General features: G+C 48.0%; 4 protein-coding genes and 10 non-coding genes across 23 annotated transcripts; 11 read left to right on the top strand and 3 right to left on the bottom strand.

Moving 5' to 3' along the window:
• Positions 1 to 7,223: 7,223 nt before the first annotated feature.
• On the top strand, positions 7,224 to 17,805 carry TRIM52 (tripartite motif containing 52). Of its 4 annotated transcripts, none has more exons than XM_032395698.1 (2): positions 7,224 to 8,693; positions 11,823 to 17,805. In XM_032395698.1, the coding sequence occupies exons 1-2, from the start codon at positions 7,899 to 7,901 to the stop codon at positions 11,889 to 11,891; spliced, it is 864 nt and encodes a 287-aa protein (XP_032251589.1). In that variant the 5' UTR covers positions 7,224 to 7,898; the 3' UTR covers positions 11,892 to 17,805. The 4 variants fall into 4 exon arrangements, with proteins under 4 accessions (XP_032251589.1, XP_032251591.1, XP_032251590.1 ...); XM_032395700.1 differs by lacking the exon at positions 11,823 to 17,805 and adding an exon at positions 11,422 to 11,550; XM_032395699.1 differs by lacking the exon at positions 11,823 to 17,805 and adding an exon at positions 11,267 to 11,550.
• A 3,377-nt stretch (positions 17,806 to 21,182) lies between these two features.
• On the top strand, positions 21,183 to 25,685 carry RACK1 (receptor for activated C kinase 1). Its single transcript, XM_032395696.1, has 8 exons — positions 21,183 to 21,424; positions 22,421 to 22,592; positions 23,133 to 23,280; positions 23,502 to 23,597; positions 24,017 to 24,127; positions 24,537 to 24,677; positions 25,073 to 25,183; positions 25,580 to 25,685. Exons 1-8 carry the CDS (start codon positions 21,316 to 21,318, stop codon positions 25,643 to 25,645), a joined length of 954 nt encoding a protein of 317 aa, XP_032251587.1. The 5' UTR covers positions 21,183 to 21,315; the 3' UTR covers positions 25,646 to 25,685.
• Positions 21,722 to 21,789, top strand: LOC116626490. The gene has a single exon (XR_004298287.1). It is a non-coding gene; the product is annotated as a small nucleolar RNA SNORD95 (small nucleolar RNA).
• LOC116626488 lies at positions 22,898 to 22,976 on the top strand. Its single transcript, XR_004298286.1, has one exon. It is a non-coding gene; the product is annotated as a small nucleolar RNA SNORD96 family (small nucleolar RNA).
• Positions 25,686 to 25,687: 2 nt separating the features above from the next.
• TRIM41 (tripartite motif containing 41) lies at positions 25,688 to 37,278 on the bottom strand. 6 transcript variants are annotated; one of them, XM_032395693.1, is made up of 8 exons: positions 35,415 to 37,275; positions 31,477 to 31,572; positions 29,511 to 29,741; positions 28,922 to 28,944; positions 28,595 to 28,722; positions 28,007 to 28,188; positions 27,373 to 27,437; positions 25,688 to 26,914 (listed from the first exon to the last, which is right to left on the bottom strand). In XM_032395693.1, exons 1-8 carry the CDS (start codon positions 36,222 to 36,224, stop codon positions 26,707 to 26,709), a joined length of 1,743 nt encoding a protein of 580 aa, XP_032251584.1. In that variant the 5' UTR covers positions 36,225 to 37,275; the 3' UTR covers positions 25,688 to 26,706. The 6 variants fall into 6 exon arrangements, 5 of the variants coding, with proteins under 5 accessions (XP_032251584.1, XP_032251580.1, XP_032251579.1 ...); XM_032395689.1 differs by having other exon boundaries at positions 25,777 to 26,914; positions 29,511 to 29,774; positions 35,415 to 37,277; XR_004298279.1 differs by having other exon boundaries at positions 25,777 to 26,914; positions 27,373 to 28,188; positions 35,415 to 37,277.
• Positions 37,279 to 38,086: 808 nt separating this feature from the next.
• TRNAV-CAC lies at positions 38,087 to 38,159 on the top strand. The gene has a single exon. It is a non-coding gene; the product is annotated as a tRNA-Val (tRNA).
• Positions 38,160 to 38,588: 429 nt separating this feature from the next.
• On the top strand, positions 38,589 to 38,661 carry TRNAK-CUU. The gene has a single exon. It is a non-coding gene; the product is annotated as a tRNA-Lys (tRNA).
• Positions 38,662 to 42,059: 3,398 nt separating this feature from the next.
• On the top strand, positions 42,060 to 42,132 carry TRNAV-AAC. The gene has a single exon. It is a non-coding gene; the product is annotated as a tRNA-Val (tRNA).
• A 6,105-nt stretch (positions 42,133 to 48,237) lies between these two features.
• On the bottom strand, positions 48,238 to 48,310 carry TRNAK-CUU. Its single transcript has one exon. It is a non-coding gene; the product is annotated as a tRNA-Lys (tRNA).
• A 467-nt stretch (positions 48,311 to 48,777) lies between these two features.
• Positions 48,778 to 48,849, bottom strand: TRNAA-UGC. Its single transcript has one exon. It is a non-coding gene; the product is annotated as a tRNA-Ala (tRNA).
• A 2,332-nt stretch (positions 48,850 to 51,181) lies between these two features.
• TRIM7 (tripartite motif containing 7) lies at positions 51,182 to 59,573 on the top strand. 2 transcript variants are annotated; one of them, XM_032395694.1, is made up of 8 exons: positions 51,182 to 51,905; positions 52,838 to 52,933; positions 54,010 to 54,240; positions 54,993 to 55,015; positions 55,311 to 55,426; positions 55,951 to 55,986; positions 57,344 to 57,881; positions 58,362 to 59,573. In XM_032395694.1, the coding sequence occupies exons 1-7, from the start codon at positions 51,399 to 51,401 to the stop codon at positions 57,853 to 57,855; spliced, it is 1,521 nt and encodes a 506-aa protein (XP_032251585.1). In that variant the 5' UTR covers positions 51,182 to 51,398; the 3' UTR covers positions 57,856 to 57,881; positions 58,362 to 59,573. The 2 variants fall into 2 exon arrangements, with proteins under 2 accessions (XP_032251585.1, XP_032251586.1); XM_032395695.1 differs by lacking the exons at positions 55,951 to 55,986; positions 57,344 to 57,881; positions 58,362 to 59,573 and having other exon boundaries at positions 55,153 to 55,339.
• Positions 59,574 to 61,878: 2,305 nt separating this feature from the next.
• On the top strand, positions 61,879 to 61,951 carry TRNAT-UGU. The gene has a single exon. It is a non-coding gene; the product is annotated as a tRNA-Thr (tRNA).
• Positions 61,952 to 64,621: 2,670 nt separating this feature from the next.
• TRNAP-UGG lies at positions 64,622 to 64,693 on the top strand. Its single transcript has one exon. It is a non-coding gene; the product is annotated as a tRNA-Pro (tRNA).
• Positions 64,694 to 65,001: 308 nt separating this feature from the next.
• TRNAV-AAC lies at positions 65,002 to 65,074 on the top strand. Its single transcript has one exon. It is a non-coding gene; the product is annotated as a tRNA-Val (tRNA).
• Positions 65,075 to 67,366: the final 2,292 nt, after the last annotated feature.

Raw genomic sequence — 67,366 nt, 5'->3', positions numbered from 1 at the left:
GAAGATACATCTGGATCTCTACAAGCAGAAAAACGCCACCAGGCGCGAGGTAGGAAGGGCTGAATCGTGAATCTGCGGGCAGCTATGGGAAGATAAACAGAAGCGGGAGGGAGCCACCATAAGCTGGTGCCGGGAAAGTGTTACAACAACCGAGCGCAGAAAGCGTCCTGCTCCAAAAGGGGCAAACACTCCAACCGGGCAGGGCTTTAGAGCAGGGCTCAAACAGGATCCAGGAGCTGGGGTGCGAGGGAAGCGGGGGGGCCCTGGCGGCGAGCGCGCGAATCGGGACCACTGGCTCTTTTAGAGGCACGAAGGGCAGAGACAGGCCGGGGCCCCCGGGTCGACCTCTGTGAAGGTTGCTGTGAGCGCGCACGGTGGGGAGGCGGCGGTCGTCGCCGGCGCTTACAGAAACGGAGACTGTGTGTTCTGGAGGGTTCAGAGAAGAGCAGACTGATTTCTCTGCTCCGGGACAGACGTTTGGGTGCAGCCATTTTTGCTCTGACCCCCAGAAGAGGTGGAAGAGGCACTGAAAGCCACCAGAGAACAAAAGCTCAAAAACTCAAAAAACCGGTTTCCAAGGAGCCCATTCCCCCTCCACCACCATCCAGGGCAACTCTGCCCAAGCCGGGTTGCCTGAGAAACAGCGCGTCAGGACCCTCCCCCAGAAGATAGGCTGGAAGAACAAGAGGGTAACAACCCGAGGGGCCCCATAAAACTGTAAAACCCCAACACCAGGGGAAAATAGTATATTGAGCTCCAGGCATTGCCTCATGGCTTGTGAATTTTTCAGATACAACTCTCTTTTTCTTTTTATTCTTTCTCTTTCGCTTCTTCTGTTTTTTTCTCTTTACCTTTTTCTCATTTCAACTAGATGTTCAATATATCAACTTATATTTCATAGTAGCTTTTTAACTTGTACTTTCTCACACCTACATTTTTTTACAGATATATGCTTTAGTGTAGTCCTTTCCGCATTCAATATTACCTTTATATATATACCAGTTTTACTTTCCCTGTATTTCTGGGAAGTAGTGTCCTCTAACAAACAAAAAAATACACCCAAGAAGAACTGAAACATCCTACTTTGCCCACACTGAAAGATTATAGCCCCCCTTCTCTTCACCCCCCTTTTTTTAATTTATAATTTAAAATTTTTTTAATTTTATAAATTTTATTCTTGGGTTTCATTTTGGCTTTGTTTTTTCAGTGGTGGCTTCCGACCACTCCGGATTTTCCTAGGGTGCATCTTGCCTGGGTCATGGTTGGTATTTTGGACTCTGTACATTCCCTCAACCATCCCTCAACAACATGACTAGGAGGAGGAAATCCCAACAAAGAAAAGAACCAGAGACAATGGCCTCTGCCACTGAACTAACAGATATGGATATAAGAAAGATGTCAGACATAGAATTCAGGGTAGCACTTATGAAGTCATTAGCTAGGCTTGAAAAAAGCATTTGTGACAATATAGAATCTCTAAGGGCAGAAATGAGATCTAATTGCACTGAACTTAAAAATGCTATGAAAGGGAAGCGGTCTAAACTGGATACTCTAAAAGCCAGGGCAAATAAGAAGAACGAATTAATGATCTAGAAGATAAGCTGATAGAAAGGAAGGAAGTCAAGGAGGATAGGGATAAACAACTAGAAGCCCATGAGATCAGTGACACCATGAAATGTTACAAAGTCAGAATTATTGGGATCCCTGAGGGGGTGGAGAGAGAGAGAGGACTAGAAGGTATACTTGAGCAAATCATAGCTGAGAACTTCCCTAATCTGGGGAAGGAAACAAGTATTCATGTCCAAGAGGCAGAGAGGACCCTTCCCAAGACCAATAAAAATAGACCAATACCCCGGTATATAATAGTAAAACTTGCTAATCTTAGAGCCAAGGCAGCTATCCTGAGAGCAGCTAGGGGGAAGAGATTTCTTACCTATGGAGGGAGGAACATCAGAATAATGTCAAACCTGTCCACAGAGACCTGGCAAGCCAGAAAGGGCTGGCAAGACATAATCAGGGTACTAAATGAGAAGAACATGCAACCAAGAATACTTTATCCAGTAAGGCTGTTATTCAGAACGGATGGAGAGACAAAGAGCTTCCAGGACAGGCAGAAACTGAAAGAATATGTAACCATCAAGCCAGCCCTGCAAGAAATAATAAAGGGGGATTCTATAAAAGTAGAAAGACCCCAAGAGTAACATAGACCAGAAATTTACAATCTATAGAAACGGGCTTTACAGGCAATATGATGGCACTAAATTCATATCTTTCAGTAGTTACTCTCAACGTGAACAGCCTAAATGCTCCCATGAAATGGCACAGGGTTGCAGATTGGATACAAAGACAGGACCCATCCACATGCAGTCTACAAGAGACTTATTTGGAACCTAAAGACACCTCCAGATTGAAAGTGAGGGGATGGAGAACCATTTATCATGCCAATAGACCTCAAAAGAAAGCTGGGGTAGCAATTCTCATATCAGACAAATTAGATTTTAAACCAAAGATTGTAGTAAGAGATGTAGAGGGACACTATATCATACTTAAAGGGTCTATTCAACAAGAAAATCTAAAAGTTGTAAATATCTGTACCCTCAACATGGAGCAGCCAACTACATAAGCCAGATGTTAACCAAAATAAAGCAACATATTGATAATAATACATTTAATAGTAGGAGATCCTAACATTCCACTCTCAGCAATGGACAGATCATCTAAGCAGAAGATCAACAAAGAAACAAGAGCTTTGAAGGACACGTTGGACCAGATGGACTTCGTAGATATATGGAGAACATTCCACCCTAAAACAACAGAATGCTAATTCTTCTCGAGCACACATGGAACTTTCTCTGGAATAGACCACATACTGGGTCACAAATCAGGCCTCAACTGATACCAAAAGATTGAGATTATTCCCTGCGTGTTATCAGAGCACAATGCCTTGAAACTGGAACTCAATCACAAAAAAATTTGGAAGGAATTCAAACATGTGGAAATTAAAAAGCATCCTACCAAAGAATGATTGGGTCAACCAGGAAATTAAGGAAGAACTTAAACAATTCATGGAAACTAATGAGAATGTAAACACATCGGTCCAAAACCTATGGGATACTGCAAAGGTGGTCCTTTCAGCAATGTGGCAGAATACAAAATCAAAACCACAATGAGATACCACCTTACACCAGTTAGAATGGCAAAAATTAACAAGACGGGAAACAACAAATGTTGGAGAGGATGTGGAGAAAGGGGAACCCTCTTTACACTTGGTGGGAATGCAAGCTGGTACAACCACTCAGGAAAACAGGATGGAGGTTCCTCAAGAAGTTAAAAATAGAGCTACCCTAGACCCAACAATTGCACTACTAGGTATTTACCCCAAAGACACAGATGTAGTGAAAAGAAGGAGTACATGCACTCCAATGTTCATAGCAGCAATGTCCACAATAGCCAAACTGTGGAAAGAGCCAAGATGCCCTTCAACAGACAAATGGATAAGGAAGATATGGTTCATATATTCAATGGAATATTACTCAGCCATCAGAAGAATGAATACCTACCATTTGCATCAACATGGATGGAACTGGAGGGGGTTATGCTCAGTGAAATAAGTCAGTCAGAGAAAGACAATTATCATATGGTTTCACTCATATGTGGAATATAAGGAATAGCACGGAGGACCATAGGGGAAGGGATTGAAAATTGAAGGGGGAGAAATCAGAGAGGGAGATGAAACATAAGAGACTATGGACTCCGGGAAACAAACAGGGTTTCAGAGGGGAGGCGGGTGGGGGGATTGGGTTGCCGGGTGGTGGGTATTGAGGGCACATGTTGGGATGAACACTGGGTGTTATACACAACTAATGAATCATTGAACACTACATCAAAAACTAATGATGTAATATACGGTGGCTAACTGAACATAATAAAAAAAAATGAAGAGGCACCTGGGTGGCTCAGATGGTTAAGCGTCTGCCTTCGGCTCAGGTCATGATCCCAGGGTCCTGGGACCGAGCCCCACGTCGGGCTCCCTGCTCAGCGGGGGGCCTGCTTCTCCCCTTCCCTCTACTTCTCCCCCTGCTCATATTCTCTCTCTCTCTCTCTGTATCTCTGTATCTCGAATGAATAAAAAGAAAGAAGAAAAAAAATTATCTGCACCTGAACTTTTTTATTTATTTATTTATTTATTTGAGAGAGAGAATTTGAGAGAGAGAGAGCACATGAGAGGGGGGAGGGTCAGAGGGAGAAGCAGACTCCCCACCGAGCAGGGAGCCTGATGCGGACTCGATCCAGGGACTCCAGGATAATGACCTGAGCCGAAGGCAGTCGCTCAACCAACTGAGCCACCCAGGCGCCCCTGCACCTGAACTCTTGTGCGGGCTTCTCCAGCCTAAAAAAGCTGATGTGAGTGGTGCCTGGCTGGCTTGGTGGGAAGAGCATGCAACTCTTGATCTTGGGGTTGTGGGTTCAAGCCCCACCTTGGGTGTAGAGATTACTTAAAATCTTAGGGGAAAAAAAAAAAAAGCTGATGTGAGTTTCCATGAATACATTTTCTGCAAGTCCTGTGAAAAATACACCAGTAGCTACCACCATTGCTAAGCTCCAGCCTGTGAGTACCCCCCACCGCTGCCATTTTCCCAATGCCCTGAGAAAGTGGCCTGATGCCCTGGGTATGCCAGGTCACCCGTTCTGACAACCCACAGCTCCAAGTTGGATTCAAGAGACAGCTAGCAGTCCTCCTGCAAATAGGAGCATGCCTTGTTGCAGGGATGCCAGGCTTGCACGGGGGCTTAAAACCAAGCCTCTCTTCTAACCCGGAAAGAGAGGCTTTACAACAACCTGAGGGAATATGAAAGAAGCCCCTTCCAGCTGGCACTTGGATATGAGGAATGGTAATTTAGAGAAGATAAAAGAAATAGATATTAAAGATTCTTATACACCTAGGTATTCTTCAGAATGGGTATCCATTATATGCTCCTTTTAAGTCTTACCAGTTCCTCCAAGATGCTCCCTCTAGCCTTCTCTCACCCTCTTCTCCCTGTACATGTTCCCCCCTGCTCTTTTCCTTCAGCTCTCCTCCTTCCTTCCTGGGTTCAGTGCACCCCCCCCCACGGCAGGCAAGAATTTGCTTTTGAGCAGCCCCCTCTTCCCTTGTTCTGCTCCCCAGCTGCTGCTGTGTAAGGTAGAACCTGCATTCAGAGATGGGTGAGTATTCCAGCCCTGAAACACATTTCCACTTCTTGTTGCTCAGATTTTCCCTCATGGCTCCTCAGGCTCAGTCAGGACCTCTGGGAAGTCTCCCAGATTGCATACTGGGAATTTGTTAGTTTCCTAACAAACACTCCCAATAGATGCCCCACTGTAGGCAGGTCAAGGCTGGGTTTCAACTCCCTCCCTCTCCAAACATAAGGCTCTCAGAACCACTAAACGACAGATGGTGGGCTACTTTTCACCAGAGTGTCCCAATCTCTTGATCCTATTCAAAGAGGAAGAGAACAGGAGATGGGGTGAGTTTCTTCTATGGCTTGTCTACTACAGGAAAGGAATATAATGGTAGGTAATGGGGATAACCCCAGTGGGCACTGTTCTAATTACGGATGTCAATAATTGGAATTGGAATACCAACTTCACAACAACCCTAATGTGTGTGCCACTATCATCTTTATTTTGCAGATGGGGATATGGCAGCACAGTTGTTAAGAAACTAATCCAAGGTCACACAGAAAGTGACAGATTTGGGGTGCTAAAACAGCCTGGGACCAGCCTCGTGGAAGAATCTCCTTCAGATTATGCCTAGGCAGAGACCTGGATAATTAGGGAGTTATATCTGGGTGAAGCAGTGAGACAAAAGCTGTTTAGGTGGGAGAATATGCCCAAAGACCTAGAGACAACAGCCTGGCATGTGTGTGTCAGACTTCCATTTCAGGCAGATGGTTCTGCTGGCTGCAGGATGGACTGAAATGAGTGCACATGACCCTTTAGGAAACTTTTTGTCCAGCCAGAACCTGATGGGGTCAGATCTAGGATGGCAGGAACAGAGATAGCGAAGGTGGCCTAGATTTGAGGAAATAAAAATCAGCAGGACTTGATGGTTGCAATTTGTTGGGTTTGTTCATTATTTACTCAGCAGATATGTAAGAAGTACTTGCTGTATGTCCATCAGCACTATGATAGAGGAGCTGCATGTACAATGTTAACAGCACATTTACCATCCTTGCTCTGTAGAACCTACGATTCAAGTTTGGGCCCAGAGAAGGAGAGGAGGGATTCCAGGGTGCCTTGAAGATTCCATTAGGGCAGGTGGTGTTCCTCAAACCAAACAGTGACCAGTTAATGAGGGGTTCAATCATACCAGTGGATCTTGAACAGCATCTTACTTAAGCAAAATAGAACAGAACATATCAGGGTGCCTTGAATGCCATAAGGGAAATTCTGTTTCTGTTATATATGTACAAGTCTGTATTGGATTAACATGTGCAGTGCATTTCTTAGTGAGAGTCGAATAAACCTTGTAAAACCTTGGGTTATGGAAAACCACACACTTAGAACTCTGAACTCCTTGAAGGGATTGATCATGCCTTACATTTTTGTTCCTATAAAGTGGATGGATAAATGGATGGGTTATGTATGTATATGATGGATGGAATTAAAATGAATGGGTAGCTGGGTGGATGAATGGATGCATGCATGCGTGCATAGATAGGTAAGTGGACGGTGAATGGAAGCATTATCAATGAAGGCAAAAAAGATCTACAGAAGTCAGTGTAGGGCATGCTGAGTCTGAGGTATCTAAGTGGTCGCAGGACAGTGCTAATGGACATAGAAGTAAAAGTCGCGGGAGAGATCAGGGCTAGGAGGCCGAGGCTCTGCAGGCAGCACTAAAGGAGTTAATTGGGGGCGCCTGGGTGGCTCAGTCGGTTAAGCGGCTGCCTTCAGCTCGGGTCGTGATCCCAGGGTTCTGCTGAGCAGGGAGCCTGCTTCTGCCTCTCCCTCTGCCTATACTCTCTTGCTTGCACTCTGTCTCTCAAATAAATAAATATAAAAATAAAGGGGTTAACTGTTTTGAGGAGAAAAGTTGGGAGGCACGCGAGCCCCCACGCGAGATCCTTAGCCCTCACAGCATCTCCGCGCCACCGCAAGCCCCACCCCCTGCGTTTCTGCAGCCCACGCCCCCGCCCCCGAGCGCAGCCTCTGAGACGTTCTCACTACCACAAAGGTCTCCGGCTAGAAGGGCCGGAAGTGCACCAGAGCTCGAGCTTGGCCGCCGCACTCCCCCCGTTTTGGGTCGGTTCCTGCGTAGTGGCTCCCGTGAGACTGCCGGATCTCATGTATCTGGCTAACTGGAGCGGCGGTAAGCCGCTCAATGGCTTAAATTGATTCTTTCCACCTCTACCTATTCTCACTAGTCTTTTCTTCTTCGGGCTTGCTGCATGGCCGGCCGGGCTCCCAGCTGTGGCGTCCCCTGGGGCATCATAGAGATTGTGGTCCTCCCCTTCCCGAGTGTGGGTTAGAGCGCCTACGTCATTTTCTGTCGCCTCGGGCTGGGTGAGGAGTGTCGACACCTGAGGAGGACGCCGCTGGATCGGGCAAACCCGGAGGGAAGCAAGAAACGTCAGTCTGGGTTTGCAAGCTGAGCCTCAAAGGAAAGTGGAGGCTGCAGCCTGGTTCAGCCCCCGCTGCCCTTGGAGGGCGGCTGAGTCTGGACCGCGGGCTTTCGCGCCTTGAGCTGGAAAAAGCCTGAGGGAAGGGAGCAAGGCATCTCTACGGGCCTGAGGAGGAAGAGCAGGGTTGAAAACAGCCTTGGGTCACAAGCGTAGCTTGGAGGCAGGCCCGCAAAGCAGTCCCCCAGCTCCTCAGCTCCGAGCTGAGGCATCCACACCCACAGGCCGCGCATTAAAATGGCTGGCTATGCCACTGTTCCTAACCCCATGCAGACCCTTCAGGAGGAAGCGGTTTGTGCCATCTGCCTGGATTACTTCAAGGATCCTGTGTCCATAGGCTGCGGACACAACTTCTGCCGAGGGTGTGTGACCCAGCTGTGGGGCAAAGCTGAGGAAGACAGGGAAGAGGAGGAAGATGAATGGGAGGACGACGAGGACGACGATGTGGAGGGGGCCATCGGTGGATGGGACAACTCTATTCGAGAGGTTTTGTACCAGGGCAATGCTGATGAGGAGGTGTTCCAGGACCAAGATGATGAACTCTGGGTTGGTGACGGTGGCGTCAGGAATTGGGACAACGTGGACTATGTGTGGGACCAGGAGGAAGAGGAGGAAGACCGGGACTATTACCTGGGAGGCTTGAGACATGACCTGAGAATTGACGTCTACCCAGAAGAGGAGATACTGGAAGAATACGATGAGGACGACCAAGAGCTGTATCCTGACACCCACCTGCCTCCTCCGGCCCCTCCACGTCAGTTCACCTGTCCCCAGTGCCGAAAGAGCTTTACACGTCGCAGCTTTCGTCCCAACTTGCAGCTGGCCAACATGGTCCAGATAATTCGCCAAATGTGCCCCACTCCTTATCGAGGAAGCTGGGGGAATGACCAGGGCATCTGCTCCAAACACCAGGAAGCCCTGAAGCTCTTCTGTGAGGTGGACAAAGAGGCCATCTGTGTGGTGTGCAGAGAATCCAGGAGCCACAAACAGCACAGCGTGGTGCCATTGGAGGAGGTGGTGCAGGAGTACAAGGTGAGAGGCACAAGGGGGAAAGAGGGTGAGGGGTTGAAGGGAGTGGAGAGAAAACAAGGGGAGCTGGGAGAGATGGGTACTTGCTAGTTGAACCTCTTTTTTGTGAGAGATGAGGGCACAATAATGGAGATGGGCATATGTAGAGAAAGGAGACAAATTGGTTGAGGCTGACTGGCTTCCCCAGGGGAAGCTAAGGAAAGACACAACAGTCACCAGAAGCTTACTACTGTTATTCCCTTTCAATCTGAGTATAGGTGACATATCCCTAGTATTTGATTTCCCTCTGTTGAGTCCTGAGTGTGTACCTTACCAAGATCCCAGGACCCTTAACACATAGGAATGGAAAGCCATAATACTTGTAGATAATAGACATTTGGGAACTCAGAGCAGTGTCAAAACAGATGACTGGAGAAAAAACACACATACAAAAAAACATGACTGGTATTGATAGGCTGAAATGCCAGGTTTGAGTCCTGGACAAATTAAGTGCAACTGGACACACCCCCTTCCCAAAGTCTGAGGTTGCTTCCTCACCATCAGTAGGGTCTGTTTTCCCTACAGAGGGAGGCAGAGGACATAAACATCTTTTTGATGGATCAGAAGCCTCATGCCCTGATCACTCTCCTTTCCTGGTATTTTATCACAGTGAAAGGAGTGAGGGATTTAGGAACAGATGACCTGGCTCTGCCACTTACTGTCTAATCTTGGGCAGGTCTCTACCTCTTAGCTTATTTTCCCCTAGGCTTAAGATTAAGAGATCATGTATGTGAAAGTATTTTATAAACCATAAAGCACTAAGCAGATGTATGCTTTTTTTAATATTCCTCTAACTTGTCTTCTTTTCTTTGGGTTCTGATTTGGTTAATACATTGCCGAGTTATTACAGAGTTGTCTCAATGACAGTTTGAATACTATTGTCTTCCTTACCAAAAGCCTAGGTGAATGTGACTCCTAGCAGTACCCAAGGAAGGAGAGAATGTCTCAGGCCCGTAAAGTCTTATCCTGGATATTCATTAGCAGCTGCTCACACTTCAGTGTACTTTACAGTTTATAAAATATTTCCTCATGTTCTCCTATAGCAGTGGTTTTCAAATTGTGGGGGTTGACCAATTAGTGGGTCTTAAAATAAAGGGGTCATGCCCAGCATTATTTTAATATTAAACAGAATATATCAGAGTGCATGGAACATACTAAGGTAAACACTGTCTTATGAAACTTTTAAATTTATGTACACGTGTGTATACTTGGTCTGAGAGTAAAATGTATTGCTTACTCTGGATTGCAGTCAAAACATAAACAGAACACTGTCCTAAGACATCGTACATTAGCTATTATCATACTCTTCCAACTTACAGTTACTGGTAAGTGGACACATAAGACACAAATCTTAACTACAAATCACTGCTAATTTCATCAAATGAACTTGACTTTAAGCACAAACCCTAGCACCATGCTTTCCCCAGGGTAACAAAGGTTGCTGCCCCCAGAAACTATGTCCTGTACTTCTGGGTTTTAGTACACTGAAGCTGATGTAAGAAGGTAACCTTTCAATCCTCTGTTAGAATTTTCTGAAAGGATTTCAAAACTGAAATTTTAATTGAAAGCCAATTTAGACAGGAGAAAAGAGATGGTCTTTTCAACCAGGGAAGCCAGAGAACACTCTTACTTATAAAGCATATCAGTAAATATAAACACCAAAACCAAGTAAAACAAATTGGGGATAAATCCTTTCAAAATATAGAATATTTAAAAGGAAATATAACTTTTATGTTCAAACATATACCAGAATTTAGGTAGATGGTGTTGCCAAACATAGGAATTACATTGAAGAGGTAAAAATTTTTTATGTATGTATAAACTTAGTAATTGATGACATAGTTTTGTTACTGCCTTTCATTGCTCAACATATAACATTACAGTAGCATAATTTAGAATTTTACTGAATAAACTCTCATAATAATAGTTATCATTATAATAAACTATTTTTGTATAATGGTTTATTTAATATTATGCATTATCCATCACACAGTTCTGGTTACAGTGAATTTTTGTCAGCTACCAATTCAACACATTTTTTTATCTACTTTGGAGGTAAGCAAGCTTTTTAGTTTTAGGGACTGAGTAGAGTGTTGTCACTCACAGACTCAAGGAATAGTCAGTGATTTTTAGGAATAGGAGAGAAAGGCATTCTCTCCCTCACAAATTATATTAGCATTGCAGATATGGCGAAGAGTTATAGTTTACAAAATTATAGTGTTGTAATGTTAAAAAGAAAAAACATTTCATAAGAAATAAAGTTGGAAAGAACTCCTTGGCTGGTGGGAGTACAAAGATAGAACAAGCAGCATTCAGAGTAAGGCCTATAATTAATGAGGTATGACAGGTTGGGTAGCTGCAGATGTTCACTGTGGGTATGGTGCTATTTATACTGCTATTTTTATAGCATATCCAAGACAGTTATATTGTTTTGAGGTCAGTGTTCTTTTAAAGTTTAATTTTGTATAAAAAGAGGCTTTTTAGCTCTGAAAAGCTTACTTATTTGCATCTCCCATTTTGTCCATCCCATGAGTTAGAGTTCATCTTGACTCTTCAAGCTAGAATCAGAGGATTATGAAAGTAAGATCGTTTATAGATTTGACCAAGGGCACCATTAAATGGTGTCAGGTTTTAGGCAGCAGATGGGTGTATAAAAAGGAAATGAACAAAGATTTCACTTCTTGGGGCTCAGGCATAACTGGATGCCTATATTGCTCTGCCACCCAGCTGCCGCCAATAAAATCACTCATCGTTCTCCAAGAAGGACCAGATGCTTCCACCATCAGTACTCCTTTTTCTGTTTTCTCCTTTGAGGTAGCTAAAGATGGCAGCCAAAAAATTTTTTGAGGCTTTTATCAAGTATATATTCACGTTATGACGCAGAAGATAGGGTGAACTTCTTCAGTTGAGTTACCTGAAAATGTTGGGCAGTGACACCATGCCAAACACTGTTAAATTTATGCTCTAACAACAGTGGAGTATTCTGCAAAGCACAATTCTCTGCAGCTTTAAGATTGGACAGTATTGGAATATTAACAGCAATCTTCAAAGGCTATGAAAGCATAGTATTAAATAGCCCTTTTAATTGCAAAGGAGAAAAAAATGGAGAAACTTGTGAAGCCTTGCATTCCAAGTGCTGCCACAACTTTGAGAGGAAATTGAGGAATTCCAGACTTTCTTCATCTACTTCTGCAGTCTTAACTCTGGATTGATGACTGAGTATATCAAACTTCAGGTTTTAAAAACATCAGCTCATCCTTCTTTGCTTAGTTGAGAAGAATCTGATAAAAATGTGCTTTGCTTATGTTTAAAATAAATAGGCTTTAAAAACTCTGAGTGTGCTGGTTTCATAAGCCTAATACTTGACCACTAAAGACAGTATTTTTGAAGCTGTAGCAAATGAACTGAGTTGGAGGAAAATTATAATATTATAAGGGTATCCATTACAGTAGTGTTTTAGATCTGGGTTTTTGGCAAAAACTGAAGAAAACTGTGTTTAAGATGTACTGTAGCAATCACCACCAGGCATCAGCTTCCATCAACTGGCCCATAATCTACTGGAAATCTTCACCTTTCTGTCAGTTAACCTTTGTGAAAAACAGTATATTCAATCCCAGTTTGCCTTGATTTTTGAAGCTCTGTTCAGAATGCTGTTGAAGAGTATTTTCTGTTACATACTGAGGTTCCTTGGTTGTCAACTGTATTCAGCTGAATTTATGGACAGAACTGATTTTGGAACACCAATGACAAAACAACCCTCTGATTTTGGAACACCACCTAAAGAGAATCTGTACTTTAAAATTTCATAAATTAAAACTTTCAGCAGAATTTAATGCATTGAAGCTTAAAACACATAGACCATGAAATGTCAAAATGCAAGCACCAACATCCCTGCTTGTTTTGAAATACTTTAAACAAACAAAAAAAAGAAATACTTTAAGCAAAACTTACCAAAAATCCAGGTACACATAGCAAACTTATACTAAAAATGTCTAATTTGCTTGGCCATCTTTGAAGGACTAGATTCATAAAAGTTATTTCAAGAAAAAAAACATAAAATATCCAGAACTATTTTGGGTGATTGTTCTTGACGTTGTTCTTAAAACCTACCCGTGGTAGCTTTTGGAAAGAATGTTTTCACTGATATTTGGTCCTCACTGAAAGAACTTCAAGAGGAGTATGTAGAACTCAAAAGTCTGATTGTTTTGACTTGAAACTTCCAGATAAAGACTCTAGAGAAATTGGGATATAAAATGTCTAAAAAGATGAGAAGAATTTATTCCGTTTTCTCTTTACATCTTAAAAGCTTTTTTGGGGGGAGGGCGTATATCTAGCTCTGGGGAGAAAGCAGTACCAGAGTATTGTTAAAGCAGCTTGTGTTTTGTTACATCTTCTACACCACCCAGGAAAGAAAAGTTAAGGCTTAACAGTGACTGGGTTATCACATCATCTGAATAAATTTTGCCTTACAAAATTACCGTTTGTTGATTTTTAGTCATGATACTTAATTGTGAAATTTTAAATAGCACTGAAGGTGGGAAAATGTGAGATTTTTAGGTAATATGAGAAGTAGAGCTATGGATTACAAAAACATTGAGAAAAACTGGTATATCCATATTCACCAGATACTCATCTGTTTAATGAATGTTTTCCCTACTAGGTTCAGCTGTTGACTGCTGTATCACAAGTCAGACTGTTTAAACTTGCTCCTCACTACTCCTGTGGCTGTACCTGGGACCTCATCTTTACACAGACTTGCTACACATCTGAAATCCTCATCTCCAGTTGCACTATGACCTTAGCTCTTAGCCTTCTAGTGCAGTCAAACACACTCCAGTTATACCTGCCCTTCAGTTTTATGGAGGCCACAGTTCCACTGACTCCTAATTTTTTTCCTTCCCAATTTAATAGACACTTGCTAGCCTTAATTATTATCCCACTGAGCCTGGACCTCATGAGTAGTCGGGACTTTAAGAACTGATCCACACTGTAGCCTAGACCTATGTTTCTCAACCTCAGCACTATTGACATTTTGAGTAAGATAATTATTTTCGGGGGAAGCGGGCTGTCCTGTGCACTGTAGGATGCCTAGCAGCATCCCGGGACTCTACCCACCAGATGTAAGTAGCACTCCCCCACCAGCTGTGAAAACCACAAATGTCTCCCAACATTTCCAAATGTCTTGTGGAGAGGGGTGAGAGAAACAAAATCATCCGTGGTTGAGAACCATTGGTCTCTACTCAGGGAAAGTGGTCAAATCCACAGATATGCCATTACCAGCTTTACATATGCCCTATAGCCAGTGACTGACCTACATGTTTAAAAGTGTTGAATGGAAGAATAGCTCCACCTAGCTAGAACCTTATTAAACGCAGTCTTAGTGGAATTGATATGACTCCTACTTCTGCCAGCTCTTGGCAGGCAGGTGACAGAGTCAGCAGACCTTTTTTTAAACCAGAGCTGCCTCTGTCACTGCCATTTGGGAGAACAAGGGCTATGACAGATAAAGCAGTATATGAAATGAAGATCTAGAAATGATGAGTAAGGCAATCACTTCAGCAAACATCAGTTTCAGCAGAGCCAATCACTTTGACAGTCATTTTTTTTGCTTTGGTTTTTAAGTATTATGCAGAACTTATAAAACCAGAACCTGTCTGCTCCTGTTGGTGTGTGTGGCCCTGGAATCACACATATAACATCAGCTCCTAAAGCACTTCCTTAAAACCTAGGTCTCTTCTGCCACTGGCCGTCAACCTCTGGCCCCTATGCCATGCCTCCAGAAATCTTTATAGGACCTACAGTTCTATGCTATTCTCCACCCCCAATCCCTGACGCCCCCTTGAAAGTTATCCTGTAATAGTGAAGTTATTACATTTACCAACTGATAAAATAGGGTAACAAATAGGGGGACATAAGACAGCCTGCTATACCAGGTCTAAAAGGACTTTGCAACAATGGAAGTGTTCTCAATCTGTGCTGTTTGATGTAGTAGGTACCATTAGCTACCTTGAGCTTGAGCTCTTGAAATGTGTCTAGTCCAACTCAGGAACTGAATTTTTAATTGTATTTAATTTTAATTAATTTGAAATAGCCATACATGGCTAGTGGCTGTCAAATCACAATGAATTGTACAGTTCCATAGAAATAAGGCAGGTTGAATTCTGGTCCTTTCTAGGACTCTCAGGAGTAGAAGCAAGTCCAAAGGGAAGATGAAAAAGAAGTGGGAACTCTCTTTTCCCAATCAAGAGAGGTAGGCTCAAAGGTGGTATTTTGGGGCATAGAAGAAAATACTTAAAAGAAGGCCTTCTTGTATTTTTTAAAAATGTGACTAAAACAGTCTTGAACCAGTTCCACTTGTGATTCATGTGGATCACATGTGAGAAATGTGATAGAGGAGAACTCTAATAGGAAGTAGCTAAAAAACAAACTGTTTTACCCTCTTCCCAAAAAAGAGCCAGGGCTGGGGCCTCAAAATAGGAGGAATATAAGAATAAATAAGGTTTTATTTGGTGCCTGACTTTTTGACAATGGGATGTGGGGCAAAACCTAGCATTAATGTAGGTAAGTGGGTTCTTCCCTTCCTCCTCTCACACCTAAATCCTGACAGAGGGTGATAAATCATGGAGTCCTAGAAGGGAAAGCAGTCTGTACTGGTAGTGATAATGAGAAAAGAGGAAGTGAGAGGTTTTCGGAATAACAGGGCTGAAAAGGAGGAGACTGTGAGAGCTAAAAGTGGTAACAAATTTAACTTTTAATGATATAGTCTTTGCCCACAAACCATAGTCCTCAGAGGTACAGTCTGAGAACCCTGGGCAGGGGGAAATAGCTCATCTTGGCATGTGAGAAGTTGGAGGAGGAGATGTGACAGTAGACCAGCAAAGAAGGAAGAGTTACTACTCTTCTCCCCACCTCTATCCCTCCCAAAGGAGGAAAATGAGCTAGAAACAGCCTTAAAAAACAGGGAGGGGCTTATTCTTATTCGTCCATAGCTTAGGCCTTCCTAATCTTTTACCCCATCCTAAAGGACTCAGATGCAGAGTTGGTCAGAGACTTCTGATTGACAATTCCACTTGGTACCAAGCAGGGCCCCACAAAAATGAAGGACAAAGGTCACCTGGAAGAGGATCCCTGGAGGTCACATCCCCTTTCTGTCTGCATTTCCTAAGCACATAGAATCCTCTCTCTCCCCCTCCAGCAGAGGATGGAATTTCTCAGCAAGCTCTGGTTATTTAACCCAAGTATGAGCAGGAAGGACTGTTTCCTCTTAAGCCTTCTTATCTTGTGGTAAGTAGCCAGCCTCAAAGTTCCATTTCAACATATTCTCCCAACCCTAGTTCTTATCAAATTCTCTTCCAGGTAAAAAGCTGAAAAAAAGGGCACCTTGGGTCACCTTTTGTTTCTCCCTACCACCTAATGGTGTTTTAAATCCTTTAACAAGCTAGAGGCTTGCCTTCTCCTAGCATGTTTATAATTCTGCCTGGACTACAGCCCAGACCTGCCTGGGTCATGCCCACTTCCACAACCTCTGACTGCATATCTGCTGAAGCACCTAGGGTCTAGGGAATCCCACAGTCCATCTCCCAGGGAAAACACAACAGAATGCCTTAGCAGCTTTCTAGGGGACTGTTAGACCTCAGATTTCTGCCTAAGATGGACACTAAATATTTATCAAGAGACATAAAGAAATGATATATGGTTTTTTGATAACATCTGTTCCCGGCATTGATTTAGTATCACATCCCTACCTCTCACCAGGAATAATGGAACCTAAGAATAGAACTTCCCATGTTTCCTTCCAACCTTTTTGAACTTAATTCTTTAGGCCTCATCATGAAAGTTTCTATAATCAGAGCCCAATTCTAGATACTGGAGTGAAGAAGGTGGGGTAGGGAGGAGAGATATGGATTAGATGAAATGTTGACTCACTCATAAGGCCAGTAGGAAGTTCTCAGTGCCTCCTTTTATAGGACTCTCATGACTCCTACAGATCCTCCTGTCCAGCTTCTAAACTCGTCTTTCCAGTCTCACTCTTCCAACCTACCCTCCACTCTGACAACAAATGACTGTCAGCAAAATCAAGTCTAGGCAGGAGAGGGATTATGATAATCCTAAAGAGATAGTCCTAGGCTTCAGGACAAAATTCCTTACCAGTCAACTCCTCGATAGGGGCTCCTTGATCACCTTGGGTTTCACTCTATCCTACCTTCCCATTTGAAACCATCTCCCAAACCTCTGCATGCAAACCACTCTTAACACCTCTTCCCCATGGTGATCCCTCTGCCTGAAACACCCTTTAACTACTTGCCCTTAACTACTTAGCCTATGAGGCTAGTCACCAAGATTAGAATCTTCCACAACCAAACCCTCTACCAGCAAATGCAGCCCAAACAGATCAGTCCCTGACCTCAGGGCACTGAGGAAAAGCCCTGAGGGATTCAAATAAGGGCAAATTGAACTAAGTGCTGTGAAGGCCCCGAACACCATCACCATGAGGGCATGAAACAAGGAACCTAACCTAGACTTGAGGGTCACAAGAGGGTTTCCCTGATGTGGCAACCTGAGTTGAGACCTGAAGGAAACTTAGATTAACTAAGAAAAGTGAGGGTGGGATATGGTGGGCCTTCCAGGCAGAATAATGTGTGTGTTCTGTGTGGGAGAGAACTGACAGTTGGAAGAGCATGGGAGAGCCACGGTAGCCACAAAAGGAGTATGGGGCATGCCAATGCCAACCACACTGAATCTGCAGAGGAACAGCAAAATGAAGGGAAGCCACTTGCTTTAGCTGACAGAGGCCCTCTGGTCTTGACCACACCCCTTTCCCTCAGCCCCTCACCTATCACCCACAGTAATCCTCACCACCTCATGGAAGGGAAGACCTGTGTCATCTCCTGAATGCTGGCAGGAGGGAATAGAGGCCTCTGTTCCTAGAAGAGGTCATAGGCCTCTAGAAGGGAAACAAGAGGGCCTTCTTCCAGCTGTGTCGATCTTAGGGATTCCCAGCAGAAAAGGAATGGTGAGAAAGACTTCCCCCCCTTTTTTTTTAAATTTTATAAATTTATTTGACAGAGTCAGCAAGAGAGGGAACACAAGCAGGGGGAGCTGGAGAGGGAGAAGCAGGCTTCCTGATGAGCAGAGAAGCCCATGTGGGGCTCGATCCCAGGACGCTGGATCATGACCTGAGCTGAAGGCAGATGCTTCACGACTGAGCCACCCAGGCACCCCAGGGACAGACTTCCTTAGAAGAGCATTTCCAATTTCTCTCCTTTGTTTACCTTGTCTGGGCCTGAAGGTGGTACCAGTGGGGACATGGGAGAGGACGGGCAGCCCAAGGGATGGGACCAGAAGTGGGTGGGGAACTTACCAGAGGGGTGGCCTGAGGAGCACAAAGAAGACTCCGCAGAGTAACTTTCCCCAATTTCTCCCAAGGTCAGGTGGGGCCCTCCAGCAGGTTTCCACCTCCCAGAGGCCAGATCATAGACACGTGGAATGAAAAGGCCCAGAGGCCCTACCGATGCCTACAGAGGCAGCAGACTGTTATGGGAAGCACGCGGCTTATTCTTAAGATGCATCCCGCAGCCGAGAGAAGTCATCCCACTGGAAGGGGCCGGGCTTGAGGAGTGAGTAGTCCAGGTGCGCCCATACGCCTAGCAGGGAGCTGCGGGGCCCCAGAGGGAAGCAGGCATGTATGGGGCTCAACTCCAGCTTGGGCTGAAGAGGGGAAGGCTCCCGCTGCCCCTGGTCCCTGCACCCAGCTACACCCAAAGTGTCCGGAGAGTCAGGGCCAGGCCTCCCTCGATTCAGGAAGGCCCCTCGGTGGTTTTGTGGCTTGCCGGCATCCTCTCCAAGAGAAGGGAGGCCAGGCACTGATTGGAGGAAAACTCCCGAGGTGGAAAGCCCAATCCTGTGGTCCGGTCGTCCGGAAGTCCATTACATCCCATTTCTCCCTCTCCACTGGCATTGCCAGATCGGTGCTGGTGGGCTCCAATGCAAAACCCGAGTTCCGGCCTTGGCCCAACAGGAGGGGCCGCTGCCAGAACCGTCTCAAAGAGTAAGGGGCTGGCGTAGGGCGAGGCCCTCGGGTTGCGGGAGGCCAAAGACAGCTACAGAAATCTCGGTCTGGTCTCGGTAGCCCGAGGGGAGGACTCGAAGAAGGGGTCCGCCCAGAGGAGGCCTGGGGAGGGCGGGGCTAGCCTGGGAACCGCCCGTTTCTGGAAAAGGGCCGGGCGGTGCCGAAAGGTCGCGTTCTAGAGCAGGCCTGAGAGACCTGGGAGGCTCGTTTTAAACCTGCACTCCTGGGAATGCCTAGGTGGCTCAGACGGTTAAGCGACGGCCTTCGGCTCAGGTCATGACCCCGCATGGGGCTCCTTGTTCAGTACGGAGCCTGCTTCTCCCTCTGCCTGCTACTCCCCCTGCTTGTACTCTCTCTCTGATAAACAAACAAACAAACAAACAAACAAAATAAACCTGTACTCCTGGCCCTACCTCAGGGATGTTGATTCCACAGGGGCTCCCTGGCAACATTCAAGAAAACAGAGAGCCAAATGAGGTTTCTCGAGGGGGTAAATATGACTAAGGAATGATCTCTTTAGAGAGTACAGGTAGGAGATAAAGGAAGTGTGTTCTTGAACTGAGAGCAAATCCTCTGCATGTATAGGCCAACAGCCAGGGGAGTGTTTGCGCTGCGCATCTCCACTTGAAGATGCGTGGAATCTCTCACCTCCCCATTTGTCCCAACCGCCCAGAGTACTTGGCATGACCCGAGCTATGAACAGCGAGCTGGATATTGGTGTGCGTGAAGGTAGGGGTCTCTCATGACCACAGGACAAACAAAACATGTGAGTCGGAGTGCAGTTCGAGTTTAGTGTTGCTAAAGAGAAAAGACAGGTGATGTACACAACCGGGACCCTTGAAACATAGGCCCGCACCCTGAGAAGCCACGGTCCTTCCCCACGCCTGCTGGCCCTGTCAACTGCCCCTCACCTCCATCCCACTGTTTGGTTTTCAGCAGCTCCAAAACTCCAGCTCAGGACTTTTGGCACTGACTCCTTCCCCGCCCACCTCGCCCCGCCCCCGTCATATTCTGTCCCTCTTACTGGAACCTTATCCTCCCATATATCCACAGGGCTGTCTCCTACTTCTCCTTCCTCTCTTTGCTCCAATTTCCCTCTCAATCTCCTTTCCACTCACCCCATCAAATGTAAACTCCAAGAAAACCAAGTCCTCACCGTCTTGCTCACAGCTGTATCCCCCAAGACCTAAAACAAGAGCTAGGGAGTTTAAGTTTGCCTGCATTTACTCTGCCAGGCATTGCTCTGGGCGCTTAAACCTATCTTAACTCATTTACTCTCCTCAACACCATTTTTGGTAGGTGCTATTATTTCCAACCTCGTTTCACAAATGTGAAACTTAATACGTGTTACAAACAAAATAAATACGTATGTATAATCCCCCCTTATTTTGCATAGATGACAGCGACTGCTATCACCCTGGTCTGTGCCTCTCCCCCTTTAAAAACCTATGTGACAAGGGCGCTATCTGCCAGCATCATCTCTTAATACCAAGGATGTGCCGTAGTGGGAGGCACCACATATTCACGTACCATGCGGTTAAATGGGAGGCCGGTAGGCAGCCCGGGAACCACGTTCCACTGCTTCCCAGTCTGAGGGCACCTCCTTGGGGTCACGCCTGGACCCGGAGACCCGCCGACCTTTCTGTGAGGTGGTGAGGCTCAGAGCCGGCTTTCGACCCGAGTCCGCAGAAGTCAGAACCCGGAGGCCTTTCCTCTCCTAGTTTCTGCGACGCCTCTCCGCACTCCTGCCACGGCGAGAGCTGGGTGGCCGACAAGCAGCCCACAGGCCGATTTTTCGTTCCTCCCGGGTTTTCCGTTCCGTAACCCATTCCTGTCTGAACTTCTGCCTGGACTAAGTCCTTCCGGACAGGGAGTGCCTCAGTCAATTCCCTCAGAGCAAAAACCTCTTGGGGGAGCAGCTGCCCACTGCGATGGAAATCTGTCAGGGTTTAGTAGTTCACCTGAGCAGTGTACTTTAAAAGCTGACTACCATATTTTTCATATTGCTTACCGTTACTCACAGTTCTCACCTCGAAATTAAGCTCCCTCAGCGTAGCCCTCCGAGGCACCAAGCGGAAAGGGCGGGGCTCGCGCTGTGCCACGTGGGGGCAGTGCAGGCGCAGGACGATCCTTATGGGAATATGCTGTGCACTTACCGTCTTCCGCTTCTTACACATCATGCCCCAGTGGACGTTTGAGGGGCCTTTTTAAACGCTTGGTGGAGTTGGTTTCAGCATGTTTTTGTATAGCACTGCCAAACTATGTTGCGTAGCGAGGGAACGATGAAGTTTTGTCTTTTCACCTCGCCTTTTGCCCTACGTGGCGCCGCCATCTTAAGCAGAAGTGCATTAGGGGGCCGCCATTTTTGCTCGAACAGGCGGGTATTTCCGGTTCCGGCGGGGGCCTTTTCTCCCTTTTCCTCCGCAGGGCCGGGGCGGTAGTGGCTGTGTTGCAGGTCTCTCTGAACTATCCAATTCCATCCTTGTCGCCGCGGCGACACCCGCACTCGCCGCCGCCATGACTGAGCAGATGACACTTCGTGGCACCCTCAAGGGCCACAACGGCTGGGTGACTCAGATCGCAACCACTCCCCAGTTCCCGGACATGATACTGTCCGCCTCTCGAGGTACGGGCTAAGGTGCGGGGCAAAGGATTGAGGGATGAGTGGGTTGCGCGCGTCGCCTGGCGTTGCCAGTGGCGCGCGAGTTGGCGGCTTGGAAAACTCCGTCCCGGTGTGAGTTGGGGCATGCGGACCCGGGCCTAGGTTTCAGCCCGGATAAGCCCGTGAGGCATTCCCACTTGGCAGAGATGGAGACCTAGATTAGCTCGTGGCTGGCAGGAGGATTGCAGGGTTGGAGTTTTATTTCTTACCCACCTTCTCGCAGGTGTGCCTGAGTGTGCACAGAAGCCTGCGGGGTCGGGCGGGGCGGTGATGATCCCAACATGCCATCTGAGTGCTTGTGCTGAGATCCAGAGGCTGTTTCTGAGCTTCTGCCCGGCCCTGTGCTTAGTGGGTAGTGGATGGACTCCAAGGGAAAGTCGTGTCTCCAATCTCCTTGCTGGCCCGTGCTTTTTTTTCCCCCTGCCTTCGGTTTTTTCATTCTCTGAACTTGGCAGCGGTTGGAGGCCTCTTGTGCCTTTTGTTGGCCCCCACACTATTAAAAGTAGGCTGAGGCTGGGGTAATGTTTGGCGCTTAATTGGAAAGCTTGTTCAGTCTAACATGTTTCATTGAAAGCATCCAGTGTGGTAGCGTGTAAAGCAACTTTTCCAAATTCAGCACTTGGGGCAGCCCTCAGCAGCAATTGTTAAGAATCTCACAGCTAGTCTTCCCACACCCAAGCAGTAGTGTTTATGCTTTAGATCTCAGATCAGACTCAAAAAAGATGTTTAATTGATCTCAATGTTAGAAAAGAGCATCCAAAATCTGCTAAAGTTCTGTACCCCTGAGTTTAATCTTCATGGCATTACTCAGTTCTACTTGACTCTTTTTTGAATAGCCACTTGTCCTTGTCTTTGTTATCTTTTATGTCCACCAATGAACTTGAGGGATCCTGGATTATCCAGTAGATCAGCAAGGGGCTATGGGATTCCTCACTGGGTTTTCTCTCTTACCTCCCCTAGATAAGACTATCATCATGTGGAAGCTGACGAGGGATGAGACTAACTATGGCATCCCGCAGCGTGCTCTTCGGGGCCATTCCCACTTTGTTAGTGACGTGGTCATCTCCTCAGATGGCCAGTTTGCCCTCTCAGGCTCCTGGGATGGAACTCTTCGTCTTTGGGATCTCACAACGCAAGTAGCTGGTCAATTAACTTTGGGGCACTGGGAAAAAGCTGGGCAGAAATGATGTACATGTGTTGGGAGGTGGTTTCCAAGGGACAGTGAGGTTCATTGTGGGAATTGTAGGGCAAGAGAGTACCTAGAAAAGATAGTTGGGTTTGTTTGGTTTCCATCCTTGCTGCTTTTAATTAGTTAGGCAGAATTGTTAGGAGTGGGCTGGTTGAGCAGTTTTGCCACATACTGTGGTGGGGAGTAGGCGAGTGTTTGAAGCTGGTAAGCTTGGGAGCTCAGTCTTTGGATGGTCAGGCATAATGGAGGATCCCGGTGATGACAGATGACATTGTCAGCCAATCCCCATGCGGGAGTGAGGACATGTCCTGCAATTCTGAAGGGATTCTCTGGCATATGCTCAACCGAGGGCCTGTTGTGATCAGACCCATGTCCAGACTCATGTGATTAATGGCAGCTCCAGTGAGACGAAAAGGCCAGGGAAATAGTCTGATGTGAAGGATGTTTGCGGCATTTAGAGACTGACCAAGTCCTCCTCTTCAGGGGTACCACCACACGCAGATTTGTAGGACATACCAAGGATGTGCTGAGTGTGGCCTTCTCCTCCGACAACCGGCAAATTGTTTCTGGCTCCCGAGATAAAACTATCAAGCTGTGGAATACTCTGGGTGTATGCAAGTATACTGTCCAGGTAACTGAAGGCACATGTAGAAAGCACATGTTGAAGATTCTCTCCTACTCTTCTCATCTTGCCAGTACGTGGTGATTTCAAGCCTGGCCGGTACTCTAAAGGGTTTTGTTAATACTAAGATTTCGGTTCTGGGGGTGTGAATACTTCCCATGTAACTGAGGGAAGGGGTGGTGGGTTTCATGGGGACCAGGATCGTTTCTCCTGATTTCTGTCTTCTGCAGGATGAGAGCCATTCGGAGTGGGTATCTTGTGTCCGATTTTCACCCAATAGCAGCAATCCCATTATTGTCTCCTGTGGCTGGGACAAGCTGGTCAAGGTGAGCTTGGAACCAGGGTGTAGGGCCTTTACCAGCCAGAATATTCTCCCACTGCCTCCCAGGTGGTCATAGGCTCTAACTTTGAAGGCTTTGTCCCTCAGTTGGCTTTTACTATGGCTGTCTTCTAAGTACAGGCCATTAGTTCTTAATACTTTCTCTGAAGTAGCTAATTAAGCCCAGTGTCCCCCATAAAGCAACACACAGAACATTTGTTATCTTTTTTAATCTTTAATTTTCCTTGGGTGACCAAGACAAATTCTTTTAACCTTTTTGTTACTAAAAGAATGAAAAATAGCCACCCTGTCCTGGAATGCTTTTAAATAAGGTGCCATGCCTTTTTCATTTGTCCTGAGCCCTCCTGACCCCAGTGGATTCAGAGCCAGGTTCTTCACCTGTTACCCCCAACCTCCCAAACCTAGGTATGGAACTTGGCAAACTGCAAGCTGAAGACCAATCACATCGGCCACACGGGCTACCTGAACACTGTAACTGTCTCTCCAGATGGATCCCTCTGCGCTTCTGGAGGGAAGGTATTCAGGAACTGGGAGTTACTACTCAGTGGGGGACAGTGTTTTAGAAAAAATACTTATGATAATGAGATAGCAATCCAAAATTTCTTAAGATTGCTTTCTAGAAATGACATAGATAAGGCATACTGTTTGGAACAAAAAGATTATTTTCAGTAAAGCTGGTTTCTTGAAACTATTGATTAGTAGGTTTCAGTTTTTAGAACTGATTGTAGTTATTTAGAAGTTGTCAGAGACATAGGGTTGGTGAGGTTTCCTGCATGAAAGGAAAGGCTTTCAGAGATAAATATTGGTATTTGAATCCTTAGCTTTTGGGACATTTGTGGGGGGAGGGACAGAATTTTGAGACTATTGAGATTAACATCTGGAATAGGTTTCATATTGCCCTAATTCCCTTTCCTTATCTTTCCAGGATGGCCAAGCCATGCTGTGGGATCTCAACGAAGGCAAGCACCTTTATACGCTTGATGGTGGGGACATCATTAATGCCCTGTGCTTCAGTCCTAACCGATACTGGCTCTGTGCTGCCACGGGCCCCAGCATCAAGATCTGGGTGAGTGTGGGCTATAGTTAAGGCCGAGCACCTGGCTGTACTCTGAGCCCTGGCAATGTTGTGATTTCCTCATATGTCACTGATGGGATTCAAGCTTCCTGAACAACCATGGGGCTATCAGTGGAGATCAAGGAAGAGCAAGTTAACAGCTTCCCAAGATTGGGATTTACAGTGGTGGCAGATATTTGTCTACCAAAGGGGATGGCAAATTACAACAATTTACTCAAACTCAGCACAGTTGACATGTTGGTCTAGATTGTTCTGGTGGGGAGGAAGGGAGGCAGTCCTGTGCATTTTAGGCTGTTCAGCAACATCCTCAACCTCTACCCGCCTGCCTCCCCACCCCCATGCTTGTAGCAGAGTCCCTCCTTACCCTGATTTTGCTCCTTCCCCAGGACTTGGAAGGCAAGATCATTGTAGATGAACTAAAGCAAGAAGTTATCAGTACCAGCAGCAAGGCAGAGCCACCCCAGTGTACCTCTCTGGCCTGGTCTGCTGATGGTCAGGTAAGTAGGTCTCTCCTTAAGTGACTTGGCTTCTACCTTTTCTCTCTCCCTTTATGCTCTTGGTGTGTCTTTGACATAAAGTAAAATGACAAAATTAGCCAGGGTGATTTGGGAGGACCAGATTAGCTGTGCCAGTGAATAGAGTACATGTTCCCGAATTGGAAGGAAAATTGATCTAGCAGGCAGTGATTACCTGCCTTCAGTTAACACCTTAGATAACCATTTTACAAAAGTGTGAATCCTTAATACCAGCTGTTGCCTCCTCTAGGAATATATACTGCCTACAACCTGGTGGTTAGGAGATTGGGAATTTTAAAAGAAAGGCCATCTTTATTACTAGAAATGCAGAGTTCTGTGGCTCTGACATGACCTATCGTTGTCCTTTCTCCCTTGCAGACTCTGTTTGCTGGCTACACAGACAACCTGGTGCGTGTGTGGCAGGTGACCATCGGCACCCGCTAGAACTATGGCAGAGCTCTAGGAATAAAATATGGTTTTCTGATTTTTAGAAAGTGTCTTTTTCTGATAAACAAAAACAGCTACTTTGTAATGCTATGCTACATCACAATATCCTGTGTCTCGGGTATAGGTCCTCTAGGCCTCCCTTAAGCCTGGAGAAAATGTTCTTCAGGAATAGTAAAACCTCAGTCCTAGCTTATAAAGAAATAACAAATAGGCATTTTGTCATTCCTCAAAGCCCGATTACAAAACAAATATTCTGAAACTCCTCAGGTTAGTCTGTCAAGTTGGGTCTTTTTGTTGGAGATTTTTGAATCCATCTATGATGAAGCAACTCTTCACTAGAAGAATTGCTGCTTAATAATTTTTACTCCTTCCATTGTTGGACACTAAAAATTGTACAGAGTGGTCTGCAGGTATTTGTAAATATAATCACAGCTGGCTTTTTTCTTCAAGTGGTGGGTAAGTAACATGCAGCATGTTGATGTAGCCTGTACAGATCTTCCATTTCCTTTTCTGTCAACTCATAATGGTAATGAGATCTCTGGCCTTAGCTTCAACTTTTATGGTATTTCAGCTAGATAAAATCACACAGAAAGACTTTGGAAATGTGAAGATTCTTGGGAAAACCATAGTCCTAAAGCCACAAAGCAGCAAACAAACATCTTCAAGTGCATCCTGAAGAGGGTGCCAGTAAAAAAAAAAAAAACAACTGTAGGTCATTCAGATGGGTCTAGGAAATGAGTATCAGTCTATGGGAATAAGGTCATGCTTGAGAAAGAGGGCTCACCAAATGTGACCAGTGCAAAAGGCAGGTTATCACAAGAAGGTACAATTAGTCCTCTGTTCTTTGGCATCACATTAGAGGAACTGGCTTACTATGGAAAAAAATGTTGTCTCATCCTGTTTTTGTTCATCTAAAGGAAAGGACTCCACAAAAGAAGCAAATAAACTTTTTATTTCCACAACACAACCCATCTTCCCTTTTCCCCAGGAACATAAATTGACCTCTGCCATCAAAGTAGAGGACAAAAGCTGACAAGTGACAGAAGGCGAGGGGATTACTAGAAAAATAGATTATACCCAAGGCTCTTCTGGGGATCCAAACCCCTGTCCCCAGGCTCCTGGTCAGGGCTCACCAAATGGAGAACTAAAGACATGAAGAGGCTGGAAACTGACACAAGGAACTCCATTGAACAAAGGGGAAAGGAGCCTGGCAGTGAAAAGACCTGGAGGGGTTGGATGGGGTGAGCTTTACTCCTAGTTTGAGTGCTGGAAAAAAGGAAGGGGGAGAAAATAATTTATTGGGTGATATATAATGGTATGTAGTTTAAACCATGTCAACCATTCTAGAGCTCTCAAGCTAAATTCTGGCCAGTCTATGGAGGTAGAAATTGGGGATGGAAGGAGTTCAGAATCCCTCCTACTTCCCCTGGAGAGTAGACATTTATTACCCAGCTCTACCCTTTTGCCCAACCTGCCTCCCCAAAAAAAGCTTCCAAATCCCTTAGCTAAAATTTGCATCAGAAAATGGAATTGAAATGGGGGCAGACATGAGTCTTGCTCAAGTATCCCAGCCTGGGAACTGACAGGGTTGAAGAGCAGGGGCAGGGAAAGGGAAGTTAATAATGGAGTTAAATCTCCGCTCATCCCCTACTCAAACTCAGACCCCTGGGTGGACAGAGGGAAGGAAAACCAGGCAGCTGTTCTTATCAGGGACCCATGCAGACCTGTTGGGACAGACATTGCAGGTGAGAGAAGGCCGAGCTGCAGGCCAGGAGGGTTCTTTAGGCTCCTAGAGGGAGAAGCGGGCCTGGGTCAAAGGGGAGCAGGAAGCAACAAACAGTGGAAGGAGCCTTTGAGCCCCCAAACTTACGGGCCACCCTCCACCACCACCCGCCCCCCAAGTGCTAACCAGAGGGGCCCCTGCGGGTGGCAGGCTTATCAAGGGCAGAGCTTAATACGGGTGCCCTTGGAGAGCACCCGAAAGAAAGGGAAGACACGCTCGCCCAGGAAAGCAGCTGAGAAGGTATGCACGTGGGCTAGAGTCTCCGCATTGTAGAAGCCCAGGCGCCCAGCCTCATAGTCCAGGTACACGCCAAAGCGCCGTGGTTTCTCACTTGGGCTCAGCAGTGTCTGCTCCGTTGAGCTCTGTGCCTGGTAGCGTTTGCCGTTGGTGCCCACACACCACACTTCCCGCTGGAGCAGGGGCTGTTGGGGTAGGTGCAGCCGGCGGCGGCGATGGTGATGGCGCGAGGAGCTGGCATCCCCACTGCCCACAGAGGACCCCCCAGAGCCCACCTTCTCCTTATGATGGGTCGATTCACGGGCAGCGCCCACCGCCCAACCCCGCCGCCCGCCCACCTCTACCTCCCAGTAGTGCCGGCCAGAGCGGAAGCCTTGGGCCCCCAAGACGCAGCAGTCGGCTGAGAAGCGCTTGGAATGGTCAGCAACCTCCTGCCGCCGCTCTGCCAGGCGGACCCCCCGGCGGTCGGGGGACAGCATCAGAGCCGGGTGAGCCGTGTCAGGGTCCAGCGTCAGGTCCACTTGGGAGGGGGGAGGACAAATATGCCAGGGCTGGAACAACTTGTTCCCCTGCCCTCCCCTTTGCCTCCCTCCCTCCCAGCCTTCCAGGTGTCCTCACCCCACCCCATCCTAGAGGCCAAACTTGAGTTCCTGTGGGCTCCACTTCTTTCCCCATTGTTTCCAAGACACTGGACAGGTCTAATGCTGGCCCTGGCTCTTCTTGCTACCCACCTCCCTCCCCAACCACCAACACCTACCTGGACTAGGACAAAAGCTACTCTTGGCTTGAAGCCCCAAGCAGCCTACCTGTATCCTGCTCCACCTCAGCCCCAATCGTCCCCCCTGGGACCCACCTACCCCCTCAGAACCCAATCTCCAGTCTGTAAAGGGAAAGGCAAAGGAAGGTCGTACAGGTGACCTCCCTACCTCGGGCAGCCTGACAGAACATCCGGCTCATTTTCCTCACGATGGCATCTGTCAAGAAGTCATGGCTATGGGGTTGACACGGGTCAGGGGACCAGACCTCTGGGGGCTGCAGCTGTACCTCTTCACACCTGGAGGAAGGGGACCGGGCAGGGGGTGGGACCATGATATTCCCAGAGGGAAGAGCAAAAGCTGAGGGGAAGGAGAGGAGGGTCCAGGAGGCAGAAACTCGGGTCCTGGGGAAGGAAGGAAAGGAGCGGGATATCCAAGAGAGGTAGGGATGGGGAACCAGATGCCACTGGGTCACAGAGGAAAAGGGTGGCAACACACCTATTGAAAGTCTCCTTGATGTCCTGGGAATAAGAGAAACAAAAAGAGGGAGAGGGAAAAAGAGACAAAGAGAGAGTCAGCTGCACAGAGACAGCTCCTTTCTCCCAATCTGATTCCAGCCAGAGAAAGGACTGAACTTGAACAGGGAGTAAGAAAGAGCACCCTCAAGGCCCTCAATAAGCATGTATCTATCTCAGTCATCCCTATGCCTCAGCACACCTAATTCATCTCATCCTGTTGCAAGACCAATAACAGAATCTTCAACCCCAGTAAAAGAATTTTCACAACATGACTTGGTCATCTTTTTCAGGATATCTCTGTCAAAAATTCTTTCCTCAACTCTCCTTTAAAACCCTCATTCTACAACTGAATCTTCTTTCTTTTCACTGGGTATAATCACACGTACACCACATTCGGCATTAACTCTGTCCCCAGCCTCAAAAAACCTTTTGGTCTTAGGTTAAATCATTGTGGGTTCCTCTCAATGAGAAGAGAGGCAGCTCTGAACAGACGTTTGGTAAGCATTGCCTGACAGAGCAAGTACAGGGTTTTGGGGAGACAGGGAGATAAGGAAGGGGGCACTGCTCACCTGGAGCAGCCGCAGGCCCCCCTGCTGGCTCCGCTCCTGGGCCTCGGCCAGCAGGCGGCTCAGCTGGGCAGCCTGCTCCGCCAGGCGGCTAGCCGCTGCTCCTGCACGCCCTAGCTGGGCTTCGTGCATCTCTCGGAGGCGCCGCTCCAACCCTGCCTGCTCTTCAGCCAGAAACCGTGTCAGCCGCCCGAACTCCGAGGCCACAGCTGCCAGCTCTGACTTCATCTGGCTCTGGGATGATGCAAAGGGGATGGTGGATACCACCTCAACACACAGAAACATAAACTTCCAATTTTGCAACTGCTGCCCCTCAATCCAAGATAATGGAGCCCTACATCCCAAATGGAAAGAGGCCCCTGTCCCCCCCTTCCCCGCCTCCCAGCCTTACCAGGCCCCACTCCCACACCCCCAGCACAGTGGTCTCAAACTCAACAACTTCTGCCTGTAACTTTATCTCCACCCTGGCTAACTAACTTGATTCATTCTTCAGGTCTAAGCTTAAAAATATTCCCTCCAGATCTAAATCACGACCACCCCCAAAAATATCACTGTATATCATGGCATTAATCTTAGGTTATGTTTACACTGAAGTATCTTTTAACATCCTTTTCCACCACTGCATAATCTCTGTTTGCCACAGGGTCCTCAGACCCTGGAAGAGCACCAACCACAGAGTAGGTACTTAGAATTTTTTGAAATGAATAAATTAAAAATTCAGGAATCAGGATATGAAGTTAGGGTCTTGACTATACCACTAAAGACCTCAGAAAGTCACCCAATCCTTCTAGATCGGAGTCTAGCAAACTTTTCCTGTAAACAGCCAAATTATATTTTACACTTTAAGAGCCAAGAGACAAAATCATGGGCATCACTGTGTAGGTACTTCTACATATAATGACAGAAAACTTCTGCCCACTCTTACCCCATTTGCCTGGGCTGGGGAATCCCAATAGTGGGCATGCTTTCCACCCACCAACTAGAGACATTCTTGGGACAAAGAATAACAGGCCAGAGAGGGAAAGGAAGTTCTGACTGACCAAGTGGGTGAAGGAAGTCAGTTTCACCCTCTGCCCCACAGACACTCAGATCTGACATCCTCTCTGTAACCAAGGACCCCAGAGCATCTGGCTAGAGGCAAGAGGATTCCATGGCTCCCAGACTCAGATTCCACCACTTAGTGCCTGGCAGTAGCCAGCAGCAGAGTTCCTAATGTGTAGGTGGCAAAGAGAAAGCACAAGCCCTGGGAAGTGGCAAGACCCCTCAACTGGCCAGAGTGGTAGGCGTAGGAGAGATGAGGGAAGAGGTCAGACAAGAAGGATGTCCTGGCTTGGTCTCCAAAGCTCAGTGCCAGGCCATTCTCAGTGCCTGCTGACCTTACAAAAACAGGTACAGAGCTGGGGGTGGGGGCTTGATATTATGGGAAAAAATATCTAAAAATACTCCTTGGGGAGGGGTGATCAATCATGAAAAACAGCTGAGAAACACTGGACTAGAAAAGACTAAGTCTCTGCCCTGCTAACATTCACAAATTCCTATCGTCCATTAAACACTCTGGCCCCCCTCTCCTGCTCAGGGCTGCCCTGCCATCTGTCCTGGGAACTGGGGCTCCTCTGATGGCTGTTATGTGGATTTTCCTTGCCCATTTCTGCCCTCTGTGCTATCCGGTGTGGTGGGCACTGGGCCTGGAGTGAGGTGTCTGGGTGGTAAGCCTGCTTTGCAGCCCTGGGCCAGGGACCCAACCTCTCTGCCCCAGGCCTGCTTCCACTCCATTTTGGAACCTAGGAATGAACACGCCCTCTACCGTCTAAAGCCCCTCTCTCTTCAGGATCCTGAGAATGTGTCTACTTCTCTCCCAGGCCTCGGCTGCCCCTCTTCAGGGAATCTAGCCACCACTTTTGAGAGTGGGCAGCCCATCTTCCCTGCCTGATCACAGAGCCAGTCAACCCCATCAAGGACATTCACCCACCTTCAGCTCTGTCACCCGCCTTTCCTCCTTGGCCTTCATCTTCTGCACAGCCTCTAGGTGCTTCCTCAGTGGTTCCACATGCCCCTGCAGTTTGGCCTGAGGGAATGGGAAAGGAAGGTTAGAGGCCTGGGATGGGAGAGGCACCTGCTTTCACCTCCCCCATCTTCCCAGCAGTGCCTGGGGGCCACCTCCCCCATCTTCCCTGCAGTGCACTGGGGCCCAAAGCCTGATCCCCACCACAGGTACCAAATAAACATCATACTCCCTTCCTCCCCTTTCTTCTCTTCAGATGATGACAAAGGCCTCCAACATTCTGCCTGCACTCATGTACAGAAGCCCTGGGTGTGTTCTCTAAAAGTAGGATCCTGAGGACTACAGAGCCCCATACTCGGAGTTGGAGTGGACCTGGCCTGAAGCCCTCACCACACAAAGTCCTTCCACATGAATGTTCCTGCCTATGGTCCCTTCCCCCTCATAAGCAATCTTCCTTGTAACTTTCATCTCTAAATACTTCTCTGACAATTTTGTGCCTGTGCTAAAGATCCTTCAGTGGTTCTCCACCACCTGCAAAATATGAGGCTCTCATTGCTTCTACATTTCTAGCCTCCTCTCCTACACTTGCCCCTTCTAATACAGACTCTTAGTTTTAGCCACATAAAACTACCTGTCTTTTCCTGAATGTAATTCCATATCTTTATCCATGCTGTTCCCTCTGCCTGGGATTGCCTTTCTCCATTTGGCCCAAGGCATGCTTCCTTTAAAACCCAGCTACCTGACCATGGTCCAGATCCTCCCTGCCTCCAACTTCCTCTGTCACCCCAAGGAACATGAATACAACCTTTACAATACTTCTGAGGCACTGATTTTTAAGTATGCCTCCCCCAGGACACAGGGGCTCCTGGGGGCAGGGGCCCCCCTTAATTTCTATGCCTCTCTGTCCATTTCTCTCCCACTCACTTACTAAATGGAAAACAAAAACCCTCTCTTCCTAAGGTTTTAACCTTCACAGCCAATATGCATTTGAGTCTATGTTCCAATCACTTGTAACAGAATCTTTTTCTTTAAAAGGCTGTTAGAGACCAAAGATGGGCCCAACCTGTTTTTTTTCCTTTTTAATGTCTCCTACTACTTCTGCCTTTCTCCTTCCTTTTCCTTGAGAGATGGTACAGGGCAGAAGAGCTCAAGCCTAGACTCCAATCTAAACCTGAATGGAACCAGATGACCTGATGCGAGCCACATTTCCAGTTTCCTCACCTTACATGGGAATTGGGAATAACAGAATCTACCTTATGGACAGTATGCTTCATACAGTGTCTGGCATGTACCAAAGATCAATAAATGTTATCTAGTATTCTCTACCTATGTCTAAGCTGCCAGTGACAACCTGATAATGACCCTTGAACTAAAGAGGTTACTGACCCAGAGTACAAAAGGCAGTTGTTGCACAGGATAAGTGGTTGTTGAAAAAATCACATTAAAAATATTACAAGCAATCCCTTACATGAAAGTAGTATAAACTACAAAAAATTTTGTCTTTTGATATTACCTTTTCTCCAACTCTATTCAAAATTTATGATGCTTAAATTTCCATTTAATATTTTTCCTGAATAACTGACAAAAAATTCATGAGCACAAATCCAAACAGAGTACTATTTAAGAGAAATTATCAAGGACTTCCACCTTTTTAGGAGCTTTATTTATACATCATTTGTATTATTACCTATTCAATAAAGATATATTTCTAAAAAACAACACTGTTCCAAGCTAGTGCTAGTTAGTGTACATATTTGAAAGGGATGAACTACCTGCCCATAAAATAGCCTGTAAGTTAGAAAAGGAATCACTCAAATTAGTTCTATATAATAAAACTTATGTATTTACATTTGCTGATCAGTTAATGGCAGATTATTTGCATCTATGTGGCCTCCTCAAACTGCAGAGCCCTACTGGGCTGGCATACAACAGATGTGGCTAACACAAATTAAAATCCAGTTTCAGAAGCTCTTCAGAAGAGTCCTGTAGGAGGAGGGTGGAGAAGGGATGGAATGCCCATGAATAGTCCACCCCAAGATTCAGTTAACAAACTGACTGCCCATTGATGGGTACAGTTAACTAGGAGCCAAAAGGAGGTAAAAAAAGGACAAAATGAGATCACAGCCTCCCCTAACAACACAGGGCCTAAAAAACAGGTGATGTTACCAATGCAGTGATCCCCATGCTACGCTGGGCTTTCTTAAAGATATTTTGATATTCTCCCTGTCTCTGACTCAGAATCTCAAGTGGTAGGGCCCACTGTACTTTTGAAAACTCCCCTAGTAATTGGGACAATCACCGTGTGGAAGAAACAGTTACTTGTCATGAGAGGGTATAAGTTTGTCTTAGCTGTACTGCTCATAGCTGAGAAGTTCTAGACTCGTTACTCTAAAATTAGGGTAATGATAAAAATTATCTAAATGAAGTTACTGTGTGACAATGTATGAAAACACAGGTCATAACACAAAGAAGTTCCGCACAGACCACATAGGAGCTACCCTTTCTAGAACCATGAGAGACAATGGACTCTGAAAAACAAACTGAGGGTTCTAGAGGGGAGGGGGTTGGGAGGATGGGTTAGCCTGGTGATGGGTATTGAGGAGGGCACGTTCTGCATGGAGCACTGGGTGTTATGCACAAACAATAAATCATGGAACACTATATCTAAAACTAATGATGTAATGTATGGGGATTAACATAACAATAAAAAAATTAAAAAAAAAAAAAAAAAAAAAGGGAGCTACCCTTTCTTCCTCCTGGTCCCACTATCTCAAACCCATCCCAGGAATGCTATTTGTGCTGGCTGTCTCACAGACAAATCTTACTTATATCCCAAAAGAGTGAGGCCAGAAGTAGGGTGCAAAGTATTATCCAAACTAGAATCAGACTCCAAGAAGTCACATGTCAGGAAAGTCAAACTAACAAGACATCTAAATGGCGGTGACACTGTTAACAGTATGCAGGGGCGCCGGGGTAGGGGAAGGGGGTCATAACCAAGTCCATCACTTACTAGTAGCTGTGTGGCCCTGTGTATGTTACTTAAATCTGTTTCCTAATCTGTAAAACAGGGATAGAAACCATATCAAACTTACAGGATTATTTTGAGTTTTAAATGAGTCCATGAAGTGCTTAGTACAGTGCCTGGTGTACATAGTAAATAAAGTGTTCAGTAAATATTAACTTTTAATCCTGGAGAAATTAAAATTCCAAGACTTTCAGAGATGCCTGAGTGAATATTCACAAGTGCAGAGCCCGGTCTTCTGATTTAGAAGCCTCTCCCTTTTTCCTGCATTCTCAGGAAAGGTAAGTTCTAGTCAGTACATTAGACTGATTCAGATCTAACAAAAGTCCGTGAGGAGAAACAAGCCATATCATGGGGTAGGTGAGAAACCCATTAAAAGGCAAATGCAGAGTATCTGGGTCTGACACTAGTAGTCATTTCTACCTTCCTGCTCCTTAAGGCACTTTCTTATTCTTTGAGGCCCCAAGTCCTTCCCAACTCTAGGGGTCTGAGTCAAGGATAGACTGAAGACTCACCCAGAGGAAAATGAGACTGGTGGTAAAGCCTGAGGGGATTGTCACCTGCACTCCTACACTTAGAGACAGTGGAAGTGTGAAACAGCAGTGCTTTCCCTAAGAGATGCAACCCAATGATATGGTATCATATGGGCTTTGCCCAATTTCTTTTGAGGAAGCCAATCTTCCTGGTCTTCTTCACTGGTCCGCTTTGTCTGTACAGGATCCTTCTCAGTCTAACCCACCTTGATGCCAATAAGTGCTAAGTAAAGGAAAATCAGCTCACCAGTGCATGAAGTTCTGGGGTTGGGAGGGGACATGTTTCCTTTTCCCAGCTCCTCTTACTTCCTCTCCACCCCCACTAAACTCCCCTCTTCTACTTCTCTCACCTTATACTCCTGCACCACCTCCTCCAATGGCACCACGCTGTGCTGTTTGTGGCTCCTGGATTCTCTGCACACCACACAGATGGCCTCTTCATCCACCTCGCAGAAGAGCTTCAGGGCTTCCTGGTGTTTGGGACAAATGCCCTGCTCGCTCCCACGGCTCCCTCGACCAGGAGTTGGGTGCATCTGCCGAATCACCTGGACCATGTTGGCCAGCTGCAGGTTGGGGCGGAAGCTCCGCCTGGGAAAGCTCTTTCGGCACTGAGGGCAGGTGAAGCACCTCCGAGGGGCTGGAGGCGGGGGCAGTGGGGTGACGGGGTCTAGCTCCTCTTCCTCGTCCTCCTCCAGTACTTCCTCCTCGTCCTCCTCATCCTCCCCTCTCAGGTCCTCCTCCATGTCCCCCAAGTAGTAGTCCAAATCTTCCTCCTCGTCCTCCTCCTCCCACACGTAGTCCATGTTGTCCCAGTTGGACCCTCCCATGCCACTGGTCCAGAACACACCCTCCTCTTCCTCCTCGACCTCTTCCTCCATGTCGCCCTCATAGTCTTCATCCCGCATGGGGGTGTCCCACCCCCCACCAGCTCCCACAGCCTCCACTTCCTCCTCCTCTCCGTCCTCCTCTTCCTCCTCCCGGTCCAACTCGTCTCTGTCCTCCTCATCCTCCCCTCCCCACAACTGGGTTACACACACTCGGCAGAAGTTGTGCCCGCAGCCGATGGACACGGGGTCCGTGAAGTAATCGAGGCAGATGGCGCACACCGCCTCCTCCTGAAGGGTCTGCACAGGGTTGGGTGCCATGGCAACGGCAGCCATCTTAGTGTCCAGTCAGCCAGTGTAGATGGGCGGTGGGGGGGCGGGGGGCGGGGGTCTTCCCTCTCAGACGCCCTGACGACCCGGCCCCACCCCCACCCCGCCTCTCCACACCTTGCCTCAAGCGCAGGCAGAGGAAGGTCCTCCCGACAACCCACCCCTCCACACAGAGTTCCCTACTCCTAGACGACAACCGTGTCTCTGCGAGGGGAGGGGACAAAGCTGAGCGCTACAGCCAAGTCCCTCAAGTGGCCCTGAGTGCAAATCTGTCCCAACGCTCCCTTGGCCTCCTCATAAACCCCCGCCCCTCCTCACTTCCTGGCTCCGCCCCCTCACTTCCGGCCTTCCTTCCAACACTTCCGGTATCTGCGAATTTCCTAAGCTCGCGAGTTCCCTCCGCCGTAGCGCTACGCCCCCTTCTTTCCTCCCGGGCCCCTGGGCGACAGGAAACGGCGAGGAGACGCTCTAGCAGGCACACGGGAACAGGGCGGGAGGGCTAGAACGAAGGAGGCCCACGTCTCTGTAATACGAAAGAGCAGGGAACGCGGACGACCCGGAAGAACCGGCCTCCCCCATCCCCCGCCACTGGGGATAAACTTCGGGGGACGGTGGAAGCGCTTAGCGGCAGTCCGCTCTCGGTGCTGTGACCGCGTCGGCCCGGCGCCATCCTACTAACCGAGCACTGAGGATTGCACCAGGGACTCCCGACGGCCGATGCCGGAAGCGGAGGGGCGGGTCCCGGTGAGCGTCCTCAAGTACTTCCGGCCCTTCTAGGCCGAGGACTTTGTTGTTTGGGAACTCAAGAGTTCTAGGAGACCTTGCCAATCATCCCCCCTATAGTTGGCATTGTCACAGGCATTTGAGAAACTGCCGTCTGGTCACTGTCGTATCGTTTAGATGAACTTTTCTAACGGCCCATCAGTAAAGGAATAGTGAAATCATTACATGAACATTCACACAGTGGAACGCTCTTTAGCTGTAAAAAGGGAATCCTTTTCAAGATGTATTGTGAGGTGAGAAAAGCGAGGTGCTGAAAAATGTAGACTGTACTACCATCTGTAAAAAAGGGGGGGTGTTAGATGTATTTGATAACTTTATCGTCCTGTATTTACTCATATAAAATAAGGGTCATAGTCCCTATCAGAGGGTTTTGTGAAATTAGAGTTAATATAATTTCAAAGCGATTAGTATGTTGCTTAGCACACAGTAACTGAGTTCAGTGCCGTCGGTTCATTCAACACTTTCTGAGCTGGGCACCACGCACGCTACGTGCCCAAACTACTACCTCGAGGTCTGTATGCACGAGTCCCAGTCTAAGGGCAGGGGCTCAAGCTGGGTTTGTGGTATTCATTGTACTTGAGAGAATCCCATCCAGGCTGTAGAACTATAGATGCCGCTTTGGTACGCAGAGCATCTCTGTCAAATAAATTATTTTGGCGATAGAAATAATACCTGAGGCTTTTGAAAATTTTCTCCTTTAATTAAAAAAGAAGGGAAAACCTGCAGGGGCAGTTACAGGAACGTAATTCATGTGCAGAATTGCCCGTGAGTGCCGGCCGCTGCGGGATGCCAGGGCTGCGTACGCAGAACTAACCCTGTTCAGGAGGCGCTTTCCCGCCAGTGGGGAAACTCCCAGTGGACGCCTGCGTCCTCAGAAGGGTGGCCGAACACGCCCAAACAAGTAATCCTCGTGGGTGAACAACCATACGAGGCCATGCCAAGAGAAGTGTGGCCACCAGACCAGAACACAGCTCAGCCGCCAGCGCAGGGAACGTCTGCCGCTTGGAACCCTGGCTTAGCTCAACCCCGTCATTCCCCGCCCTGCGTAGCTTCAAGGTGGTGTTGGTCAAAATTAGCGGGTGTGAGTTTCCGTAGTGTAGTGGTTATCACGTTCGCCTCACACGCGAAAGGTCCCCGGTTCGAAACCGGGCGGAAACAACTTTTGGTCTGCGTTTCATTTCTACGGTCACTTCATCCACGCCTCTCTTGCACCCCGAGGAGACTGGGGGGGCCCTGTGGTCACAAAGAGGGAAGGACATGTGTATGGCGTATGGCCATCTCTTTTTCTTGGAGACAGTAAAACGGGACAGCAACAGCACAGAGCTCAGAGCGCGCCCTCCATAAATGCTCCGGTATAAATTCAGGTCTCGCTCCTCAGCTAATCTCTTCCTCTTCCCTGCAAGAGCCCGCAGAGCCACCTCTCCCGGGTTGAGGGAGCGTAGGCTTTGGATCCTCCAGCCCTAGTCACTAGGACAGTCAGACACACAGTAGGTGCTCCATATTTGCATAATTGCTTTTAAAAGTGTGCCCTCAATCCCTGCACGTGCGTTTCAGTCTTCTGGGATAGAACAGGAGCTAGGTGTATGTGCCCGGCTAGCTCAGTCGGTAGAGCATGAGACTCTTAATCTCAGGGTCGTGGGTTCGAGCCCCACGTTGGGCGCAGGCTTCTTTTGAAAAGAGAAAAAAAAGAACTTTTGATGCAAAATCAGGCAACAAGGTTCTCTCCAGACTGACAGCGGGTGGAACTCGGCATTCCTGGCGGGGCGCGCGGAAACTGGGCTGGTGGTTGCCAGTAGCCCAACAAAAGACTGTAAGGCCCTCGCTTGGCTGAAAGGCAGTGAGGGAGGGGTGGATGCCAGCGGACAAGCTCCCCGGAGGGCCTGCTCCTCGGGCCACCATTCCGCTCGCGGAAATTCGACTGCCCACGGTCAACGCGTATTGGGCGCCTTCTGTTGACCAGACTGCCAGTCGGGTGTCCGCGGCGCGCTGCGCGGGAGGGGAGGGTGCGGCCCCGCTTCCGGAAGCTGCCGGGGGGGCCCAACGGCCGCCGGATTCGCGACCACTTTTTCTGGGTGACTTAGAGGCTAAGCATTCTCGCGCTCTGGCCGCCGTGGTCGGGTTTTTTTTCCGGTGAGAAAAGAGTGTTCTTCGTAATCTGAGACCCTCATCTTCAGTATATTCCTCTTTTTAAGAGTCCATCTTTTGTGAAATGTTGCCCCACACAGAGAGGAATGTAAAAATATCCTTTATTTGGAACACCCTAACATGAACATCCTCAGTTTACTGGTCTTGTCAGGAAATGCTTCCTTAACTTCAATTGAACTGCTTTTTTTAGTCCTGCAAATTCAGCCCTTTTTCTGTTTTCCGTATGTAGAAGTCTCCCTTAATACACGCCAGATTGCAAGAGAAGTCTATTAGTCATGTAAAGCTCGTTTATTGAACTTGCTAAGCAAAGGATTGAATCGCCTTCAGTCTGAGAAGTGTGTCCAAGACAGGAATTAGGGAAAGTTTAGCATGACACCGTATAAGGGCAGTCTAGACAGGAATTGGTCAAAGTTGGTAAAATAGAAGGATTTGCTGGTACAGTCCTACCTCGATCATGTGAAACTTATGGTTACTATGGTCTTAATATGGTCTTATCTTGGAATTAAAGGGTCTAAATAAGCTTGTGCCCTAGGAGTTTCAACTTTGACATTTTTCTCTTGCACAAATACTTATGGATTCGTTTGCAAATTGTAGTTTCAGGGCCTTTTTTTTAACCTCCTTCACTGGAAATGGAAAACATCCTAAAAGATCCTGGCTTTCATTAAGGGGAAGCCAAAGTGGACAGGCTTCTTGTTGCCATCTCCCAACAAGCTAGGGGCATCCCACCGGAGCTTTTTGCTACAATTCCTGCTTCTCTTTCCTCTCCACCACTTCCACAGTTGCCCCTCTAGCCAGGCCCAATTTGGAATCCCCTTTGGTAAGTGATCTGCTGCTCTTAACACAAAAGAGTCAAGCGTTGATCAGTTCAGACATTCAGCAAACACAAGGAAAGTAGGATTTTTGCCTTTCTCCTCCTTGGCGATGGAGGCAGAAGGACTCTATCTGATTTACATTTCAGAAGGATTCCTTCAGGAACGATGAGCAGAATGTGTGATGGGAGTGAGACTGAGTCAGAGAGAGGAATTGGATGTACACAGCCATGGTCTAGACCGGAAGCAGCTAGCACAGCAGTGGGGAGGCAGCAGCCAGATGGGAGAAGCGGGTGAAGGAGCTAGGTGCACGGTTTATACCTGGGCAGGAGAGGGAGCTCCCCGGTTTCTGCTTTAGATAGTTTAGTAACAGAAATCAAAGACTGAGTGTAGGAGTAGGGGCAACACTGACCCCACCTTTGGCCCTCCATCCTCTTCAAGCTGGAGCAGTGACCTCCCTCCCACTACATGTTCCAGGCCCGTGGAGGTTAATGTGTGCCGTGACATGGAATGCGGGAAGGCTTGTTCTGATCTTCCCTAAAGTGGCACACAGAAGGCCCCACTTTAGGTAACTACCCTATGACCTCACCACCATACTCCTCATTCCATAAAATCTAGGGATTAAGGTTGGACTGGGCGGAGAATAGCTGTGGAGAATGACCCGGCACCGCCTGGATGGTTTGTCCCCACCCATACTCCCTGTCAGTAAGTTACCCTGAATAAAACTCTGTGTACGATATGGAGTGACTTGCTTCATTTTTTCCCTCTTAACGTGCCTTCTCAGTCCAGAAGGTACTTCACTGACTCTCCTCCACCTTCTAACACTGAGGAGTGGGGTGGGGGGCTGAGAGAGAAGTAATGAGTTTACTCTTGAACAGGTTGGGAGATGTCTAAAAGGACATGTCCAAGATATGTGGATCTGAAGCTTGGGGAGCACTGTCATTGCTGGAGCCACAGATGGGCAGGGTAGAGGTTGGGTCAAGCTGTCAATCGCAATGTGACTCTCCAGGGAGATAGCCTTGGGTAGACAGATGGAGAAGGAGTCGGAATAGGAGTAAAGCTAGCAGTGAAGCTTCCACTGAGGTCAAGAAGTTAAGATGTGCAAAAAAAAAAAAGGAACAGATCGGTAGAGTCAAATTCCATACGCGGTCTAGTAAAGGAAGGTGGCAAGGCCTCTATGGATTGGGCCACCTGCAGGCACCTGGTGACCTTGATCAGAGAACTAGACTTGGACAAGAGGACCTCCCACCGAGTGGTCTGGTGGAGAGGGGCTTACAAGTTGAAGACACTCAAGGATCCCAACTCAGCAGGACTCAGCCTCCATTCCAATTCCTGGCTCCGCAGGTCTTCCAGAATCAGTGTCGGCAACCGAAAAAATATTTGGCAATATTAAATCATCAATACTAATCTTACATTTGCATATATAGAGATCTACATATACCATGTGTTAAGCCTCATCCCAATGCTAGTATTGATTGCTTTTATTTTTAGAAAATATTTTAAAGATTTAATTACATTTCAAAATTTAAATTTTCAGTTTTATTTAAATAACAATGACTTAGAATTTGATATTTCAATTTCCTTTTTATTTTTAATAGATAATTCCACATAATTTAGAAGAAACACAATCATTTTGAAAGCATATGTAAAACTAATTTTTGGCTTATTTATATGTACATTTTTACGAAATATATTCAAATCTCGTATTCTTTGAATGTATTTATCATTTCCTTAATCCTTTAGATCTTTAGTGTCAATCCAGCACAAAATGGGTGAAAATTTAAACCCTCCAGCTGTCTCGCTAAAAGAGACAAAATGGAGAGAATTATCTAGTCTCAAACCTCCAAAGCCACATTTACCTTCCTTGCTGCGAGGCCTGCTGCTTTCATTCACTGTTTTGTTTTTAATTGCTGAATGTGACTGGTTTCCCGACCTACTAATGGGTCGCGCTCGGGCGTTAGACAACAATATTTCCGGGGGCCCACGTACAATATTTCCAAGGGCTCTGCCTCGCAGGTAGGGTGAAGAGACCCGGGCAGTGCCCATGACTACAAGTCTTACAAGGATCCTGGAAAAAAAAGTCGTTTTTTTTTTTTTATTATCTGTTTCCGTAGTGTAGTGGTTATCACGTTCGCTTAACACGCGAAAGGTCCCCGGTTCGAAACCGGGCGGAAACAATTGAAGTAAAGTTGGCAGTTTTTTTTTTTTTCTTTTACCTCAAACAGTTTAATTGAATTTGTCTACTCCAGTCATCTGTCTTTGGAATGTATGTGCATATATATATATGAATACTCTTTATAAAGTTTTACACGTACTCTTGTCTTTTTTAATTCATGACCAGTTCACTTTAACCAATACAGTCCAGGTCTCTAGGTCTGTGGTATAAGAAGGTGGTCTATGTCTTTAGAGCATTCCTTCAAAGAACTTAGAATCCTGGCCGGTTAAAAGGCAACAAACGGCCGGAATGCCACGCAACCACCCATGAAATATTAAAAAGCGCAAGCAGGAATGAGCTGGAAATATTTGGTGGAAGTCAGGCCAGGGAAAAGTATTCCCAGGGAAGATCGCAGCGGTGGTGATGACCGCGCCATGTACAACGCACTGTGTTGAGGGTGTCCGGTCCTGGTTTAGGTGTCTGCCTCAAAGAAACCTAACAGTCCTGGGAGGTACGTAATGTTGTTTACAGGTGACGCCGCTGACGCACAGACACGTCACAGAAGGTGAGGAAACTTGCGGTACAGAAGTGGGAGCTCAAGGATGGAGAAGAGGGAAAGAAGCGGGGCACCGAGAGAAATTCAAGCAAGCACAGCGAGGAAACAGCTTTGGTTCTGCTCGGGACTGTCAGTGATTGGCTGGGTGGACCCAACGACGATGGCGGCAACTCCACACCGCGGACACTACCACGAGCGAGTTTAAATTCTTCTCCCCTGACTGGTTTCACTCCCAGCTCGGGGCCTCCCATCCACCGGTCCTCAGGGGGGCCGCCTCTGCTCCTCCAAGTGGCGCCCTACTGTTCGCTCCCTGCCTGCCCCCTAAGCCACCCACCTGGTGTCTACCCCGCATTCCTCCCACTGTCCAGTGCGTCCTCAGTGGCGGAGAGCAGTCAAAAGGACCATCAGTCTCTCCAGAGGTGTCTCGGCCAGCCTCTCCACCGATCCTCACGTGCAGCTCGTTGGCCTCGAGCCTGTGGGATGCTGCATCTGTGTTGGGAAGCAGGCTCCAGAGTTCAAGGGCAAAAGGCAGTGAAGTCTTCAGAGAAGCAGCCCAGCGGCGCTCCAGGGCCCCCAGCCCAGTGCTCCTGGCTTGAGAGATGTCGGTAGAGACGCACACCTGTGGACCTCTGTAGTGCAGCTTGCTTTCACGCCTGGAAAATAGGGCTCATGCTTTCACACCTGACGGAACACACTTACACATTTGACAAGCAACTTCTTTCCCAGCACTTCTATCAAACTGGGAAGCCAAATAAAACATCAAGGTTGTAAATCACATTGCCTTTAAAGTTTCACACATCTTAAATGCAGACAAAGCCTAACCAAAAACAGCATAAAGTACTAAAAAAAAATCAACTTCATGCCCATTTCTTTATCATTGCTCTTTCATACTTATTTGTATACTTTCCCAGAATTCACAGATGTAACACCCAACCAGGAAGGCTAGGGACTAACCATGGAACTTAAGAGACCCAGAGGACTGAAGAGTGAAGGATTCTGGACCTCACCTGGAGAATTCTTCTTCTGCTGCTGCTGACCCAGTTTTTGTGTTTTTTGTTTGTTTGTTTTGTTTTGTTGTTTTGTTTTGATTTGTTTTTCATGTTTTACTGAGTTGAGGTGAGTCAGTCAGTACATGCCCCTCACCCCAGGCTCTGTACTGCCAGAGTGTCTCCCTTACTTCCTCCAAACTAACTTCCTTGGTGGCCCCAGAACTCTGGGAGGTCAACACCATCACTCAGTTACTCTTGCCAGAAGGATTTTGGTTTGTGCCTCAGCTAACCGAAGAGTTTTCATCCCTGCTCCTTGTGGACACAGTAAACAAATCCAAAGCAGCACAGCAAACACCAAAAAACCAGCTGGGTTGGGCAACAAGCTCCACAGGAAGCTGTCCAGTTTGAGTCATATTTCTTTTGGGTTACACTTAATGCTAACTTGTCATTCTGCATTTAAAGCTTTCCTAGATTCATCTTATTTCAATTAATGCTAACTATTATTCTCTTACTGATGCTTAAATTGTAGCTGCTTGTCAGTGGGAGCCCCTTCACATTGGCTCCTTTATCTTCAGCATCACCCCAACAATTTGAAAGCATCCTTGTTTCCTGGCAGCAACTCACGCTTTGGACCCATCTGTAATTTTTCCTGCCTTAGGACGCAGAAGAATGTACAGGGAGCTTCTTTTTTTTTTTCAGTGAAGAGTAAAAGAAAAAGCCAAATCTAAGTGCCAGGACAGTGCATGGAACCCAAGGTCTCTGGCTCCCCCTCTTCCGAATACCCTAGGAAAATAGTTTTAAGGACATGAGTTAAGACTGAGGGTTCTATTTAATTGTAGCTCTTGCTAGATCTTTACATTTTTTTTCAAGTAAGCCTCAACATCATTACTGTACAAAATTATCTACCTAACTTTTTAATCTCTCACTCATTCCTTTTTGCTTTATTTAAAAAAACCTTTTTATTAGGAAATTTGAAGTAGAGATAATGGTATTAGGAAATGCCAAGTACCCATCATCCAGCTTCAATTTTCTCTCTTCCACAATCCCAATTTTATCTCTAACCCCATCACTTCCCACCCCACTGGCTCTATCTCAGAGGGTGATAAGGACTGTGAGAAAATTAATGAGGGAGATCTGATTGAGTGGCAAGCAAACAGAGAAGGGCTAAGAAAGATGTATCAGAAGAGGTGACAATGAGCTTAGGAAAATAAAAAGAAGCCAGCCTTTCAAAGATCTAGGGAAGAGGCATTTGGGAGAGGGAGCAGAGGGCTTGAAGGCTTTGAAGTAGGAGTGTGCTTGGTGGGTTCAAGGAGGAAAGGAAGATCTGGAACTTGGAGGATAAGGAGCCACAGCCATATCTCCTTGGCTCTGCATTCTGATGACTCCAACTACACCAGTTGCTGTTTTTGTTTAAAAGTGGATAGAAAAATGTATGGAGGACACTGGATCTATAGTCTTAGAGGACTCCCAGGCTAATGAGAACTACAGTAGGACCTCAAGGTGGCGTTTTTAAGGACAGCTGAATGAACACACAGGCTCATTCAGAAGATTGCAAACAGACAATACACCTGGTGTTTCTAACTGCTATGAGTTGGTGGTTAAAGCAGGGAGACCACAGCAGCAACCGAGTTTCAGGTACAGGCTCTGCACTCCAGCTGTGACCTAATCAGTGCCCCCCCTCTCCTCCACACTCAGTGAGGGTTCAGAGAGCTAAGTCCATAATTGTCATCTGGAATGTCTAAGAGAAAATATCACCAGTGGCTCAGATGTTCAGAATGACGCCTTTCGATAACCATAATTCATGGAGGAACTAGTGAAGGAACTAGTTAAAGGAACTAGTGATTGTTCCTGTTCCAGAAATTGCTAGTTTGATAAGAAAAACAACAATATTTGTAAGTTGAATTTCAAACCATGAGAAAAACTAGGCTTTAATATTTACAACTAGATAAATTGAATATTAATTACACAACAAGTTTGTATTCTTTTCCATGTTAAAAAACCTTCCTTAGTCCTTAGACATTAAACATCTCAAATGACAACAGAGAGAGTTTCCCAAAATATCCAGTGATTTTAATCCAGTTGGTCCTGACACAGAATGGAAGAGCAGGTCATTCTGGGTCATCTATTTGGCCACTTTTCCTTTAGCATGCAGTTCTCCAGAATTAGGTTGCTCTGGTTGACATTTTGTCTTCCTATTTGCCCCAAATTTATATTCCCCAGGACATCAGCATGTGACTGAGACTGGCCTTTTATTTAGGGGACTTTGTGCCCTTAAACAAATGTGATATAATATAAACAGCAATGAAATAACAGGGTAGCATTTGATGATGGTTGAACCATTTCTCCTGATGCTACACAGACCCTAGGAGAATGACTTTACCAACTCTAGTAAAGGGAAACCACTGACCATTAAAGAAAGAGCTGATATTGGAGTATTTTTAGACTAGTTAGAAAATAGCCATTAATATCTTAAACCTGGAGATAATTTTCTGTTTCAAATGAGGTTTTAAATAAAAATATTCAAGTGGATGGTTGATAATTTATATGTAAATTATATATAATTATCATAAACCACAAGCCACATGCATGATATAATAATTTAAATATGCCCCATATGACATCAAGACCAAGTAGAAAATCACATACAAATTTAATTTCTTATATTTGATTGGATTCTTTCTGTCAAAGGGAAAAAATTCACAGAATAAGAAATAACTGAGGGGACACCTGGGTGGCTCAGTCGGTTAAGTGTCTGCCTTCGGCTCAGGTCATGATCTCAGGGTCCTGGAATCGAGTCCCACATCGGGCTCCTTGCTCGGCAGGGAGCTTGCTTCTTCCTCTCCTTCTGCTGCTCCCCCTGCTTGTGCTCTCTCTCTGTCAAACAAATAAAAACTAAAAAAACAAAAACAAAAAACAAGAAATAACTGAGTAGGCCTTTCCAATGATATCATGGCTTTGCAAATGAAGAAAACATGATAGCCTTCACAGAGACAAGCCTGAAAAAGAAAAAATAATGTTGTCCTATAGAATTGGATTAGAAGCCATAAATAAGAGTGACACTGTGATCTTCAGAACCTTTTCCCTGAGTATGTTCCTGTGAGGGGCAGAAGGAAGGTCCCTCTTCCTGTCAGGCAGTGCCCTGTAGGCCCTGCAATGGATATCATCTTATCTTGTAGGACAGGCAGTTAGGGAATTTTAAGGGGGGGTGGAGTCATGTTAGATTTGTTAAAGCAGCCCATTGCCACCAAAGTGGTGGAGAAAAAGGCAATCTGGTTCATGGCTGGTAGGAAGGAATATCAATCAGCCTGTAAGATCTACAGTCCTCTACTCCTCACTCCAACTACAGTGAGTGATTTGTCTATTTCCATAAAGTTACAATCACATATAAACCTTGACACAGCAATCTCACTTCTAGAAATTTACCCCACAGATATGAGTGCAAAATAACAACACTACATACTTATTAACTGCAGAATTGATTATAATAACAAGAGATTGGAAACAATATAAATGTCCATCAGTAGGTGATCTGTTAAATAAACTATGATTCATCTACAGGTGAATATTATGCAGCTGCAAAAAAAAAAAAAAAAGACTTAGAAAATTTCCTACATCTTGAGATGGAAAGATCTTCAAATATAAGAATTGTAATTATCTTTTTGTATAAAATAGAAGAAAATAGAAATATATTTGCATCAAAAGATATATAACTGTGCAAGAATATATACACAGGTACAAAAGTTGTTACCTAAGGAGGGAAGATGACAGATGCTTTTCACTGAATATTTTTATGTATGATTCAATTTTTGAACAGTACAGTGTATAACCTACTCAAAAGATGTTTTAAAAACTCATTTCGTGGAACTCTGTGGAAAATGCTATGGTGATTCTTCAAAAAATTAAACATAGAAATACCATATGTTACACTGGAATTAAAATTAGAAAGAAACATAAGAAAAAAAAGAAATACCATATGTTCTGCAATTCCACTTCTAGGTATAGCCTCAACAGAGGTGAAAACAGGAACTCAAAAAGATATTTGCACACCCATGCTAATAGCCGCATTATTCACAAAAGCCAAAAAGGTAGAAGGAACCCAACCAAGTGTTTATAGACAGATGAAGGGTTAAAAAAAATGTAGCGTGTCTATATACATATAATGGAGAGTAGTCATAGAGATAGTAGAATGGTGGTTGCCAGGGGCTGGAGGAAGGACAGAATGGGGAGTTAGTATTTCCTGGGTGGATTTGCAGTTGGGGAAGATGAAAAAGTTGTGGAAATGGATGGTGGTGATGGTTGCACAACTGTGTGAATGTGTGAAAAGCTACAGAACTGTACATGTAAAAATTATTGAAACGGTAAGTTTTATTATGCATATTTTAACAATTTTTTTAAACTAATAATTTACATATATTTATATAAAATTCATTTCGTTAGCAGTAAATCATAAATTAATCAACGAACAAAGGTATCGCCACAAAAAAAGCCCACTTGAATACCGCACACAAGAAATTTCCAGAGTAGAATTTCTTTATTTGTCCCGGAGGGAGTCAAGGAATGAACCAATAAAAAGCAGACCCCACGCCCAACGTGGGGCTCGAACCCACGACCCTGAGATTAAGAGTCTCATGCTCTACCGACTGAGCTAGCCGGGCGCCTTCAAACAGCGTCTCAACATTTCTTACTTCACGGTAGGATTCAGACTATATGCCGCTCCAAACTCAGAAATAGGTTTCTTTGCAACATCCAGCCGCTTGGCAGACCCAGAAACTCAAACTCCGCAGATAGTGCCTGACCGCCCCTCCCACCTAAGTCTGTTTTCTGCTTGCTCTGCTTCGCCAGCTACCTAACCTTTTTCCATTCCCGGAAAGTGCAGGGCGCAAAGGAGGGAAAACATGAGCATCCTAATGCCACTGGCACGCTCACCTTGTGATATTTTAATCAGGAGTTTAGAGGTAGGGTCTGGGCATTGGAGTGGGTGGGTCCCGCCACCGCCCCTTCCGATCTGGACAAACTCCCAAATACGGGACTTTCCCCCAGGGCTCTGCAAACATTCAGCGTTTGAAAACTTAGTAAGGATAGGAAAAAAAAAAATAAATAAAGGGAAGACGCAAAGCCGCCTTGGAGATGCCGGGGATCGAACCCGGGGCCTCATACATGCAAAGCATGCGCTCTACCACTGAGCTACATCCCCACTTTAACCAAACATTCTCTGAACGTTCCCTTGGCTGCTTATTAGTATAAGGAGGGAGTGTGCAAACAGCCTGATAGAGACAAGCCAGATGTTTGCAAAGCCGGTCGGGCAGCGCCAGAGCTGTGGTTGAATCCTCTACTGACTCCAGGCGAGCGGATCTCCACTGAGGGACACTGGCGGGGAGAACAGGGTCGGAATAAACCCCTGAAGGCAGCAGTGGAAAACGTAGGAGAAATCATCAGGCACGATGCCCCCAAATGAACTGTGAGCCGAAAAAGGAAAGTAAGGAAGACTGTGCGCAGGCTGCTACGTTTAAACAAGAAGAAGGGGAATGTAGCAAACTATATAATATTTGTATAAAATAATTCAGAATTGCTAAGTTGATCACTTGGGATGAGGAGGAGACTAGAGCGTAGACGATAGGCACCTTTTTCGCTGTGAACCACTCTGCATATCTGAATTTTGAACCACGTTTAAATCAATTCAATCCAAGAAAAGTTTACCCATCACTTCCTGTGCAACAAGAACTGCTCTAGAAATCTGGGGGTCCCGCCATGAACAAAACTGACACAGTCATCTCCTCTAACAGCTCAAATTCCAGAGGAGGTAGAGTGTTAGAGAGAAAATAGAGCCAGCTTGAAGGACAGAGTGTGGTAAGAGGTGATTTTAAACAGTGTTGTCAGGGCAGGGTTCCCTGAGAGGGTGACATTTGGAACAAGACTTGAAGGAGGTGGGAAGTAAGCCATGCAAGTATGGGAAAAGAGAGGTCCAAGTAAAGATAAAAGCCAGTTCAAAGGCTGGCATGTTGCTGGCATGTTGCAGGAATAAGGAGGTCCCTGTGGCAAGACAGGAGTCAACAGGGAAGAGGGACAGGAAATGCGGGTAGAGAGGCTGGGTGCAGGGCATGAGGTCAAAGGATAGGTAGGGCCTTTGGAGGATTGTAAAGACTTCAACTTTCACTTTGAGCAGCGGGAGCCAATGGAGGGTTTGAGCAGAGGAGAACTTAAAATTGATCTGACTCAACATGTCAACAGGACTGTTCTCACACTTGGGTGGAGAAGCCTAGGGCAGTGTGACAGAAGGGGAGAGAACTGTTGTGATCCTGAGATCACTGGAGGTGGTGCAGTGGAGGGTGTGAGAGAGTGAAGACACACAGGGGACCGAGGGTGGAGTGTGTGCAATGCTTTCCTCTTGGGAGTCACAGAGGACTCCCCAGTTTGGCCTGAGCACCTGGAGGGATGGGGTTGCTGTTAAATGGGGTGGGGTGGGGAAGGCTCTGGAAGGAACAGCTGGAGGGGCAGATTAGAAGTACAGTTGTGGATATGGTGAGTGTGTGAGATCCCTTAGAACATGCTACTGGGAGTTGGATGTGGGAGCCAGGCATAGCCGGGGAAATGGGGTGGGGATGTGTACTGTGGCACCAGCAAGAAGAGGGCTTTCAAGCCAAGAAAATGGAAGAGATCAGGAGTGAGTATAGAAAGGGGTCCAAAAACTGAGCAAGTGCAGGAAGAGGAGGAGGAAACCACAAGGGAGGCCAAGAAAAAGGTAGGAGAGCCAGGGACTACAGCATCCTGGAACGTGCTGGGAAAGAGTACCAGCAAGGAGGAAGCATCAGAGGAAAGGGCAGGTGAGGTGAAGCCTGAGAAGGAGCCTTTGCCTTTGGGTTAGAATTGCTGAGGTCACAGGTGACCTTGATAAGAGTGGTTTCTGAGGAGGGTGGTGTCTAAAGCCTGCCTTGAGTGCCCTTTGGGAATGAGGAATGGCGGTGGAAGCAAATATTCCTGTAAGTTCTGGGGGGGGACAGTAGAGGGTTGGGTTATTTTGGTGAAGATTAAAGTGGGAAAATTTATTGTAAATGTATTATTTGTTCAAAGCCAAAAATTAAAGAAAGAATAAACAAGGGGCAGAACAACGGTGGGAAAAGTAGCCACCGAAGTGGATACAAGCCACGCTTGGGGGTGGGGGCAAGAGCCATGTTGCAGACACTAAATTTAGCTCAGCACCGGGCTAGGACCAACCTGCACTCCGGGAACCTGACACCGTGGCCCGGGCGCTAGGCCCTTGGCCCGGCCGTGCTAGGTCGGGCTTGGGCGGCAATCGGGAGTGGCACCCAGCTGGGTGTGTGCGCCCACTTGTCCAGGCCCGTTTCCCACGGCTGACTGGGTCAGGGTGGGGGTGGCCTAGAGAAGCTTGCGGAGGGGCTGGGCGAGGTGGGGGGGCGGCGTGACGGAGAGGGGGCGCCAGGGGACCAAGGAGGCCACAGACCAAACCAGTGTTTGAGCGGCCCAGAGCCGGGGGCGCGTGGCGCTGGCCCGCACTTGGATCCGACCGAGAAGTGAGGTCTGGCCCGCCACAACGCGCTCACTCCCGTCTCGTTTCCCGGCCCGGCAAGCTCTCAGCTCGAGTCTCCGCCAGCCCGGCTTCAGCCCCGCCCTTCCTCTCCCCGTGGGTGCTCGGAGGCCGGATCGGGCCTCACCGCTCCGAGCCGCGTACTGTCGAGCCCCTGGACTTCCCCAGCACCGCCCGACTTGGGTGCGCTGAGGGAGCGCATGGCGGCAGTGGGGCCGCGGACTGACCCCGGCGCCGGGGCCGAGGCGCTGGCACTGGCCGCAGAGCTGCAGGGAGAGACCACATGCTCTATATGCCTGGAGCTCTTCCGCGAGCCAGTGTCCGTCGAGTGCGGCCACAGTTTCTGCCGCTCCTGTATCGCTCGCTGCTGGGAGCGCCCCGGCGTGGGAGCCCCCGCGGCGTCCCGCGCGCTGCCCGGCCCGCTGCCCTGCCCACAGTGCCGAGAGCCCGTGCGTCCCGGCCAGTTGCGGCCCAACCGGCAGCTGGCCTCGGTGGCCACGCTGCTGCGGCGCTTCGGCCTACCTGCGGCCGCGCCAGGGGAGCGCCAGCCCGCGGAGGCAGCGCTGGCTGGGTGCGTCCAGCATGGCGAACCGCTCAAGCTCTACTGCCAAGACGACGGACGCGCCATTTGCGTGGTGTGCGACCGCGCCCGGGAACACCGCGCGCACGCAGTGTTGCCGCTTGACGAGGCTGTGCAGGAAGCTAAGGTGAGCTTTCCCCCGCCCCAGTGCAGATCCCCAGGACCCAGCTCGGGTTCTGTTTTCCCGCGCACGCAGTGCAGGCGGCTGGCAGGCAGGCAGGAGGCCCAGGTGAGACCCTGCCTCTTTTTTCCTTTGCCATGCTACCCAGCACTGGCTCTGGGACTGAGTGCGCCTCTCGCTGTGTCACTGCCACACCACTAATAACACACTCCCACCCACCTCCAGTTGCCCTCTGGGCTCCCTACTGGACCGCCTTCGCGATACCTCCACGGACTTCGCGATTTTCTTTCTGTCTGTCCCTGGCTTCTAGCAGTGTCTCCGTCACACCCACACTTCCTCTGCCCGCACTCTCAGCCCTTTCCCTGGGCGTGGCGCTCTGCTACGTCCTTGCGTCCTGGGGCCCAGTGGGACGACTTTCCCAAGAGGTTGGGATAAGGCAGTGGGTGACTCCTGGGTTGAGCAGAGCACCAGAAGCTGTCTTGGGCTGTGTCAAAGATATGGATCTGGGGCAGTCTCTTCCCTGCCTCCTTTCTGGGGTGTCCACAGAGGCTTCAGGCACACAGTCCCCAGTCTTTCTTTACTCCTTATTCCACTCCAGCCCTCCCACCCAGATGGCTTTCTGATGGTGAGGAGGAAAGCAGAGGGGAAGACTAGGTAGGTTGGGCTCCTACATGGCCTGCATTTCAGCTTGGATTGTGTACAGACGGTCTTGGGGAAATGAGACCTTGGGGCCTTAGGAGTCACGGGTCAGTTGCCCTATTCTGCTATGTGTGCCTGTGCAGGTTGTAGCCATCCTCATGTCCAGATATGGCTTCAACCCTGCCTCCTTCTCTTCAATGAAGAGGGTCTTCTCTTTGTCCTGGATGGCTCCAGGAAGTCACAAGTTGGGGTTTCCAGAGTCCTCTTCCCATAACGTCTTCCTTCTCACCCTCCTGCAGGAGCTCCTGGAGTCCAGGCTGAAGGTCTTGAAGAAGGATCTGGAGGACTATGAGGTCTTTCGTTCCACCGAAGAGAAGGAGAGCAAGGAGCTCCTGGTGAGCTGGGCACCCTCCAGGTGGCCCTCTTTGAGTGACAACAGAGGACCACCCACCATCCTGGCCCTGTGTGTGCATTCTTTAAAAAGAAGTAAAGTGAAGAGTGAAAATTGGAGGGATGACAGAAGTTAAAGGACAACATTTAGCTGAGTAAAATTTGCAGATATTACTGGCTTTATTCAGGGATTCATGAATTGGGCAGCATCCCATCTAGCAGATAGAAAAGAACTCTGAAGGGATGCCTGGGTGGCTCAGTCAGCTAAGCGTCTGCCTTCAGCTCAGGTCATGATCCCAGGGTCCTGGGATTGAGCCCATGTTGGGCAGCCTGCTTCTCTGCCTGCCGCTCCCCCTGCTTGTGCATGCTCGCTCTCTCTCTGACAAATAAAAACAAACAAACAAACAAAAAACTCTGAAAAGCTATACAAGGCAAAGATTTTATAAGCAGAAGGGAGCAGGAACCAGGAATTTATACTAGGCCAAAAAGCAGATTGGTTATTGCAAAGTTACTTTGCCTCTTGGGGAGTGTAGGGGTTTATCAGGCAGTTACTTAACTAGTACTGCTCAGGTGATTCCTGATTGGTGTAAAATTCTATTTCTGGGAAAACTGAAACTGTAATTAAGTCTCTGTTTCCTGAGGTGAGACTTAGCATGGGTGACTCCATTTTGGGCCTGTTGTCTTGTTTTTAACTCGAAATAAATGTGTTTGGGGGTGGGAAGGATGTGACCTCAGTTTAATCCTTACAGTGGCTCTGGGAGGCACTAATTTATTCTTCCTACTTTTCAAATGAGGCAGCTATAGCCCGGGGTGGTTCTGGGGCAAGTTTGAAGTTGCCCTAGGTTGGTGGGAGAGCACATTTGTGACAGGGGACTCGACAGCATGTGTTGAAGCTGCTGTGTGCTCAGAGTTGGAATGTTTAAACTAAAGGATGTACGTGGCGGTTATGTGTAGGTGAGCCTCTGACCCCTGAACAGTGAGGTGGATGGAATTCTGTCCCATGGGATGGCTCAGAGGCTACTACCCAAATGCTACATCTTGATGTCCCATTGCCTCTCCAACTTCTCCTCTCCTGAGACAGAAGCAGATGGCAGCTGAGCGAGAGAAGGTGGGTGCAGAGTTCCAGGCACTGCGGGCCTTCCTGGTGGAGCAGGAGGGCCGGCTCTTGGGCCGTCTGGAGGAGCTGTCCCGGGAGGTGACACAGAAGCAGAATGAGAACATAGCTCAGCTTGGGGGTGAGATCACCCAGCTCTCCAAGCTCAGCAGCCAGATCCAGGAGACAACTCGAAAGCCTGACCTTGACTTTCTCCAGGTGAGTCTGGATTGGCCAGAGGTATGAATCATTTATCCTAAGGCATTACAAATGGCAAGTGAGAACAGAGTCAGATTCTGTGAGTTTAGTTAGAATCGCATACTTGAGCAGGAGGCGACTGGAGAAAACTGCACGGATTCTCCTGGGGTTAAAGGCATAAAAAGATGTGGTAAAACTTTCTTGACCTCGAGCCACAATAAAGATCTTATTGGCTTTACTCAAGGATTCATGAATTGGGCAGTATCCAATCTAGCAGACAGAAAGGAGTTCCAAAGAGCTATATACAAGGCGTATCTAAGCCTTGTGACAAAAGTCTCGGAAAATAATACTTATCTTTAGTACATGTGATGCATTTTGACATTTTCTACTCTATTTCCTTTGGAAATAGTCACAATCCACAAATAAACTTCACAAGTCACAAATGGGTCAAGTGTAGTCATTTAAAAGAGGCTGGTCTGAGTGACCAGTCATTGCCTAAGGGCTGTGACTTATCTGGGGTGGTGTCAAGAGCAGATGCAGCTCTGGATCCCAGCACATGGCTCCAGTGGTGATTCTGTAATGAAGGGAACATTTGCAAAGCTGTGGGAAGGGAGGTGATGAGACACCCAGTAATCAGGCACAACAGAAAGCCATTGCCATCTGGGCCCATGCAGGTGGTAGGGCGTGGTACACCTTATTGCCAGTTTTATTTTGTCAAAGGTGACTGGAGGTTACCTGATGCTGAGTTGGTTTTCTTTCATCTTGCTTTCCAGGAATTCAAAAACACACTAAGCAGGTGAGTGGACCTAAGAGTTCCTTAGGCCTCTCCAAGCTGGCTCTTCTCCTTTTCCACTGAGCTCTCTCTCTTCATTCCCTTACCCCTGACCTCTCATCTCCCAATTCCCACACTGCCTTACCTCTGTACCTTCTAAGGTAAATGTCCACCTGCCTGGCTGTGGATACTCTGGTGCAAGATCAGCCTCTCCTTTCTTCACCTCTCCCCACCAAGAGGACCTTGCCATCCTAATTGCCTCAGCCCACTGGGAATAGGACAGTGTTTGTGGGCCTTCCTCAGGGTCTTTGTCCTGCAGATGCAGCAATGTGCCTGGCCCCAAGCCAACCACAGTCTCTTCTGAGATGAAGAATAAAGTCTGGAATGTGTCCCTCAAGACCTTTGTCTTAAAGGGGCTGCTCAAGAAGTTCAAAGGTAGGGGCCTGTGCTTGGGGCTGGGCCATGCAGTGCTGGTGGGCATGGTGTGTTTCTGGTAGTTTGGGGTCCCAAGGATGTGCCTTTCCAAAAGCTATGTGAGAAAGTAGGAGCTAGGGTGTGTCAAGGCCAGATTGGTGCAGGGAGATGATAGTAGCAAATCCATTCAGCAACAGTTCCCCCCTCCACCACCATGTCCCCAGCACAAAGATTTCCCCAGGGACAGTCAGGGTAGAGGGGTATTAGCAAAAAGAGGGATGAGGAAAAAGAGCTCAGCTCAGACCAGCTCAGGCAAAAGAGGGGGAAGCTGGAGAAGTAGAACTAGGATACTGCCCCTTCCCCACCCCCCACGCTTGACCCAGAGTCTGTACATCAACTCTCAGCCTCTGGGGTATCTGGGGAGTGAGTGAGCCTGTGGGGCTATAAATGTCAGAGGAGGTGGTATCTTTTGGTATCACTGTCATTGTCAGATAGACAATCTTCTGAGTCATTTACACATACACTGCTTTGTTTCACCTTCTCAGAGGATCTTCGGGGAGAGCTGGAGAAAGAGGAGAAAGGTATGATGGTTGTTGTGATAGTGAGTTCCCATTATTTGGCCATGTAAAGAATCCTGCCTACCTCTGCCTTCTGCTGTCTGCTTCCTCATCCTTGCCTCCCAATTCTGGCTCCCTCAGGCTGCAGTGGGACCTGTAGGCCTATAAATTGTGGGTCACTCACCTGGACAGGCTCTCTCCCCTCTCCCCACTCCCAGATAGGCAGAGACCTCTCCTGGGGACAGGGGTTATGTGCAGGGGTCAGGGAAAGCAGGAAGAGACTGAAGAGAGGAAGGGAGGTGGTTCTTATTACTGCAGAGCTCTGGGGTGAATGGGATCCAACCCCACAGGAGGGCAGGGGAGGGGAGGGGAGGGCACATAGTCCTGATGCTGATGACTGAACAAGCTAAGTCAGAATTTACCTTGGAAGAATCTACACCAGCTGAGTCAGATCATGCCCTTCCTCTGCTCAGAACCCTGGGACAGCCTCTCTCACTCCACATAGTCCTCACTGTGGTCCTCCAGGCTTAGGGATCTGGCCTCACTGCACACTCTCCCCCTGGCTTACTCTGTGCAGACACAACAAGCCCTCCTTGCCGCTCTTGCGATGCACCAAGCACACATGCACCTCACGGCATTTGCACTTCATTGGCTGGGCCTCAGCCTGGTATATGCGTCCTCCAGACAGCTGCGAATCTGGCTTCCTCACTTCCTCTATGTCTCTGCTGAATTGCACGGTGAGGCCTTTTCGCCTTCCCTGGCCACTCTGGTTGAAATTACAGCCTTCTCTCCTGATTCCTCTTACCATCCGTGTTTATCTTTTATCGTTTCTCCCTCCCTTCCCCCCAGAAAGGAAGCTGCAGGAGGACAGGGATACTGAACTGTGGGATTCCCGGGGCGTACGACAGTCCTGGCAGATAGTACTTAGTGTGCATATTTTAAGTTTTTATTATGAAAATTGTAAACATACACAAAAGTAGAGAGACGATCATAATGCATATTATATCCTCATCACACACCTTCGGCTAATACTTTTCTTGAACACCCTTACCCCCATCTTCCCACTGGAAGCAAATCACAAATAAGGCCTTTCCATAAATATTAGTATGTTATCTCTAAAGACAGACTTAAAAAAAAAAAAAAACACACATAACCACAAAACCATAGTCACAATTAGAAAAAATAATGGTTCCTTCTCATATCTAGTGTTCAAAATTCCCCCATGTCTTTTAAATTGGATTTGTGGATCTGATCCAAATTAGGTTCTTACATTCCGTCTGACTTTCCCACGTACTTTGTGGGGGGATGGTGATGGAGAAGTAACCGGTGAGAGGTGAGCAAGGGGCTTGCATGGGACGTCTCTCCCTGTGTCTGCCTTCAGTGGAGCTGACCCTGGACCCGGACACCGCCAACCCCCGCCTCATCCTCTCCCTGGATCTGAAGAGCGTGCGCCTCGGACAGCGGGCCCAGGACTTGCCCTGCCACCCACGCCGCTTTGATACCAACACGCGGGTCCTGGCGTCCAGCGGCTTCTCCTCGGGGCGGCACCACTGGGAGGTGGAAGTGGGCTCCAAGGACGGCTGGGCCTTTGGCGTGGCGCGCGAGAGCGTGCGCCGCAAGGGCCTCACGCCCTTCACCCCCGAGGAGGGCGTCTGGGCGCTTCAGCTCAACAGCGGCAAGTACTGGGCGGTGACTAGCCCCGAACGGACGCCCCTCAGCTGTGGCCACCTGTCCCGCGTGCGGGTGGCCCTGGATCTGGAGGTGGGCGCCGTGTCCTTCTACGCCGCGGAGGACATGCGCCACCTCTACACCTTCCGCGTCAATTTCCACGAGCGCGTGTTCCCGCTTTTCTCCGTCTGCTCCACTGGCACCTACTTGCGAATCTGGCCTTGAGAGGCCTCGGCGGCCTCCCAGAGAGGGTGAGTCAGTCAAGGGGGCATTCCTCCTTGTCCGGGGGCTGCCCGCGAGAAGCAATGGTGCTCTCTGTCGGAGCCCCCGATTACTTTGGGCCTGCCCCCCACCCCACCCCCAGACTCGGCCTGGGCGGCCTTAGAGGGGCTCTTGCAGGCCACAACATTAGAGCCCGCAGAACGGGCGATTGCGGAAAAGGGTTCTGCGGTCAAATGAGCAGGGGGAGATGCCTTGGACCCCTGGGGCCAGTCCTCTGCCTGTTGTGGGCAGGTGGATCTGGCCTGAGCTGTGAGGAAGTGCAGGTGGGTGAGGACGCCAGCCAAACTACGCACAGAGGTAATTCCCATCACTGGGGCTTCCTGCCTGGGCTTAGCAGGGCCTCTGGTTCTGTGGAGCAACACCAAACCCAGTGCTGTCCTCAGTGCATGGGGCAGGTTCAGACCCAGACAGCCAGGTTCATGATCACTTCTGCTTTCCCTTCTTGTCAGCTGTCAGCTCTGCCTCCAGACACCTGGATACAGCTGGCCTGAGGTCTGTAGTCAGGAAGGAGCGCTGTACTCCCAGCTCAGAGAACAGCCTGGGCCAGAACTGGAAGGAGATTCTTGACCTGTACATGAGCAGAAAGCCCAGGACATGGCTACTTTCCAGTACCCCTCAACCTGATGATACAGAGTGATACGTACTTTCTCAGCCACAGTGACAGCCATGTGTGCTCACAGATGCCTCAACCCCTTCCAAATGCCAAAGCATAGTCTCCCTTGAGTAAGGAGACCAAAGGTTATGGAATTTTGAAACACAAAACAGCACTTATAATTTTATGGATGCAACTAACATCAGCATGGGACGGCACATGGGATGCCTCTGACATACCCTTTCTGGAACTTGCCAAGTGTACACCAACAGCAGCCTGGCGCCAAGGTCTGCTCAGCCTGTGCCCTGATGGGGTGTTATCCCTTGGCTAATTGTTCCCCAGCTTCTGTTTGGGTGGGTTTCTGGGAGGGGGTGTTGGGCTGTTCCGTGCTTAGTGCTCCCCAGGGAAAGGGGATGAGGAGATGGAAATAGACTGAGCTCATTTCTAGGGTGGCTTAGCTCATTCTTGACTCCCCCAGACTGAGCACAGGAGCAAAGGTTTCTGCTAGACTGGATGAGCAGTTGTGTTTAAGTGTGTGAGGAATGTGTGCACATGTGTTTATATCTCAGATTGAGGGGGGCAGGGGTGTGTGTGGGTTTTGGAGAGGGCATTTATCAGCATGTGCATAGGGCTTGGATATTGCAAATAGACCTCGGTCAATCTGGTAATACCTTATTTTTCATTTGTTGTTAAATATTAGCTACCCCATATTTAGGTCAGGGCCATAGGTTTCCTCCCCCACTACCTGGCTCTCTGGCTAGATGAAAGCCAGTCTCAGACCTCTTCTGTCCTGCACAGGTTCAGACAGGTATGTTGGCATGTAGGGGCAGTGACAATTGAATAGTCTGATCTGCAAGTGTCATGGAGTTTCTGTGCTCTATCCCTGAGATGCTTCAAGCACACTTGGCATACAAGGGCCTTACAGGGCAGGCATGATACTGTTCTAGAGGCAGACCCAGTGGACACAGCACCAGGTAATCAGAATCCAGTGGCTTATGGGCTGGGGATAGGATCATATAAGAGTCCAGCCTACAGGGGTGGCTTAGTCAGTTAAGCATCTGGCTCTTGATTTCAGCTCAGGTCATGATCTCCAGTGGTGAGATCGAGCCCCGTGTGGGGCTCTGTGCTGGGCGTGGAGCCTGCTTAAGATTCTCTCTCTCCCTCTCCATCTGCACAACTCCCCCCCACCAGCTCATGCTCTCTCTCTCTCTCTCTCCAATAAATAAATAAATCTTAAGGAAAAAAAAAAAAAAGAGTCCAGCCTACAGTATCATCGTATCATTCCAGAGGGTGAATCCTATGTGGTGTTCACACATGGAGAGTAGCTTTAGAACATTGTAGCCAATGCATGTATTTGAATACCACTAATTTCCACAAGGAAAACCCATTTTTAATATTCACTTGCTAATTAAATTGGCTAATGTTATCATCAAGCCCTAATGGTATCTGGGCTTGTATGGGTTTTGGACTGAGTATCACAGTTAAAGTCACGTAACAAGTGTGCTGAAGGACTGCAACACATATTACAGGTCACAGAAGGGGGGTGTCTGGTGGAGGTGCCCGTAGGGCCAGGTCTGGGGACTGCACGGGGGGCTGTCTGTGTGTATATTTTCAGCTTTTATGTTTGTGAATGTGATTGTGTGTCTACCAGAGTATGTGTGTTTGCAGATTAACTACATAGACGTCTGTGTATCTGAAGAAATATCACAACAGTTATAGTAACAATCACACACTGAGGGTAAGAGATGTTCTCTTTTGGTCACTAGGACAGTGTAGTGACTTCGGATGTCACAATGCTGGTGTGAAAGTATGTGTGACTGTGTGCATTTTTCTCTCCCATACTTTGGGCATCCTAAGATCTGTGAATGTTTGGGTCTCTGAAAGCAATGACTGGCTTAACTTGGTTCCTTCTGATCCCACCCATGAGTCCCAGATCCTTGAGTTGCATGAGCCATTTCCCTGACAACAGACCCTCACATGGCCCCTCACCATGCAGACTGGAGGGTACCCACCGGCCCAAGTCACCTGGCCTTGCAGGGACCATGGGGCAGGTTGGACCACCAGGTCAAGGTCCACCACTTATAGCCACCACTTTCTTTTTTTAAGTTTTATCTTAAGTCTTTATTTTAATTCCAGTTAGTTAGCATACAGTGTTTTATTAGTTTCAGGTGTACAATATAGTAATTCAACACTTCTGTACATCACCCTGTGCTCATCATGACAGGTGTACTCCTTAATCCCCATCCCCTATTTAACTCCTCTTCTCACCCCCTCGCCTCTGATAACCATCAGTTTGTTCTCTATAGTTCAAAGTCTATTTCTTGATTTGTCTCTCTCTCTTTCATTTTTTCCCCTTTGCTCATTTGTTTTGTTTCTTAAATTCCACATGAGTGAAATCATATGGTATTTATCTTTCTCACTTATGTCCTTTAGCATTATACTCTCTAGCTCCATCTGGTCCTTGCAAATGTCAAGAGTTCATTATTTTTTTATGGCTGAACAGCATTCCATTGTGTATATATACCACTTCTTTATCCATTCGTCAATGATGGGCACTGGGCAGCTTCCATATCTTGGACAGCCCGCCACTTTCTCATCGTTGCAGGGTAGGGCTCCTGTCCCTCACCTGGGCTCTCACCCTCTCCATGCCCCTTATCCCCTGGGCTTTTAGGGGCTCTTAGGGAACCAGTTTCACAAGAGTTAAGGCGAGCCCCAAGGTTTGCCTTTTCCTAACTTGCCTAAAGTGCGGCAAGGGCTAGGGACCCCCAGCCCTGACCCAGTCCTTCTCCGCCCAGCACCTCTTCACGCCTCGACCTTCTGATTTCTCCAACACCTTCTCTCCGCCCCTCCCCCCAGATCTCTTACTGCCCAATGACAGCCCACCTTACCAGCCCGTACCTGGATTCCTTCAGGACAGGTCTATTGACACCCTTCCCCTAACTCCTCCCTCGCAGCCCTGACCTCGGATCCTCATTCTCAGACACAAAAAGCCTTGGACCTCTCTAGCCAACGAACGGGTCTTTGCCCCTGACCCCTAAGCCCCCGGAAGACCCCGGGCCCTCCTAAGCTCCGCCCATCGGAGGCCCCGCCCCTGCCCGCGTAGCGTCATGCCCTCACCCTATCTCTCACAGGCTGGGGGAGCGCACCGTCTGCCGTCTCTCTGCGGGGCTTTCTCTCAGGATTTGCGGCCTGGCCTGCCGGCATTGACACTTACTGACGTCGCTGGTGAGACAGCAGCGGCGAGATTATGTCCTCTTCGGCCGAAAGGCTCCGGCCCGCCTCTCATTGCTTAGCTCCTCCGTGCGGTTCTTTGCGGCTGCGCGGCGGACGGTGGCGGTGTCAAGTGCTCTTGCGCAGAAAGCAAAGTTGTGGTTGGCTCCATAGCTCAGGGGTTAGAGCACTGGTCTTGTAAACCAGGGGTCGCGAGTTCAAATCTCGCTGGGGCCTGCTTTCTTTTTTTTCAACCCCTTCCTGAAAGGTGGAAAAACGGAAGATGCGTGAGCCAACACGAATTTCCGCCCTTCTGAAGGCCAGGCCCTAGGTGGAACTGACTGTTCTTGGCTCCTTAGATGCCCGCCAACTACAAGTGGCCTTATTTCTCGAAGAGCCAGACCCCCTGCGTCCGTGGCCTTGCGATCACAGGCTCCGCTGGCTCCGCGCAACTTCTCCAGAGCGGTCCCTCGCATCCTTAGCGTGCTCTCGGCAAGTCTGTGGCAGATCTTAACGTTCCCCTCCTCTCACCCCACTCAGGCCAGGGCCGAGTCCTCATCTCTTCTGTCTTCTTCGTTTAGTGGGGACCACCTGTCTACGCCCACCTCCCCACAACGCATCCTGGGAATCTGTTTTAGTCGGGAGGGGGACTAGGTTTAAGCCCTCGCTTAGCTCGCCGTTGGTCCCCACAATCTAGGTTCTATAGTGAGGTGGTCGTCCAGTAGGGCAGGCACATAGGGGTCGATGAATCCTGGGAGTCCGGAACGCGCAGGTGCCGGAAGGTGTAGGTGCGCTCCTGGCCTATCCCGGGCGTGTCCGTTCGGGTCTTAATGCGGTCTTGGCTCTTTGGATAGGAGCGGGCGGGGTGCGAAGGCCTGTGGCCCCCATTCAACACTCTCCCCAACTACTCCATTCATCTCTTCTCCGGCGTCTCCCCAGGGTTCCGCGAGTGGTTTTCTCCAGTTTGGTGCACCGAGCCCGGGTTGTTTTCGAAACCCAAACGGCGCTAGAGCGCTGCCAGGAGTCAGCGCGGGGACCTTTCTGAAGGTCCCCTTTGACTGGAGAGAGGGCTCCAGCGGGCTGGGATGGCGCGGCGGGGCAGGGTCGCGCCTCTGCCTGAGCCAAGGCCTCCTGGTCGGGTCGGGTCGTGCTGGCAAAGGCCGTGGCGGGAGGGTGCCCCAAACCCCCCCCGCGAGCCTGCCTCTGCCTATCAGGCAGGGCCCCCATTGTTCTCTGGGGATTTAATTTCGTTTTGTATACTTGACTTCCTTGAACAGCATAAATAAATAAATCAAAGTCAGAAGGTTAGCATATATTAATTGTGTGCTTTTATTGTTTAAAAGAAAAACGAGATGGTTAAAAAAAAGGAAGCAAATGTGGCAGTTAGAAGCTTTAGGGGCAGGTGTTACCAACTGTGGACGTCTGTTCTCACTTTTCTTATATAATTCCATAGAGAAGGGAAGCAAATGCTTATAACACGGAGGCGGTAGTAACCAGGAGCGCGAGGATACACGGTGGCCTAGGACAGAGTCCATCCAACACTTTGTGCGTGCGAAAGGAGGCGAGGACAACGCCGGTTGAGGAGAGGCCGGTTAGCATCTTGTTTTCCAAGGAAAAGGCCGAGAGGAGCAGCGAATGGAGCGGTCAACGCAGAGGGCTGAGCAAGATTGTGGAGTGGCAGTGGAAAAATTAGCACTTTTTTTCCTTGAAGTGGGTTAGCCACCATTCGTCTCCCCCTCTGTTTTGTAACAGTCATCTGTGTAGGGAGTTTTTCTGGGAATTTTTGGGCCAGCTCTGAGTGGATTTTCGTGAATTTTACAGCAGGGAATCAGAATCACTGTTTTTTGTTTGGTTTTTGGTTTTTACTACTGAATATCCCAGTGCGATTAAAGCCCTTTTGGGGAAAGCAGGTCCAAGACGAGGGAGGAGAGCGCCCGTACAGCCCAGGACCCTGGCTCGGCGGGAGTGGTGGTTGCTCCCCGGCAATCCCAGGAGAACGCGCGGAGGGCGGAGGGCGGGGGCACCCAGCCTGCGCGGCGAGTGCGCGCGCGCTCTGGTGCGAGCCTCCCGAGCTGTGCCCCCAGACACCGCGGCCAGTCATCTCGTTTCTGCCTTACACTTCCCTACATTTTCTGAAGCTTTTGCAAATAGCGTTGCAAACAGTTATGTGTTGCTTTTCATATTTTCATTAAAAAAATAAAGAAAGGGGCACCTGGGTGGCTCAGTCGTTAAGCGTCTGCCTTCGGCTCAGGTCATGATCTCAGGGTCCTGGAATCGAGCCCCACGTCAGGCTCCCTTCTCGACAGGAGGCCTGCTTCTCCCTCTCCCACTCCCCCTGCTTGTGTTCCCTCTCTCGCTGTGTCTCTCTCTGTCAAATAAATAAATAAAAATCTTTAAAAAAGAAAGAAAGAAAAACCCTAGTCCTTTTACCAGGCGCCCCACCCGAAGGCACCACTCCGGTTTCATTTCGCGGCTCAAGACACAGTCGGTCCCGCGACCCCTCCAAACCCCGCTCTCTTCTCTTTCCAGGAGCCCTCCGGCTCCTCCCGGACTCTGCGCCCAGACCCCGGGCCTCCAGACTTGGGCCTTATTTGGGCTCCCTTGGGCAGAGGCTCCCAGGCCAAAGCGGAACGGTGGCCCTGCTTGCTGTCCGAGGCGCGCTAGCAGTGAGGCTCTCCCAGATCACAGAGAGGGACCAAGGGATATGGAGCGTTTTCGCTGGGCGAGCTGCCTACAGATGAGGTTAACGGCGGATGCGGAGACTGCGGAGCAGGGATAAGGTTGGGCGCGGGACACTGAGGTCCAGAGAATAATTCCAATATGTGAAAAATGAAAGTTCCCGTTGGTGGCAAAACTACTCCCAAGCGACTCAGATTACGGACCGAACCAAAAAACCAGCCACGAGGCGGCTCGTTGGTCTAGGGGTATGATTCTCGCTTTGGGTGCGAGAGGTCCCGGGTTCAAATCCCGGACGAGCCCACTTTTTCACTTTTACATACTTTTTAGCTACATTTCTTCTTAGATGGACGGTTTGGGTCTTGGACGGGCAGATGGCATACCCAGGAGTTCGAGTGGCCTGGGGCTCGGGAAGAAGAGTAGGTAGAGGAGTAAGTCGCCCCGGAACCGAGGGCCACCGATGAAAGACTGGGTGCAGAGCCGCTTGTGGTTGTTTTCTGCCAATCTGGGACGTGGTGTCATCTTTTCTCAGCCATAGAACTTTGCATCCACGGTGCCAACGGAAGGCTTTCTTCACAATAAGAGTATTACAGGGAGCACGCCACCAGCGGGTTTCCGTAGTGTAGTGGTTATCACGTTCGCCTAACACGCGAAAGGTCCCCGGTTCGAAACCGGGCGGAAACAATCCCTAGGTTTCTATTTTTTCCTTCCTACTATTTAACATTTGGAGACTATGAACCATCCACCATCAATTACTATTTGAAATTTATTACACTGGTGTACATTTGGAGACTCTGTGGGACAAACCTGGCTTCGGTTCAGGACATCCACCATCCTCTGCCTGGTTACAGACGTGGGAGCTCTTCCAGGGATTGAGAAAAGGGTATCTACACCGCCAGTTTTCCACCTCAGCCACGGACGCCTGTCATACCTGATCCCAACCCACTTGCTGTCTAGACACGAGCTCACAGAAGGCACAGAGCCCAGCCATTCAGCAGCCGCCCTCTGGTAGAACGGAGTTCCAGACGCCGAAAACTGAGAGTGCCCAATCCCGCTTCGTTCCGCTATTTGTGATCCACAGCAAAATAGCGCACAAAGCGCTGAGAGACTCGCAGCGGTGGGATTTGAACCCACGTGCCCGGAGAGACTAGAGTCTTAACTCAACGCCTTAGACCGCTCGGCCACACTACCCCGGCGCAAGAAGGCTTGGGGTGTCTAATTTCACTGCTGATAACTTTCCAAGGGTCTTCAGGAAAAGAAAGCGTTGGAAAGAATCTATAGGTTAGAGCAGAATTGTATCCCCACCAGCAAGATTAGTTTGACCAGAGCCACTGGGCTCCACCAGCGCGCTGACAGAGAAGGATTCGCGAGGCGCACACCCTATGCCTTGCTTTTGGGAAACTCTCAACAAGCAACTCCCACCTTTCACTTTGGGGAATGCGCGTGAACGCAGAGGAGGCCTTCCATAATCTCACCTGTTTTGTTTTTTTTTTTTAATTAAACCGTGTGTATTATTTCTAGAAATTAAATAAAGGAGAGGGAAACCTTGCATGCACCCCCCTCTCAATTTTTCAAAAAATCTATAACGTTTATTTTATTTATTTATTTATTTATTTATTCTGGCAATCCTGATCTCAGAGGCCTCCACCCGTGCAATTCTGCTGCCTGAGGTTTCCATCCTTTTAAACAAGTGTTCCAACGGGAGATACCGGATCTTGACAAAAAACACACTTGATTGAATACCATAGGGGGAATCTTCCCTTCCCTCCCTATTATAAAAACCCATTAAAGAGAGAAAAAAACAACAACAACAGCATATTCAGGGGAAAAAATAGAAAAATATTCACCGGAAAACCTCAGAGATAACTATCAATATTTGGTGAAGTAACCTCCAGTTTCTTTTTCCGTTAATTTCCCCCTGCACCAGTATGTCTACCTGCTGTAGATACCGATTTGAAACATTCTTTTTAAACTTAGATTGTATGTCATTAAATCGTCCCAAACCTCATTTAAATGGCTGGGTCTAAATTCATGAAAGTAGCTTGGATTCCGTCCCTGGGGCCTTGACTTTTAATGGGAGATCTGAACACGGTGGGTAGCCAGTGCTAGAGTAGAGGACACTAGGATTACTGCACCATCCTAGTAGATTTATTTTCTCCTGCTTAGTTTCTTTCTTTTTTCTTTTTTAATATTTTATTTATTTATTTGAGAGAGAGAGAGAGTGAGTGAGAGAGAGTGATGGGGGAAGGTCAGAGGGAGAAGCAGACTCCCCGCTAAGCGGGGAGCCTGAAGCGGGACTCGATCCTATCGCTTAACCAACTGAGCCACCCAGGCGCCCCACTCCCTCTTAATTTCTTAATATAAAGATTGTCCCGTGATTCTTATAACTGTATACAGCTGTGTGTTTTTAAGCCAAAGTGTGTATTACCACAAATTTAGTGGCTAAAAACAACACAAATTTATTTTAGTGGGTTTTTTAACTTTAAATTCGATTAGCCAACATATAGTAGTACATCATTAGTTTCAGATGTAGTGTTCAATGATTCATCAGTTGCCTGTAACACCTAGTGCTCATCACATCAAGTTCCACCCTTAATGCCCATCACCCAGTTACCCCATCCTCCCACCTGCCTCCCTTTCTGCAACCCTCAGTTTGTTTCCCCGAGTCCAGAGTCTCTCATGGTTCGTCTCCCTCTCCGATTTCTTCCCATTCAGTTTTCCCTCCCTCCCCCTGTGGTCTTCCGCACTATTCCTTATGTTCTACAAATGAGTGAAACCATTTGATAATTGTCTTTCTCTGATTGACATTTCACTTAGCATAATCCCCTCCAGTTCCATCCCCGTTGACATAATGGTAGGTAGTCATCCTTTCTGATAGCTGAGTAATATTCCATTGAATATATGAACCACATCTTCTCTATCCATTCATCTTTTGAAGGACATCTCAGCTCCTTCCACAGTTTTGCTCTTGTGGAC

This window comes from Phoca vitulina, unplaced genomic scaffold, assembly GCF_004348235.1.
Source record: "Phoca vitulina isolate PV1807 unplaced genomic scaffold, GSC_HSeal_1.0 scaffold87, whole genome shotgun sequence".
NCBI lineage: Eukaryota > Metazoa > Chordata > Mammalia > Carnivora > Phocidae > Phoca > Phoca vitulina.
This window is presented reverse-complemented; position numbering and strand designations above follow the sequence as displayed.

What these genes read in the sequence shown, in the direction of transcription:
- TRIM41 (XM_032395688.1), bottom strand. Translation starts at nt 36,224, where the DNA reads ATGGCTGCCGTTGCCATGGCACCCAACCCTGTGCAGACCCTTCAGGAG. An exon ending in GGCGGGTGACAGAGCTGAAG is followed by an intron (nt 29,742 to 31,476) that starts GTGGGTGAATGT and finishes GCATCATCCCAG; the next exon opens with AGCCAGATGAAGTCAGAGCT. An exon ending in GGGGCCTGCGGCTGCTCCAG is followed by an intron (nt 28,945 to 29,510) that starts GTGAGCAGTGCC and finishes TCTTATTCCCAG; the next exon opens with GACATCAAGGAGACTTTCAA.
- TRIM7 (XM_032395694.1), top strand. Translation starts at nt 51,399, where the DNA reads ATGGCGGCAGTGGGGCCGCGGACTGACCCCGGCGCCGGGGCCGAGGCG. An exon ending in AGGCTGTGCAGGAAGCTAAG is followed by an intron (nt 51,906 to 52,837) that starts GTGAGCTTTCCC and finishes ACCCTCCTGCAG; the next exon opens with GAGCTCCTGGAGTCCAGGCT. An exon ending in GCTGGAGAAAGAGGAGAAAG is followed by an intron (nt 55,987 to 57,343) that starts GTATGATGGTTG and finishes GTCTGCCTTCAG; the next exon opens with TGGAGCTGACCCTGGACCCG.
- RACK1 (XM_032395696.1), top strand. Translation starts at nt 21,316, where the DNA reads ATGACTGAGCAGATGACACTTCGTGGCACCCTCAAGGGCCACAACGGC. An exon ending in GCTGGGACAAGCTGGTCAAG is followed by an intron (nt 23,598 to 24,016) that starts GTGAGCTTGGAA and finishes TCCCAAACCTAG; the next exon opens with GTATGGAACTTGGCAAACTG. An exon ending in CCTGGTCTGCTGATGGTCAG is followed by an intron (nt 25,184 to 25,579) that starts GTAAGTAGGTCT and finishes TCTCCCTTGCAG; the next exon opens with ACTCTGTTTGCTGGCTACAC.
- TRIM52 (XM_032395697.1), top strand. Translation starts at nt 7,899, where the DNA reads ATGGCTGGCTATGCCACTGTTCCTAACCCCATGCAGACCCTTCAGGAG. An exon ending in AGGTGGTGCAGGAGTACAAG is followed by an intron (nt 8,694 to 11,456) that starts GTGAGAGGCACA and finishes TCTGCCACCCAG; the next exon opens with CTGCCGCCAATAAAATCACT.